Source organism: Meles meles, chromosome 4 (genome assembly GCF_922984935.1).
Source record: "Meles meles chromosome 4, mMelMel3.1 paternal haplotype, whole genome shotgun sequence".
NCBI classification, from domain to species: Eukaryota; Metazoa; Chordata; class Mammalia; order Carnivora; family Mustelidae; genus Meles; species Meles meles.
The window spans coordinates 131,949,151-132,021,239 of record NC_060069.1 but is presented as its reverse complement, the minus strand read 5'-3'; the positions used below and the strand labels follow the sequence as shown (position 1 = coordinate 132,021,239).

General features: G+C 36.6%; 1 pseudogene; it reads left to right on the top strand.

The window, feature by feature from the left end:
- The first annotated feature begins 41,945 nt into the window (after positions 1-41,945).
- On the top strand, positions 41,946-52,684 carry LOC123940781 (annotated as a pseudogene).
- Positions 52,685-72,089: the final 19,405 nt, after the last annotated feature.

Here is a 72,089-nt window from a genome sequence, read left to right as displayed (position 1 = left end):
TGCCCCAAGGAACATAAAAGGCATAGACTGATGAATTTACCTGGTTTCATTTTCGCACTGCACGCTGCTTTAATGCTTGATTACATTTATTTCAAAAACATTTCTAAAGAGTAACCTTACCATCCATGGCAGAAGAGTCAGACTTTATTATTAAGGGGACCGTGCTGGTTTTCCTAAAACGTACATGGGTTAAAAGTTTAAAACAAAGCTGTCACTGTTTTTTTCAGAATTTTGGCTGGGATATAGAATCTGGGATTTATTTTATATTTTCAATAGTTTCTCTCAGCTACAATATAAGTTGAAATAATCTGGTTTTCATTTCTCTGAGTATATTTCTTTGGAACATTTATAAAACTTGGGTCATGGTTTTTTGAAACAGGCTTTCTTCCATGAGCTCTGCCTTCCCATTTTATCCTCACAACCAGTATCTATTATGAATCAAGAGGATAATTTTTCCCCATGGCTTCCTTGCCAAAACAACTGTCAATTCTTTTAAACTTTTAGGAGCAGATAATGCTTTATAACTTACTCTAACTACCTCTGTTTTAGAATATATTCACATCTCAAATTTTCTGAGAACATATTTTCAGTTCAATATTTAAGTCGCTTGAAGTCTTTGGTTATCCATAAATTGAGAGGAAAAAGTTTCATCCTAAAAAATATAATTACAGCAATAAGATAGAAAATAAATTTTATACTTTCCAATTCACAGGTGAGATTAAAAAAAAAAGATGCACCCTTCAGTTTTTAACATTCAATCCTCATAAAAACACTAGAAAGACTTTTTCTTTCTTTCTTTCTCGTTCTTTCTTTCTTTCTTTCTTTCTTTCTTTCTTTCTTTCTTTCTTTCTTTTTTACACACTTCTATTGTAAGACTCAGGAACATAGGAAAATGAAATGCAAAAAGACAGGACACTTGTCAATATGCACACAATGGCCTGTAGATCAAAAGGCAGGTCTGCCTACCTCTGTATGCATGGTCTTTTTATGACACCCCTCACAGCCTTCTAAGGGTGGAAACAAAGCTGGGAATCCACTCGTATCAGGGTTATCAGCGTCTTTAAATGATCATGCCCTTTGATCCAGTAATCCTAACTCTGGGGAAGCTAAGGAAATATTCTATGTCCTTGACAGCATTAATTAAAATAATGCAAGAAAAAGGGGAAAAGTAGAAAAGGGCTAACTAATTTCTTTCTTGCTTTCTTGCTTTCTTTCTCTCTCTTTCTCTCTCTCTCCCTGTTTCTTTCTTTCCTTCTTTCCCTATTTAATACTTTAAGATTTTATTTTTAAGTGATTTCTACACCCAACACAGGGCTTGAACTCACAACCCCAAGATCAAGAGTCTTACGCTTCACCAACTGAGCCATCCAGGTGACCTGAAAAGAGCTAAATTTCTAATAAAAAATAATGGACAAGTAAGTAAACTACGGTGTCATTTAATAGAATATTAGTCATTAAAAGTAAGAGTTATGAGTTACTTGGAAAGATCTGAGTTGCTTAGGATAATGGCAAGCAAAAGTTTCTGTTATATAATTAAACTGGAAAAGATGGGTTTGTAGGTAACAACAGAGAAAGGTACCCAGTACATTGGTGGGTGAAGTGAGATAGTTATGTATTGAAAAATAATCATAATATGAATGTCCTATCATATGTAAATTTAAAAAAAGTTTCCCTTCCCCCCACTATTTCTGTGTAATATGTATCAAGCTATTGATGATCTAGGGGACAAAAACTGTTAGTAATTTATAAAGTATATATTTTTATATTATTTAAATTTAGAACATATTACTTTCAGAATTATGAAAATAATAAAGATATAATATTAGTAGTATGATTATAGGTAGGTCGAAATACAACAAAATGACAATAGTTGCTATTCTAAGGGGATAAATACGAATTTACTGTTTTAAAAAACATGTTTTCAACATGTTTATATTTGTTTTATGGAAAAAATAGAAATAAGCATTATAAAAATAATTAAAACTCTTTCCAACTACTAGGTTCCTTCTTTCTATTTCTCTAGCTCATGCATTTTTATAAGAAATGTTATTTTGCTTTGCGGTTCTTTAAGTAGTAAGCAGGTTCTCCCAACAAATAACAGCCTTGAATAGATTTGTTACTCTGTTAGAACTAATTTACTTAGTTAATTTCTATGAAAAAATGTTAAAATTGAAAGTCAGCTTCCCTGAATAATTGCTGAGGTCCATTAAGAGGAAAATTTGTACTATAGTATTTTATTAACTTAGAATTCCTCAACTCTCAAAAGTGGTGACCCCAAATTTAGCTTTTGTTAAACAACTTGAAGAGTAAAGACAAAAGCGCCGTGATTACTGATGCATTTAACTAAGGGACTTCATAGGTTTTGTGCATCTCAACTACTTCAGAGATACCTCTTTATTTAATAATTATTTTTCTTCAAAATTTGTATATGTATTTTAAAAAACGTCCTTTTTAAAATTACGAAGCAATACCTTTTTTCCATTGTAATATCAGCATAATAGTTAGAAAATGTGACAAATTTTGACCTGGGCTACAGATTAATCTAAATTAAAGGGAGTTTCCCGTAAGAACTAGAACCAGGTAGTATCATCATTGACCTCTTCATGTTACTGAGGGAACTCTTTCGAAATGTTTATAAAAATGAAAAATGCTATTAGTCTTTTTTTCTCCCTCTCTCTTCTGTTTCTCTCTTTTCATTATAAGTATAAAGAGAGATAACCATGTATACAACCAATGTATTTTAAGCTTTGGGGGATACGTATTACCTTGAGTAAAAAACATACAGATGTGATTTTGTTCATCTCCTTTTTACTTGAAACCCCCGCCTTCGGGTTCTCTGTGGCAGAAAGAGCTAAATGGAAGCTTGCTTTAATTCCAACCTCATGTTAGACAGCATTGAATGTATACTGCCTTTCATGTATAAACATCTTTTAAATCTCATGCCCAAAGAAACACTTTGCTTTTAGAAGGAATCTTTTTGTGCAGGAATAAGCATATATAAAGTATATATATATTCCCAACTTTTATAGTAGATGGCTTTGTACAAATTAAAAAATAAAAAAGCTTTCAAAACTTAAAAGCATTTTGTGACTAAAATATTAATCAGATAATGATGTTATTAAAGAAAACAAGTATAACAAAATTATCAGTTCCCTTTATTCTTCCTTTGTGAAAAAAAAAATGACATTAACTGGGCCATTAATGGCCCAAAGGAAAGAAGGCCTCTGTGTGCCTCAAATTTGATATTTTAAGTTGAAGTCAGCTGTTAAGAATTACTGAATTATCCAGGGCAGAATCTCGGGTATGGCTCACATTACAGTATGTTGGATATGAAAAGTTGAACACAAAAGGGGTGAAAACTTTGCAGTGATTAAAAAGGCCTGTGGGATTGAATTTTAAATTCCAGAGCTGCACATCAAGAGGAATGTTGCAGATTCTTGGGTTCTCGCAGCAAATTGTGTCTGTAAATCAATAAAGTGTTTCTGAGGAAACATCAAGATGGCTCTAGAGAGTGTATAAAATTTCTCTTTGTTCTCATGGGAATGAAAATTAAACATGATGAGTGAAAACAAATACATAACAAAGTTGAGAAATTCAATGTATCTCAATTTCAATTAGGCCAGAAAGTAGGGTGGGCATAGTTGGCTCTTTTACTTATTTTTACCTTTAATATCTTTTGAAACAACATTTGTTAATGTTTTCAGGATTCACTTTAATTAACCTTTATGGTGTCTTTTAAATATTCTAGGCATTTTGTAAGATACAGTGAATGTTTCTCTGTATGAACGCTGCATAATTTCTTCAGCTTTTATTACTTAGACCTTAATAAAATTTCTCTTGCATTTCCTATTTATTTGACTCTGAACCATTCTCCCTCATAAATGCAACTGACATCTAATTAAATATAATTAGTTTGTGGGATGCCTGGGTGGCTCAGTCAGTTAAGGGGCTGCCTTCGGCTTGGGTCATGATCCCAGTGTCCTGGGATCGAGTCCCACATCTGGCTCCTTACTCTGCAGGGAGACTGCTTCCCCCCTTTCTCTGCCAGGCTCTCTGCCTACTTGTGATCTCTGTCAGTCAAATAAATAAATAAATAAATAAATAAATAATATCTTAAAAAAAAAATCATCAGTTTGTGGATCACTGAGAGTAGGGAGGTATTGTCGATTTAACCATGTAACCCCAAAAGGAGAGGTATGGAAAGATTCCACTGTTTACTCAAACAAAACATGCCTCCTTCATGCCAGAAGGAATAAATGTTGATAAAATTTGTTACAGAATTTGTATATACTGCTAAGGGGTTTATATTTATCGAGTAAATTCTTTAGACTAATCTATGCTGCTAGACGAGTCTGTTTTTAATATGTGTAAATGTGTGAGGAAGTGGGTATATATGCATTTAACTTCAAGAAAAAAACCTTCAGTAAAACCCTGAATTTTTGGTAAAGGATATCATAAAAGTTTGTGATGTTATTCAAAGTAAATTAAAAGTATGTATTTTTACTTTTCATTTTATGTTAGAATCCACCTTTTAACTGAGGAAGCTGACTGTGAGTGGGAACTAAACATTTTTACAAATATGTTTCTTTGTGACACTTTACTGTCCTTTTCATATTTATTCCTTAGATAAGGAGTGATAGTTCTTTTAAACATTGTTCTTTGGAAAAATAAAAGTAGGTATAGGTTTAATTATCTGTCTATTGTCCCTTCATTATGATCCAAGAAAGAATTTATTAAAAAGTTAAGCAGCTGTGGTTTAAGTTCTTCTGAACCAAGAGAGTGCTCTATGATGGTGCTTTCTTAAATTCCAAAGCTCTTGACCATTTTACAGCTATTCATAATAAAATAATTGAAGGTGGGAAATTCACGCATCAGAATCGTCATCAAAGCATGGAGCATCTAAAACTAAGTTGAGGAGAGACATCTCTGTCTTCTGGTGATTTACGAAAACAGACTTGAAACAGAACACATTTGGCATATACTCCAGGAAAACTCATATTTACGGAATTCCTCAGGGAAGCTGTAAACGTGTGTGCATTGATGTCTTACACAGTACACCCTTCTGATGATGTTGCCTGGCCCACAGCTATGGGAGAGCCGTCAGCCTTTTCTTTCAGTGATTTGGTCTAGATTGTGTATCTTGCAAAGAGTTAACCCTCTGATCCTTGCACGGTCATCTTTATGTTCCTCAATCAGCACAAATTAGCAAGCGTAGCTGTGGAAATCGAGAAGACACACCTTGCTTTACAGAAATAAACTTCCCAGACAAGTTTGCAGTTTATTTCACCCTCAAAAGGTGAGGTCAACTTCTACTTGTGTACTTGCTGGTCTTGCCATTTTCTTTCCCCTCTCTCATTTCACTACTTTCCCCTCTCTCTCATTTCCCCTCTCTCACTTCACTACTGTCGACTGAAACCCAGGTGGATTTTAAGAGTCAGTAAACAACGTCATCTATAAAGGACGAAAACTAGAAGCGAGCTCAAAAACGAAGACAAAACCAACCAAACAAAAACCCCAAACTCTCCCCAAAGAGAGTGTCGTCGTCCTCTCTTATAAATTGTAAATTGATAACGAATTCTTGAAACTCTATTATCAATTAATAAATCTATTATAAATTAATTTATAAATTTATAATAAGTTAAATTCTAATGATCCTTTCCAATGTCACATGGGATCACGGGGTCAAATCCTACATCTCCTCCTCTCAGATGCGGCCAGGAACACTTCCTGTGGCCAAGCAGACGCTCACCAGCAAATATTCACAACAGGAGCAGGACTGGCTATATTCTCTAAGTCTTTAATAAATACAGACACTGGCCTTCACACAGAGGCTGTTTCTTCCCCATCAAAAGAAGAAAAGCGTCCCTCTGTTCGTAGATATACCAAGTACAGAAAGACAACCAGGACAGCAGCAAGTGTTCTGTGTGGGAAGGTCCAACGGGTGGGGAAGAAAGAGGACCGAAGACTTTGTTAGACGATGACTCCAGACCCATGTACGGAAAGAGTCTTGACCTCATGTTCTGTATATTTTGGTAATCTTAGGTAGAAAAGATTTAAAGAGAACGGTCTTTAATATCTGTTTCAAAAAATAGAGATAATTGTTCTCTGTACAGTAAATACCAGTGGAGGCACTTTCTTCCTTTTTATTTCTTATTTTGGAATCCAATTTCTGTTGTTCTGAGGGAAATGTATCTTCCCCTAAAAAAAGCCCCTTTATTTTTCCTGTGAAAGTCAGCCTTGGAACTGAAGGGTTACGCAATTTTAGAAATGAGTTGTCAACCAGGGCCCTCTGTGGGTCGGGAGATTAGGGAGTCTTGTACTACTTCCCAGGGAGGACAAGTTGGGCTATAGGAAAACCATGGCTTTGGACTGAGACGGGCCTGGGTGTAAAAATCTGATCATCTACTTACGGACTACATGATGAGAGGCAGTTTTTTTTAACTTCACTCTCAGTTTCTACATTTGTAGAATGAGGATAACAATAGCTTCCTTTCAGGAGTGCTGCAAGGTAAAGTAAGATCCTCGATTCCTCGGAAATGTCCGAGATTTGGTAGATCCCCAGTGAATAACTATCATTTTTATTATATGGTTGTTTTTATGACTGATATTATTTGAGTAGATGGATATTAATAACAAGTTGTAATCAACCACAGAATTATAAAAATATCTTTCTGATCTAAGCTCACAAAGGACTTCCATTTAGAAATAGACTCCCTGAATAAAGGGAGTACGAATGACATCAACTAAAACCTGAACGGGGCTCAGGATTCTCCTCAGTCTTTCCTGCCGTCAACAGCAAACCTTGTCTGTCACGGCGTCTCCACAAATGGGGATGTACCTCATACCAGTGGGGCAGATGAAATGAGATAATAGGTCAAAATGTGCTTTGTAAGCTTTAATATTTAAAAAATATTAGTCATCACTGAATTTTCACTTATTCCTACCACTTCATGACTCTAACATCCCCCAAATGCTAAATCACCAAACTCTCTGTTATTGATACCATTTCAATAAATGCAAGATACAACCGTTAAGAGCTAATAAAAAGAATCATTTATTAGAAAGGATGGAAAATAAGCTTTTCATGGTTTAAAACCAAAAAGAATTATTTACTAGAAAGGATGAAATTGCCGATCTATGATATAGGTAATATCAAAGATCTAACTATTATTTTATGTCCAAAGACAAGCATAACTCTCATTTTATTTGTGCAATATAAATACACCAGGTTCTTTGACTATCACATGCATCACCTAGCTTTTCCACTCTTCTCTCTATTGACATAATATATATTTAATATATATATATTTTAAAATATTTTATTTATTTGACAGAGAGAAATCACAAGTAGGCAGAGAGGCAGGCAGAGAGAGAGAGGAGGAAGCAGGTTCCCTGCGGAGCAGAGAGCCCGATGCGGGGCTCCATCCCAGGACCCTGGGATCATGACCTGAGCCGAAGGCAGAGGCTTCAACCCACTGAGCCACCCAGGCGCCCCTATTTTAATATTTATTGGCTGCTGTTATTAGAGTGTTACTCTATCCTTCTTGATGTGGACATAAAGCACCCTGAAATTATGCTAGCTTTTAATTTTTACTTTACCATTTCAGTAGTTAACTATAATTCCTAGCTCTGGATCCCATGAGTCAGAGTCCTCTCTTTCTCAACATAAAGCATTCAATTATGTGATACTTCCCTTTAAACTTCGATATCTCTCTAACTGCTTACAAGAAACATTCCAGACACTTTAGAATAGCCCCAAAGGCTCCTCACACTCCAGCTCACTCCTTAACCCTTTCCTTCTTTTAACTTTCTTATGTGCCTAGACAGAACTACCAGGTCCCCAGATCTTCTCAGAAGCCACCCACATCCCCGACTGGAGAGGTATCTTTTTCTCGTGGTTTTTCTGTCAATTTCCTCTTAAAAACTGGACAATAGCTTAGATGCCCCTCTTCTTTCACCATCCTCACTCCTCTAGGAGGAATAGATCTGCTTGGGGAAGTCAGGATTTTATGGTCCTTTATCCCTTTATACATTCATTATCTAGCACTGGTCATATTTTTCTGTTCTTTATCTCTATTTTTGGTTGTTCCTTGTGTGACCATTTCTTCCACTTATTAAGTCAAGTCTTTAAGCATCCCGATAATGCCTTTATGTCCCTAAGACTTGGGGATTTCTCTTCTACCTCCTCAAGGAAATCTTAGAGGCATACATATTTGTGAGTCATTGCTTATACCTTAAAGCTGAAATAGGCACCTCTAAAAGTAATGATTAGTCTTAACATTGCAGAAACATTCATCTTTTTACATATCCCATAGGGTGTTTTTCACCCATTTACGTATATTGAATTATTGGATAATTTTTTCCGTGAGTGTCTCTTCCCATACTTCTGATGCCATGACAGTCAAAGAGTGAAAGATACAAGTAAAAACTAGAATGAGGCTAGAATAATAACAGACAGCATCAACCATGGACATGAGAATGCCAGTCAGAATGCTTGGTTTTCTAACTTGTTTTTGTGAACTTCTTCTTCTAGATGCTGATGTCAAAGTAGAGCTTGGCTAAATTCTGCAAGGACAGATCTGCTTTTTCCGAAAGGAGCTGCTCTGGGTGGGTTCGTATGGTCATGCCATGCAGGCAGCCTTTAACATTTCACCTTCTGTGAACAGGAGCTTGGGCACTGGCAATCTCCCTTTGGTCTCTGAACAAATGTTACACATGCCGCTACCCACTGACTGGGACTGGAAGCGTGAAGCCCCATCGTGACCCAAGGTTTGGTCACATAGTTATAGCCCTTGTGGTGGTGGAAGTGAAGAAAGGCCAAGAGTTACTTTCAGTTCTTTATTCATGTGTGTGACAGATGGAGTAAACAACCCTGACGGGATGGGGCCACAGCACCGACATTTCCGCTTCCCTTTGGCTCTGTTCTGTAACCCTCGAGGCAGGCAACCTTCACAGCACTGAGCTCTTGAAACATTTTGAAGTCACAGTTATATTCTTTCCCAGAATCATAGAAAAAGGATGATAGCTCCCATTTACTAAGTACTTCTATTATTTAGGGACCAGACACACATATACACAGAGAAGCCAGTTATCTAAGTAAACACACGCTCCGCCCCTCCCCCCCACTTGACACACACATACACTCATTCTATTTATCCTTTTATTCAACAATATTTTCAACTGCTAATATAGAGCAGCTAATACTCCACACACACACGCATACACACATACCCTCTCACACATATCCATTTGATGTTTGTAACAATCTAACACATCTTTATCCCTTTAAAGATGAAAAATTGAGACTTAGGAAACTGATTACTTCAATTATGAGCACACAACTAATTAAGAGCAGAGTCATGAAAAGTACTCTTTCTACTTCCTGAGATCACTAAATGAAAATAATAATTTTACCTTGTAATTTCTAAAAGAAAAAATAAGTCAAAGGTAGTAGCGAGGCAAGGGCAGTGACGTTCTAAATCAGATTTATAAAAAAATTTTCTGCAGAGTTCCAGGCACACATTTTCTTTTACCAGTTGTGTCACAAGATCCAAACTTTCTATATGTGAAAAGTGTGAAGTTTGTCATTGAATCTCTAGGCAAATATGAATTGAGATAATGACATTTCTATTATGCGATTTAAATGATAGATGCTTCCCAAAATGAACGAATCAATCCATATTTTAGATGCACCAAAAGAGCGCTACAGCAATAAATTCTATAATGAAATCTGAATTCACAATAATGGCTTCCTGGTGCTCCATTTTACTGCTAAATCTGGATTTTTCTCCCCACCGGCTTTTCCGTCTCTTAATGTGCAACTTTAGACAATAAAGTTGTATTTGATCATACCTTTATTTTTTTCTCCATAGTATAAAAGCTGCCAAATAAAATGCTTACACTCCTATCTTTTAGCTCCTCTCTGTTCTTGAGACCATCATACAAAGAGATACAAAAATTTTATGCTAATGTAACACTTTCCACAAATAAACACAATTGTCCAATGCTCAAGAAGACTGCCAGTAAGATATAAGAGATGCACACATCAAATGTTTCCAAGATACCTGTAATTGGAGGTTTGCAGATATCCATCTTAATGGATTACAAAAATAAATTGCAGAAAATAAAAGGACAGTACTAAGCTGATTTAACAAAGAATTCCATTTTTGAATGGTCTGAAGCTTTATGCTTTTTGAATTTGCTGTTCTCAGGCACAGAAGTCATATGTGGGTCTTAGTAACTATTTTTATTTTCTAAAAAATTCTCTTTGGAAAATGATCCATCTGTTTACAGAAACAATCCTTTGCAAAGCCAAGGTCAAACTCCATATCTAAGTTGGTTTAAGCTTAGGGTAACCTAGATAGTGTGTCAAATTGGACCACTATATAAAATGACATCATATATATATATATATATATATATATATATTTTTTTTTTTTCTTCCAGAACTCTTCTCGAATTCTACATTCCTTACGAAGAACTAGTTTTAAGGGTAAGATCTGGGAGGGAAAACCTGTTGGAATGCAAAAGTGCATTTAACATTTGTTTATATTTCCACATCATTATGCTAGATTTAAGCTGTCAAGCTAAGTTGATAACAAATGTTAAGTATAGAAATGTATACAGCAATCAGCCTACTGCCAAATCAGGCAAACAAAGAACTCTTGTCAGAGCGTTACAAATTCCAAAGTTAAATGCAAGTTAATATTTTTAGGGCAAGGTTTGCTTTTTATCTCTAATTGAATTATTTCTTTAAAATAGCTCACATTTGGGCAGCAAACCAGGATGGTAAATTTTGCAGTGGGATTCTGCATAATGATTCACCTACCAAGGAGCTCTACAAATGTGAGTCTTGCAGAACTGAGTCGAAACTTCCCTTGAGAAATAATACTGAGGTAAAGCATGGGTTAAAAAAAAATGCTTAACTTTCTACTGCTTAATATGGAGAAAGTAATTTGCATCTTTATTCTCACATTTTGGCTAAATAAAATTAATTCAAATGAAAGACATGTGGAACTATGTTATTTCCATTTCATTAGGATTATATTTCTATCATTTACTTTAATAGCCCATGAAAAAAACAATTAACATTTATTAAAGAATATATTACATGACATTCTAAGAAATACAAACAGAGGTTTCATTCCTCCACACAAAACATTTAAAATTTGGTTTCAGGAATAATTCATCAACTAATAATGCAAATAAAAATAATAATGTAAGTGTCACAAAAGTGCAGTGAGCTACTTGAAGGAAGGGGCTTTGTATCGTTATCTTCTGATGTTCAGTACCTAAGTGTGGCAGTTGGCATGGAATTTGGAGGAAGAGAAAAAAAGAGACCAAGCTTTTAATCCTCGAACAGTTAGTTGTTTGCTATCTGAGAAAATAATTAAGTCGGTTGCCTTTATGCAAACTGAGGATAGCAATATTTGATCAGCACTTAATAAATGAAACAAATTATTTGTATAATGTATACCCCTTCTGAAACATAAATAATTTTTTCTCTCTACTACCCACACCTAATTCAGGATGCCACATTAGGCTCTCAGTAAATGACAGTTCTTCAAATGAGAAGCTATGGGGAAAAAAAAAGATTTGAATCCTTGAAACACAGAGAGGGGTGCCTGGGCAGCTCAGTTGGTTAAGTGTCCCACTCTTGATTTTGGTTCAGGTCATGATCTCAGGGTCCTGAGATTGAGCCCCGCATGGGGCTCTGTGCTCTTTGAGGAGTCTGCTTGTGATTTCCTCCAACCCTCTCCCTCTATTTCTCCCCACACTCCCCTCCCCCACTATCTCTCTCTCTAATAAGTAAATAAATCTTTAAAAAAAAGGAAGAGGGGGGCGCCTGGGTGGCTCAGTGGGTTAAAGCCTCTGCCTTCAGCTGGGGTCATGATCTCAGGATCCTGGGATCGAGCCCTGCATCAGGCTCTCTGCTCAGCAGGGAGCCTGCTTCCCTTCCTCTCCTTCTGCCTGCCTCTCTGCCTACTTTGATCTCTGTCTGTCAAATAAATAATAAATAAAATCTTTAAAAAAAAAAAAGGAAGAGGAAGGAAAGAAGAAATGAAAGAAGGAAGGAAGGAAGGGATGGAGGGAAGGAGAAAGGGAGAAAGAAAAAAAAAAAGGAACACAGAGAGATGCCAGGATAAAAAACAAAGAAAAAAACAGAAGTTAAAAAAAAAAAAAAAGAAATACTATAAAGCAACCCAGGAAAGATAAAAATGAAAATTTGGGGGGGGGGATTTTTCCTAATTTTCATCATTATAATGATGACAAAAAGTGAAAGATATTAACTTTTGGCACAAACAGTAGAAGTAAGTAACTACATAGATATTTTTAAGATTTTTATTTATTTATTTGACAGAGAGAGAGAGAGACACAGGGAGAGAGGGAACACAAGCAGGGGGAGTGTGAGAGGGAGAAGAAGGATTCTTGCTGAGCAGGGAGCCCAATCAGGAGCTCGATCCTGGGATCATGACCTGAGCTGAAGGCAGACTTGATGACTGAGCTCCTAATGACTGCATATTAAGGTTCCTTTTTTGAAAGAATGAAAATGAAAAAAAGGGGTGTGTGTGATATGTTACCGTTAAGTTTAAAATTATCAAAATCTTTAACTCAAAGCAATGAAATGAATTGAAATGCAATGAAAAGAAGACCACTATAGGAATGACTAAATGCGGAGCAGTAGCAATCACTTAGAATCCCATACTTCTGAAAATAGCTTTCTTGCTCCCTAATTTGCAAACTTTCAGCTATTCTGTGAGAAACAATCTCTTCCTGAGGGGCTAGGATGTGCTCCACAGACATATCAACAAAACAGCTAATTTGTATAAAAGTGGGTATTTGATCCTCATAAACTAGTCTTTGTGGTATAGCCAATATTTGTCAAACTTCCTCAATTTCTCCAAATAATTCTTTGTTGATATAGAAAAGCGGTTTCTCTAGTGTGGAGATTCTTTTTTTTTTTTTTTTTAAAGATTTTATTTATTTATTAGACAGAGAGAGAGACAGGGAGGGAGGGAACACAAGCAGGAGGAGTGGGAGAGGGAGAAGCAGGCTTCCCACGGAGCAGGGAGCCTGACACGGGACTCCATCCCAGGACACTGGGATCACGGCCTGAGCAGAAGGCAGATGCTTAATGACTGAGCCACTCAGGTGCCCCTGGTGTGGAGATTCTTAATACAAGAATCCTCTGAATTTTGATCAGAAAAAAAAAAAAAATCTTATTTTCACTAATTGTTAAAAGTTAAAAGTTGGCATTTTCTTTATATATATATTTTTTAAAGAGAGAGAGAGGGAGAGAGAGCATGCAGGGGGGAGGGGTAGGGGGAGAAGAGAGACAGAATCTCCCGTAGACTCCACGCTGAGGGCGGAGCCTGATGTGGAGCTGGATCTCAGGACCCTGCTGGCTACTCTGTGGAGAAGCCGCCTGTAACAATGTCCTCGTCCTCATGTCTCCAGCCAACAGTGAGCCAAGAGCCCACGGACCAGGCAGTCTCATGAAGGAGCTTGCCAGACAGTCTTCCCTCACTCAAGTGCTGAGATGCTTTTCGCCTCGGCCAGTGCCTTGAATGCAACCTTGTGACAGACTCCTTGAGACTGAGGCGCTCAGCTAAGTGATGCTCAGATTTCTCACTCAGAGAAGCTGAAAGAAAATATATGTTTGTTGTTTAAGCTTATACGCTTTCAGGCTATTTGTCATGCAGCAATAGATCACTAGTAGAGATTTTCCTCCCGAGGAGTTGGGTGCTGCCCTCACAGGTGATTAAAAATGTGGAAGTACGTAATGGGTAGAGGCCAGAAGAAGGCTGAGGAGCATGATGGAGAACACCTCAACTGCCTTAAACAGACTTAGAAATATCAACTTCGGGGTGATCAACTCAAGAAGTGGGAAGGAAGTGTGTGCCTGGAAGCAGGAGCTAGAGACTTTGCCATGACAGCGGGAAGCAGCAACACTAGACTGTGCCTGATGAACCCCGGGTTCTCAATAAGATTTCCTGGAAAAGTGCTTAAGGTTTTAGTTTTTTTCCTGCTGTGAACAGAAAGAGGTAAATTGATGGGGAATTTTTTTTTTTTTCAAATGTGCCAGGATTTTAAAAAATTCTCAGCCTTGATGTTAAAATTATGGAAAGGCTCCAGAGTAAGGATCAGATCCAGGCCGCTGCCAGGAAAATGTGATCTTGAGATGAATCCTCTAGATATAGAGAAACAACCTTATTTCCAAACATTCTCTTCAATTCTGGCTCTAACTGAAACCTGAGTCTTTCCTGGATATATGGTGATTTTGCAACCCTCCCAATAACTTCCACACCCCTGGTATTGTTTGGCCTTGGTGTCAGGTAGGTGTCCTCATGCTTCCATCCATTCATTCTTCCAATGTTGCCCTTGGCTTTGATTATAAGGTCCTTATAATGCATACCATGCCACCCTGTGGCAGCTACCTACTAAGCTACCTACTGATCTCTGGTGACTCCTCCTCCTGCTTTGAAAAAACAAATTTTTTTCAAGATTTTCTTCTTAAGGAATCTCTACACTCAATGTAGAGCTCGATTTCACAACCTCATGGCCAAGAGTTGCACACTCTGCCACGTCAGCCAGGCCCCCTTGCAAATTTTTATACCTCACTTATCTCAACTATTTACTTCCAAGGGTAGACCTTGCCATCGCCAGTAACTTCAACCCCCCATCACCTCCATTCGAGTGGTTCCTTTTCTTGCCTTCTTCCTATCTTTCCAATATGCTCCCTCAATTAGCCCAATATTCCCTTGATTCCGTTTGAATTACTGTCTATTGCCTCTGCCCGCAAAATGATTTTTATTAATCTTCTCTCATCTTATGTACTTCCTCCCCTTTTTATTTCTTGGTTTTCCACTATAATAATTTTCTGCGCATTTCCTGCCAAGGATCTCAAAACCCTTGTCTCCTTCTCCTTTATCTCCATCCTCTAGCAAGAATCAACCTCTGGTTAAATCTTACTCTCTCCCGCCACCCACCAATCAGATTTCCTGCTGCAGGGAGGTAACTGACTGACTGACTGACGGCCTCGGGGTTGTAATTTCCACATCCACCACAGAATTTGCAACAGGGACATGGTTGCTACGAGCTACGCTCTATAAGCTGAGAATAGTGGCAAAAACCAACTCAAGCCTTCTCTGAGGGATGAGTTTCCTCCAGACCCAAACGTTTTAGAACTGTGCTCCACTCTGAGAACCTCAGCATCCCCTCCTCCTTCTTTTGCTCACTCATTCACAGAGAGAGACGTGCGTCATGGTCCACAGACTTCTACCACATCTTCTGGCCCCGGTTCTTTTACTGTAACAGGGATTTCCTCTAACTGTGTTGTGGCCTCACTAACTTTGTCTTTGCATTTGATTCTCATGGAACCCTCCATTAACACAACTGGCCTTCATGCAGCTGAGTGGAACCAAAGAGGCATGCACAACCATACTAACTGCCCCTAGTTTAAATTCATGGCTACTAAATTTTAGATGGCATATTCACACTTCCTTATGACCAAAATGTGCATTCCTCTCTCTTCATACCTCCACAATCTCTCCCCTTTGTCCACACACCATGAAGATGCCTTGATTTTCACTTCACTAAGATAATAGGTGCAGATAGAAGCAAGTTTTTACAAACTTGTATGTTGGTATGTCTACCAACATACACATCACCCTATGCCATTCGTGTCGTATACTCTATTTTCCATCCTCACTGTGGATGAATTCTCCACGGTCCTAGCTAAGCAAAAGACCTCCCTTTGTACTCTAGACTGGTGGTCAGGAAAGTTCTTCTGTAAAGAGCCAGAAAAGAAACACTTTAGACACTGTGGGCTATGTGGATTCTGTTGCAATTCCTCAACTATCATTGAACTACAAAAATAGCCATAGGAAACACATAATAGATGCGTATATAAATATACAAATAAATGGATAATGTGTTCTAATAAAACTTAACTTACAAGAGCAAGTGTAAGCTAGATTTGGCCCAGGAGCTGTAATCTGTTGACCCCTACTCTGATCCCTATCCCCATATCCCTCTTGTCTGGTCAAGAATATAGCTTCAGCAATACTTACTATTCCTTCCTCCATTCCTCCCTCCCTTCCTTCCTTCTTTCCTCCCTTCCTTCTTCCCTCCTTCCCTCCCTTCATTCTTCTCTCTCTTTCTCCCCCCAACCCTCCTTCCCTCTCCTTTTACCCTCTCCCTCTCTCTTTCCATCCTTTCTCCCATTTCTTCATATTTTTTAAAAGAAACTGCATTCTTCTCATTAGAATACAAGCATAAACTATTACACCCCCATCTTAAAATAACAATGCCCCATTGTTCTTGATCTCATTTCAGTTAGCTTTAGCTTCCACTGCTTCACCCAAATGCTCTACTTAAATTTCTCAATGACCTTCACATTATTAATGTTCTCATTTTACTTGGCCTTTGACACAGTTGATCACTTCCTCCTCCTAGAAACACTATTTCACTTTGTTTCTAAGACAAAGTAAAGCACTTAATAGTAAGGGAGTCAAAAATACTACAGGTGGAAGGACCAGAAACAAGTCTGCAGTGTTAAGAAAGGGACACTATCAAAGCTTTCTATGATCATGTGGAGCTAATGTGACTTGAGGACCTTCAAATGAACAGCTACTTTTCCCGTGGGACCTTGGTTGAGTCCCAGGGAAATTACTCACTGTATGGTAAACCAGTGAGCTAGCATGAAAATTTCTAAAGGACTGAGTTAAAAAAACAAACTCTTTTTGAATGAATACTAAAATAGAAGAAACACAACAGTGATTAAATACAATGATAATGCCATAAGAGATATAGTAGAGGTAGTCGTTTGTGTGTAAAAGCAAATACATATTTATGAAATATTATAATTCTATCATTCTCTATTCCTTGAGAACCATTATACTCAGTGTTGAAGGAAGGAGACACAACTGTGCTATGGTAGGCAAAAAACCTGGATATAACACTGCTCTGCCCATTGAAAAGGCCCAGAAGCAATAACCAATCAGTGGCATCCTTAGACCCAAGCTACTGTTCTGGAATACCATTTCCATTAAAGGAAAGTTAGAGCTTCTTGGAAAAATAGACAATTATAGACATAGGGCAGGAAATATACAAGATGAATCTGGAACACCTTAGTATAACAATAGCAAGGAATTTATCAAAGATTACCAGGCTAATGTGAAAAGGTTTTGAGAGCCAGTTTGCAAAGACTCCATTGGCTAAAAATGAAACAATTTAATCTTTGATAATGGAAAGATTTACAATGGATTGATACTCAACAGATATGCTTAAGTTCATGAATTCATATTTATATTTAAAAAGTCTAGTTGTTCCCCTCTGATGATGACTGTACACCAATTCATTTTCTTAAGACCTAGTTAGATAAAAAGAAAGGATCTAGGCGCAACTGGGTGGCTCAGTAAGTTAAGTGTCTGCCTTCAGCTCAGGTCATGGTCCTGGGGTGTGAGGACTGAGTCCTGCATCTCATCAGGCTCCCTGCTCAGCGGTGAGTCTGCTTCTCACTCTACCCCTCGGCCTTGCTCATGCTCTCTCTCTCCCCCAAATAAATAAATAAAATCTTAAAAAAGAAAAAAGAAGAAAGAGAAAGGATCTAGCATTCATTCTGTTTCCCCATACAAACTGTACCCCTAGAGAACCAAATGATACATGATGGTAAATCTCTTTTTTAAAAAAATTTCCAACCAGTAAGTTAAAAAATATAGAATTAGAATATTACCATTTTGAAACTCCTAAGAAATTAGTAAACAGTAAAAAGCAGGTGTTGTGTATACCTTCTGTTTGCAAGACTCCAGTCTTACCAAATGTATATAATTTGAGTTTGATCAATTCAATAGATCCAGCAGTCAATTTTCAGAAAATACAGAGTTCAGGGGAACATCCTGAAAGCCTGCAGGTCAAGTGCGTTTTGTCTCTCAACCGATAAAGGAAAACTTATAGATTAAGTGAGCCCTAAAAGACATGTTAAGAAAATGAGTAACACTAAGCTGAAGCATCCCAGAATGCTTACTTGCATTATAAAATAATAAGGAAAAGCAGGGAAGTGATTGGTATAAAAACCAAAATAGTGGTTATTTTTGGCTGGCATGAGGGATTTCTGATTTGGATGGGAGAAACATGGAGGGATTTCTATGGTGGCTGGCAGGATACTATTTCTTGACCTGGATTTACATGGGTGTTGTTTTGTACTTACTAAGCTAAGCAGGTATTGGGTTCAGTTTTTCGTATTTGCGTTTTATTTTACAAGAACAGGTTTAAACGCTGTTCTGGTACTTTTAATGAAATTACTGAACAAAGTGGAGAATCACTTCGTGATGGAACACTCTCATCGCCATGATATTAAAAATAAAAATGTGACTATAAACAAAACTGCCAAAGTATTTCTTTTCACCCCGTTAAAAAAAAAAAAATGTTTCTCAGAGTAAACTGTTAAACCAAGCCTGATTTTAGCAGTGAAAAATGCAAGCAGGAGGTTTCCTCCTTACCATCCTTTTTCTCTTTGTTCTTCTTTTTACCATAATAATGAGCTCTTGGAAGACACTTGAAGCTCACAGGTCACATTTGAAGAAATATCATTCAGGAAGATATAAGGCAGAGACAATATTTTAGAGGAAGCCTTAGCATGTCTAGAAAACCTGTAATCATTCTCAGCAGATAGCTGATTATTTGGCTGGAATATGTTTAAAGGGGAAGCTTTGCTCCCAAGTTGGATGAGTGAAGGTATGATTTAAGCACGATAAAGAACTGTAAGCGGTAGAGGGGCAGTAACAAGTATAAAGCCTTTATGATTTCTTTAATATTGCCAGCAAGAACATAAAAGGTTTCCAGAGCTGACTAGATACTATTAGAAAAATAATTGTGTCTTCCTTGCTGTGAATTACAAGTCTTTTATATGTGGAAAAAAAATTTAGAGGACGCACAAGGCAGGGAAGTAAAATCAATTTTAATTTCAAATGCTCTGTGACACTCCGCAGTCATCCCAATTACAAAGATATGTCTCATGATTTTAAGGAGTCAGCAAACCATACAATACTCGTATAAGAAAATGTTGATTATTCTGTTGCAAATAGTTCTGTTAATGAGTGTTAAACTCCTTATATAAACTGTATTAAGACAAATAAAACTCAGTCACTGAAGTAACATAAGGTCACTTTTTTATTCAGTAAATTCCCCAGAGAGGAATTTTAAATCTTAGAACTTAATGATGCTTTTAAAGAGGTATTTGTCAAGAAATCAGTTTCATAAGTATTACATGGAGTAGAACAATCGTACTGAACTGGAAGACAGAGGATGTGGGGTAAAATACTGATTCCATCAATTACAGACTATGTGACTTTGGACAGCTCATTCAACTTGTCTGCATCTCAGATCATTTTTCAGAAATGACTTGGTTGACTTACATAGATCTAAGGTCCTTTCCAGCATCAGTATTCTCAAGTTAATCAACACTGGTTTATTTTCAGTTTGTTTGGGGGGCAAAATATATTCTGTAAAGACTGAACAACCAAAAATTATAATGCCCAAAGTTAGCTATTTATTGCTGTACTATAAATTATCTTAAAATTTAGCAGCTTAATAAAACAAACATTCATTATCATAGGGAATTTCTGAGGATCAGGAATCTGGAAGGGGTTTCACTAACTTACTCTGCTTAAGGTCTGTCATGAGGTGTGGTCAAGATGTCGGTTGGAACTGCAGTCATCAGAAGGCCTGGCTGGTGCTGAAGGATTCATTTCTAAGTTCACTTACTCAACAACCATTGACAGCTCTCAATTCCTCACTAGCTCTTGACTGAAGACTTTTTGGTCCTTTATATGATTAGCCTCTCTGTGGGGATCCTCACAACATGGCAGCCACCTTGCCCCAGAGTGAGAGATTCAACGACAGAGACTGTGTATGTGTGAGAAGTTTCCCAAGATTGAAGGCATAGTCTTTTATAAGCAAAAGCATGAAGTGACAATACCATCACTTCTGTCATATGCTATTGGTCACATGGACCATCCATGAATACTGCAATATTTCAATCCTTGGAGGTCATCTTGGAGGCTGACTACCAAAGTGCCTACACTGAATATATAAATTAAGGCCCAGGTACCTTTTCCGAATACTCCCTGCCCAGTTAGACAAATCTCTCGTACAGTGAGGGATGTGGGCATTGCTAAAGACATTGTTGAAACATAGAGTTCTTTTCTGCATTCTTAACCATCAACATAGGAAAACTTCTTTGTTTTCAGAAAGTATCTTATCTTCTTTTTCAGCAAACAGCTTTAATTGTTTATTGATGAAATGTGGTTGTGAAATGTATTTTCAATATTTCCCTTATATAGCTGGTTATTTCATTATACCTTCACATTCCTTCTTCATAAAGTTCCTTCAGAAAGTTTCCTATATAATTTCATCAGTGGTCTTAAATCTATTCCTTTCTCCATGATCATGTCTCATCAACTAACCCTTCTTTATTTCACATTTTCCGTTTCCCTTTTCTCTTGGTTTAAGTTATTTCCATGACATCTTACAACTCTCTAATTCACTTCAAAACTCAGTAATAGTCTACACTTCCTCTAGATTGCCTGAACAGCTTTGGACTTTTGAGGTCTAACGTTCCCAAACACTGTTCTGAAAAGGGACAGGCTCCTTATTTGCCTCACCTATTGGCTATTCAAATCATTCTCAGTTTCTGGAATATTTAGCAGTTCTAGCTTTACTGTTCTTCTTAAAACTTCCTATTGCTTCCTATTGTCATATATTCTTTCTTCCCTTCACCCTAAGTTTTTTTTTGTTGTTGTTACCTTTTTTCCCCTTAAATTCTAGAGAGAGAAAGTGAGTGAGTGAGTGGGGAAGGAGCAGAGGAAGAGAGAGAGAACCTGAAGTAGACTCCCCACCAAGCCCAGAGCTCAATGTGGGGCCTGATACCAGGACCCTGAGATCATGACCCCAAACCCCAAACTTAACTACTCGATGGACTAAGCCACCCAGGTGCTCCCACCCTAAGTTTTTAACATCTTTAGGTTCTTTGCTTTTAGAGTTCTTTATTTCTTCATTTTTCTCATCTTATAACCATCATGTCAATATAACTAAGACCAGTGGTTACTTTTGACAGATATGAAAATTCCATTTAATTTATGAAAAACTGTCTGTATCTGAATTTACAACTAATATCCCAAGTTAGACAGATTCAAAATATACCCATATCTCCATTTAGCAAATGTAGGGACAGTCGTCTTTTTTTTTTTTAAACTTAAAAAAAAATTATTTGACAGAGAGAGAGACATCACAAGTAGGCAGAGAGGCAGGAAGAGGGGGGAGAGGGAAGCAGGCTCCCCACAGAGCAGAGAGCCTGATGCGGGGTTCAATCCCAGGACACTGAGATCACAACCTGAGCCGAAGGCAGAGGCTTAACCCACTGAGCCACCCAGTAGCCCCTAGGGACAGTCTTCTATTTCTATTTCTGTTAGTAATATTTCCATTCCTTAAATTATATAAACTTGGGGTACTAAAGAATCTATCTATCCACCTACCTACTTATCTACCTACCTACCATCAATCTAGCAATCATCTTTCACCTGTGATCTGCCAATTCAGATTGTAGGACATTTAACATTTTGACATACACGAATTAATCTCATCCCATTCTTTCTCTATACTTCTTGGAATTCAGCCCTCTAATTCCCTCCTCCCTTTGGGACTTTCCCTTCTCAATCTTCACCTTCTTTCTCCCCATCTTCTTCAGAACATTTACTATTTATATTCTTTCAAGGACTTCTTATTGTATCAGAATAAGACCAAAATTCTTGACATATCAACAAAGTCCTTCAAAAATCTCACCCATGCTACCACTTAAATTTCATCTCAGGCTATCCATTGCTTTTATCTTTGTTAAGAGAGGTAATATGTGATTACGAAACAGCCTCTGACTCTAGACTATAGTTGGATCAAACCCAGTCCTACAAGTTAGCAGTGACTTTGAGCAACTTTCTTAATCTTTCTGTGCCTCAGTTTCCTTTTTTTTTTTTTAAAGATTTTTATTTATTTATTTGACAGAGAGAGATCACAAGTAGGCAGAGAGGCAGGCAGAGAGAGTGAGAGGGAAGCAGGCTCCCTGCTGAGCAGAGAGCCCGATGCGGGACTCGATCCCAGGACCCTGAGATCATGACCTGAGCCAAAGGCAGCGGCTTAAACCACCCAGGCGCCCCGCCTCAGTTTCCTAATTGGGAGATGACAATATGATAACAACAGTAGCTACTTACTAAATTAATACTTTGTTCTTAGTAATACTTAGTAAGTAGCTACTTACTAAATTACTGTTCTAATACACAAATTAGAACAGTTCCTTGGGAAATAATAAGACCTATAATATTTGTTATTATTACTTGATCATATGCCTGCAATCTTTTATTTTCTATTTTTTTTCTCTCCCTTTTTCTGATAGTTTACTAAATTTATCAAGTTTCTTTAATCTCCCTCCAAATCCTTTTCCTCAAATGGTTTTGGAGTTATTCACACTATTTCTACTTATCTGTAGGTTATTTTTATTTCTATTTATTTGTTGACTACTATTTAAAGATGCAAATTTGATTTAATAAAGTCCTTTATAACCAACGTCTCTAACTACCTTCTGAAAAAGAGGAAAATGTTTTCGAACTTCTAAACCCTGATCACCAGTCGTTTTCCATATTACTATAATCGAGTGTGTTAAGACCCCTCTGGTTTTACCACTTCCAATAGTATGTTGTTATCTCAAATGTTTATTTCAACATACCAATATTTACCCACTTAATTTTTTACAATTAATTCTACTTGAATCTAGTCCTTCAATTTTTCTTCTAAGACAAACTTTTTTTTTTTCTTTGTGGTTCATTCTTTAAATGACGAAGAGGTAAATTTTGCCTTGCTTGAAAACGATATTTACGTACTCTGAAATTGAACAAAGTTTTCTAAGGTAGGAAATTCCAAGTTTATATTTGTTTTGTTTTTTAGTTAGTGTGTTGAAGGTATTATTCTACTCTTTTCCGATATGCATTGTTGCTAATAAGATGCGTTTTGAAAACACTTAATTGTCGGTTGGATAACCTGTTTTTGTTGGGGTGAGGGGAAATTGGTTTTTGTTTCATTTTTGCTTATTTGTGCAAACCATGGTCTACCTGTTTGCTTTTGAGTTGTAGCTGCTCTATTTACATAGGTTCTGTTCTGTCAAGTTCATCACGGGGCCCATTTTTTGGTTTTGTTTTGTTTTAGATTTTGCCATTTCCCTTAGTTATATTTCTACCTGGCTTCTGCGAATATTTAAAGTTTTAGGATGTGAATGTGAAACAACCTTCAGAGCTCAGTGTTGCCTGTTTTATTAGCTTAGGTCACAAAATAAAAAAAAAATTCTGTGTGTGTACTATCCATCTGAAATCAGCTCATTAGAAATATAAGAATTAATAAACATTAAGTTATAAATATAATTACTTATATTTATAACTTAACTATATGGCTAACCATTACTCATTTTTAAAAATTTTTCTCTGCTATGGAAAATCATACAGTTATTATTATAGAAGCACATGATTTTACACACACACACACACACACACGCACACAAGTTAACTATGATACAAGATCACCTAAGTCTGCCTTGGAGATGACTAGATGTATGTGTTAAGTCAGTAAATATCTATGCACCACAACCAAACAGGATGCATATTGATAGGGAGAGATGGGAATTTTGGTAACAACAGAATGATGACAAACTGGGTTATTGCAGAGTCTCTTAACAACCGACAAAACAATGCACCGGAAATGTTGCCTGGTAGTCATCTGAATAGTGACCCTGGGCCAACAGTGTGGCTAGATAACTTCTAGATTCTAAACAAACAGTCTGATTAGTAGTTTTGTTTGTTCGAAGAAAAGGAGCCCTGTCTTACGTCAAATTCAAAGTTATGAATGCTTATATTCATAGTGTCTGCCCTTTGATTAAAAACCAAGTTATATAAGGTAACACATATGATATTAGAAAATGGCATGCATTCTATTTCTTAGTAAGTTTTACATTTCTTCGTTGCATAGATGCTATGGCGTGCTTACAGAGGCTCGGTCGTGGGACACTTGAGATTCAGATCTGTGGGAGAGCTTTAAATGGATATGTGCGCCATCAAGAATAATAACAAATGAAATCCTAAAACCCCCGTCGCAGGACCTCTATAGTTACATTTTCCAATTATGCAGCGCTGGTGGCCTTAGGACACGGCCGCAGGGAGCCCTTCATCCACCATGAAGACTTTGAAACAGGATGAGATTATAGACACCACTGAAAGAACATAATCAATATTCAGGCCGAACACAGAGTTTAAAAAATATATGATCTCAGTTCATGCTACCTCTCTCTGGAGAGCTTTATCAAAGGGAGAACAAAGAGTAGAGTCCCTAGCATTCAAAAACATAGTTCATTTTATGTGCTCTACCCTGTCTGCGCACATTTGTGCCTTTAATGCCTCGCAAAGGTGCATCGTCGGAAATGACAGGAAGACAGGGACTAGGACAATGTGTTTGCTCCCTGGTTAGATCATGATTATCTGCATGTGCCATGTTGCCACACAGCTCTTTCGTTTCTACAGCCATCCTTCTGAGCTATGTGGGAGCAATGAGGGTAGGATAACGCTAGTCTTTCTCTTCTCTGAAACAGAGGAGACAGCATTGTGGAAAATGCTTCCATAGAGTAAACTACAGATATCCTTATTGAGCGATTACTCTTCAAATATAGTCTTGATGCCATTAACTGATTGTGTCCATTTAAACAGTTCAGACTAGAAATAAAAAGACACATAGAACTGTATTTCTTGAGATCCTTATCAGGCTTGGAAGTGATAGGAAAAAAAAAAAAGTTCTATACTTTTCTTTTCCTTTTCCTCAAACTTTGAACAACTTCCAAATGAAGCACCTTGGAATTAGGGGAGATCTGTTGCTTCACAGATTTACCATCTTTATTCTATTTCTTTAAACTCTTGGTTCTCAGTACTGATATGGATAAAGAAAAGTTATACATAATTCGAGAAGGTGCTTTCTTTCTTTCTTTTTTTTTTTAAAAAAGATTTCATTTATTTGTTTGACAGAGAGATCACAAGTAGGCAGAGAGGCAGGCAGAAAGAGAGAGAGGAAGAAGCAGGCTCCCTGCTGAGCAGAGAGCCTGATGCGGGGCTTGATCCCAGGACCCTGAGATCATGAGCTGAGCCAAAGGCAGAAGCTTAACCCACTGAGCCATCCAGGTGCCCCAAGAAGGTGCTTTTTCAATGAAGAGAGTTTATTTAGCAAGGTAAGTTTAACATGGTTTATCAAGTTTAAAACATACGCTGTTTTATTTTAAGCCAATATTGAAAAAGAAAGTATACTCTTGCTATCTACTCATGATCTACCAAATACTGCAGAAGTCTACTCATCAAAATAAAATATTTTTCCAATGTAAAAATAGAAACCACAATAGTTTAAAACATTTCATTTTCTATTGACTTTAGCATGTTTTGTTAAAAGTGGATATCTATAGACCCAAAGTTTTGAGTCTTCCCCTTCAAACACAAGGTAGAAAATGTTAACACAGAAGAACCATTCACAGAAACGTCCATAATGTTTTAAAAAGTTTGCTGGTGATCAGTGAGGACATTACTCTGGATTGACTTGATTCTTCATCATGGGTTTGGGGGGGCGGTTAATGAGGTGCCCTGTTAACTTTACCTTTTAACACCTTCGTATTAAAAAATCAACATCCTGCCATGTCAAATATTTATAAAGCAACACCTGCCATGGTAGAAAGGTGCACTGAAAATGTGTTAAGGATTCGCTGTTGTGTACTAACCTTCAGAGTACTGGCATTAGCATATACCTTTGTGTATACATGCAAATTTGAAAGAAAATAAACATAACTAATTTTATAAATATGGATCTTTAATTATTTTTTAAAAGAGTTTTATTTATTCATCTGAGAGAGAGAAAGAGAGAGCACGTGAACGGGAAGAAAAGGGAGGAACAGACTCCCTGTTGAGCATGAGCAGGGAGCCGGAGGTGGGGCTCGATCCCAGGACTCCCGGATCATGACCTGAGCCAAAGGCAGATGCCCAACCATCTGAGTCACCCAGGCACCCTCTTGAATCATTTTTAAAATCAATTTTACCATATTAAGGGGAGGGGTCAGGCAGAATGTTTACATGAAGTAATGTTAAAATACCTACTTAAAAAAATATTTTATTTATTCACTTGCCAGACAAGTAGGCAGAGAGAGAGAAAGGAGGAAGCAGGGTCCCTGCTGAGTGGAGAGCCTGATGCGGGGCTCGATCCCAAGACCCTGAGATCATGACCCCAGCCGAAGGCAGAGGTCTAACCCACTGAGCAACCCAGGCACCCCAAATACCTACTTTCCACTAATGTGAAGGTACATAAAACTACTCAAGGAGGAGGGGCTGAGGCAGTTTTCTGGTATCATGACTAATAATGGTGTATAACACAGATCACTCACCATAGATCCTGTCAGAGTCAACAGCTTTGTAGCAGCACTACGGAGTGGAACGGAGTGGTGCACTGGGGCAGGAATGCAGGAGATGCCTCAGGAGATAAAGACGCTCTAGATCTAAGAACATTTCATGTAAACCCGAAAGACAGTTTCAGAGTTCACAAAGAACTCTAAAAGAATTCTAGAGTTATCTAGAAATACATGATAGGAATTAGTATATTTAAGTCCATTCTGTTTCACCACACATTAAAGTCTTTGGAACAAGGGAACAATTACTTTTTCACTGATTATCCTGCAGTATAATAACATACGTTCATAAAGAAAGAAATGGAAAGGGAGTCTCAAACAAGGGAGTCTCAGACAAAATTCTGGTATTAACAGAATTTTTAAAAAAGATTTATTTATTTCTTTGAGAGAGTGAGAAAGGTAGAGAGAGAGAGTGTGTGTGTGTGCCGGTGCACAAGGCGGAGGGTCAGAGGAAGAGAATCTTCAAGCCGACTCCCCATTGAGAGCAGAGCCTGGCTCTATCCCAAGACCCATGAGATCATGATCTGAACTGAAACCAAGAGTTGGGCGCTTAATGGAATGAGCCACCCAAGTGCCCCCAGAAATGTTTGTTTTTGTAATAATAATAATAACAATAATAATTTTGTAATAAGTAATAATAATAAGTAATAAGAGGAAGCATGTTAAAAATTAAGACCCTGGACTTTGGAACCCTTGCCCAGTGGTCAAAACCACCACTCACTAGCAATTTGCGCTTGGGAAAATAATATAACTTCTCTGTGCCTCAGTTACCCTTCTATTAAAAAATTGGATAATAATAATAGCTACCTGATTAGATTGTCATGAGAAATGAATACTTTTATATTTACAGAGTGCTTAGAATTGCTCATGGACCATGTAAGTCTTTCTAAGTAACTAAAACAAATAAATAAGTGCAGGGTCATATAGATGCATATATTATAATAAATATACAATTTATTTTATTTATTCCTATCATTTTATATATAATTTATTAAATTAAATAATTTTATTATTTTTTGCATTAAGTGCGAGCTAGTCTTCACATAACAAAAAAAAGAGACTTTAAATTATGAAGAACCTAAATCTTTCCATATGAAGGTCAAACTCAGCAGTGTATTAGTTGTCTGCACTAATTAAATCAGAATGTGGAAACTCCAATTTATTGTAAAAACAGTATAAATTGGTAAATTTCATGTACAAGAGAATAATTACATTCATGGAACATCTGGAATACGGTGTAATAGTTAGTTCCATACCCTTTAATAAATTTTGTCAGGGGATTTATTGGAAGCGTGGAAGAACTATACTTCTAGCACCTAGTGGAATGACTTGCCAATACTATACGTTGCACTAGATGGAAAAATGCAAGCCAATGGCCCTTGTTTCGAGGAAGGATGAATTCATGAAATACGTGGAAGAACAATAAAGCAATTAGGGGTCTTAGAACTAGAACAGGTTGCAATGAAGAGACAGTGACTCCCTTGTTCTAGTAGACATTCAGGCCGAAGTTGGAAGATTTTCATTAGATAACTTAAAGAGGAAAATTCAAGTTTTGTTTAGAGTGCAAGAACAGACGATTTCACAAGTTTTTCCTAAGCCAGGATTCCAATGACTGTATGAAGACGGAAACTGAATTTTCAAAATAAGACAGAAAGTTGAAAATAATGTGTAGAGTTAGAACACTCACAAGGAAGGGACTAAAAGGAAGGCAAAGTGCATATTCTGTTTTTTTTTTTTTTAAAGATTTTATTTTATTTATTTAACAGAGAGAGAGATCACAAGTAGGCAGAGAGGCAGGCAGAGAGAGAGGAGGAAGCAGGCTCCCCACAGAGCAGAGAGCCCGATGCGGGGCTCGATCCCAGGACCCTGAGATCATGACCCCAGCGGAAGGCAGCGGCTTAATCCACTGAGCCACCCAGGCGCCCTCAAAGTGCATTTTCTGAGTTGTTTGGTCAACATATTTGATCTAAACATGTCAACTCTACATGCATATGATTAATTGGATGTTAATTTCCCAGTTTAAAATGTTAGTTGAATGTAAATGAGATTACAAAATTGAGAGGCTATAGATTTGCAAAGAGAACTCTTCTTGGATAGAAAGGACTGTTCAAAACATGGAGGTGGTACCCTCTAGTGGCTGCTGCATGCACTGACCTTCAAATAGAGTTTTAATATAGACAATGGACATGTTTTTGTCAATCGGTTTGTTCTGGGGAACTTCAACCATGGTGTTTCAAAAGCTTCTTATTTTCGATGATTAAGAATAAAAGCTCTAAAATCGCATATGGATTTTACACATTCCAACCAACAGAGGGCCGGGAGATGTCCCAACATGCACTATGGCCTTAGAATTCCAAAGCATAATAGTTCCTGGGGTTCACAATTAAGCAATACATTTAGAAACATGTAACATTCAGAAGTAGGAGTGAAGACACTGTGGTAAAATGTCATCTCGAATAAGAATAATAGTGTAACCTTGTGAAGCTAGTGTTATATAGCTTATAAAGCTTTTCCTATACATGGTAACATTTAATCCTAAGAGCAACCCTGGGATGGTAGACAGAGCTGTCTCATCTTACAGAGAGAGCTTAGCTTGCAAAAGTCAAATTAAGAACCAGTGCAGTTCGAGTCAAGATCTACCATTTAATAATGCAAAAACAGACACAAAAACAGGTGTTTTGCTCCCAGTTCACATTTTTTCCTTCCTCTTTACCACATTGTCTTTCTTCTTATACAACTCTGCTATATTGAATTTATATATTCGACAAGTTGTTGATTCTTTGAATTGGAAATAACCTTAGAAATCATGGTTATAAACATACATATATCCTCAAAATGAAACCGTGAACACGCATTATTATATAAGTTGGAGACAGTGTACATATTAAACTAATATTCAGAGAAAATGAGAAAAGAGCATTTGATCTGGAGTTAATTGATAATGAATTGTTTTGTCCAATATCACAATACTGAATCAGATAATAAAACTGTTTATCCAAAACATGTAGATCTTGAGGCACCTGGGTGGCTCAGTGGGTTAAAACCTCTGTCTTCGGCTTGGGTCATGATCCCAGGGTCCTGGGATGGAGCCCCACATCAGGCTCTGTGCTCAGCAGGGAGCCTTCTCCCACTTCCCCCCCCGCCCACTCCACCTGCCTCTCTGCCTACTTGTGATTTCTGTCGGTCAAATAAATAAATAGAATCTTTTTAAAAAGTGTAGCTCTTATCCATCCTTTTACAAAAAAGTCATATTTTTTTGAAAAAGCATATGATATATATTATTCATGGTAATTCTTTTTTTTTTTTAAAGATTTTATTTATTCATTTGACAGAGAGAGATCACAAGTAGGCAGAGAGGCAGACAGAGTGAGCGGGGGAAGCAGGCTTACCTCTGAGCAGAGAGCCCCATGTGGGGCTCCATCCCAGGACCCTGAGATCATGACCCAAGCCGAAGGCAGAGGCTTTAATCCACTGAGCCACCCAGGCGCCCCAGTAAGAATATTTTCTAAGGAATGAGGCTTACAACCTCTAATCTATTTCATAACGCTATTCTAAAGTTGCTAATGAATAAATCTAAAATAGTTACAAGAGAGGTGGACTGACAGACTGCTGACTGTCAATTTAGAAAATGATTGAAAAAGTGTTGTTTTTGCTTTGTCTACAATAAGGCTAACAGAGAACAATACTTGTCAATAATTCCCTATGGGAGCTGCATCCTTTTAGTCAAATGTGTTCAATATCCACTTAATTGTTTTGTGATCTGGTAAAAATTAAACATCATTAATAAAATTAAGCCTAAATTAAGAAGAAGTGCCTAATGTCAGACAAAAATAAAAGCTACAGTGCCTAAATTAATCTCAAGTATTTTGCAATTTGTAAAGGTTATAGACCTTTTTTTGAAAGCACCGGAGTGCTTATCCTGTTTAAAAGATGGCCCAAATTATAAATTGGAGTCTATTTACTTAATTCAAAATGACCACAGGAAAAATTGCATAATGTCAAGATAAATATATTATGGAAAACACTACTCAGGATCAAAGCCTCAGATTATGATGATTTTTAATGATGCATTTTCCTGTTTCGAAAGGTTGCATGTATTGGAGACAAATTGGAACAGGAATATAAGCAACATGATAATGAAAGTGATATGCTCATAAAAGTGTTAACAGTCTTGTCATCAAGTGTATATTTAAAATGGAAAACATAGGGTGCCTGGGTGGCTCAGTTGGTTAAGCGACTGCCTTCAGCTCAGGTCATGATCCTGGAGTCTCAGGATTGAGTCCCACATCAGGATCCCTGCTCAGCAGGGTGTCTGCTTTTCCCCTGACCTTTTCTCCTCTCATGCTCTCCCTCTTTCTCATTCTGTCAAATAAATAAATAAAATATTTTTAAAAAAGTAAAATGAAAAGTATATTAATTTTTTTTTTTTAATTTGACAGAGAGAGATCGTAAGTAGGCAGAGAGGCAGGCAGAGAGAGTGAGAGGGAAGCAGGCTCCCTGCCGAGCAGAGAGCCCGACGCGGGACTCGATCCCAGGACCCTGAGATCATGACCTGAGCCGAAGGCAGCGGCTTAAACCACTGAGCCATCCAGGCGCCCCGAAAAGTATATTATTTGTTGATACATTCCATACGTATTGTTAAAACCATCATGTAAATAAGCATTCTTTAAGTAATACAAGTTTTCCTTAAGGTTTATTTTCAAGAAAACGTTTTTAAAAAATATTTTATTTATTTATTTTACAGACAGAGATCACAAGTAGGCAGAGAGGCAGGCAGAGAGAGGAAGAGAAGCAGGCTCCCTGCTGAGCAGAGAGCCTGATGGGGGCTCGATCCCAGGACCCTTAGATCATGACCCGGGCCGAAGGCAAAGACTTTAAGCCACTGAGCCACCCAGGTGCCCTGAAAACTTTCATTTTTTAACATTAACTTTCAGTTAGGTTACTTGACTATTACATGAAATAATAGTGAGAAATTGAGAGCTAGCTCCTTAAGTTTTCCAGCAAAATATGTGTTTCTAGCTATTCACGTAATAAAACATTTTGCTGCACGTTCATATTTTGTATGAATCAGGGACCAGAACATATACTCTATAGAATCCAAAAACCTAGAATTACATTATATCTTTTAATTAAAAGAATTAGAATACTTCTTAGTTTCCTATATGGTTTCTCAAAATTCAAAATCCTCCCTTAAATTATATGGGTTTAAGCTAAAAATTAAAGACTAAGCATAAAAGGTACAAAAGCGGACAAGAGTTATGAAAAACAACATTTGCATGAAGTATTATTGCTATTAATGCCTAATAAAACATGTTTGATCCTTCAATGAAATGAGTAAGTAGTAGGTAAACATTAGGAAAGGTCATGGCTACACTACTTCATACACCCTTCCTGTTTTCAAGGTGGTATATTAAAAAGCTTTAGATGAAACCTTCTCTGACCCAAAGAAGTACCATTTCTTCCCAGTTGGTTAGAGCAATTAAGGATTTATGTTTATTTAAAGATTCAGGTTTTTCTTAACCTTTTCTAGATTATTGACCATGAACCCACAGTTTACCTTGGGATCTATTCTGGTATACCGCGTCCAAAGAATGCGGCTTTCGGATACGGCAAATCAAATTAGGGGCTACAGTTCCATACACGTATCTAAATCTAAGAGAGGAAGTGCGACACTTCATCGAACGTGAACACACTTTATAAAGAGGACAATGGATGATTTTTCTGAACAGAAAATCAACTTCTGGAGTCCCAGAAATCTTTCACCAAAGACTTATGCACACGTGACTCTGTACTATGACTATTGAAGTACACATGATTTTGTCCTGATAGGGATTTATTATTACTATTATTATTATTATTATTTATTATTATTATTTTTTTTAGTGTAGACTTCTCCCACCCTCCCCCTCCGTGTTAAGATGCTGCCATTGCATTAATATAATAGGTCAATCATTTGGTGGGCATCACGTCTTTTTAAAAGATTCCCACACTCAGATGGCTGTCAGTGGTGGTGCCAGTGAACCGTTATGCAAAGCCCCCCAAACACTTTGTAAACTCGAATCTTCGAGCACAATAGTAAAGTTCGGTGCTGGAAAGAGATAGTGTCCTGAATACACAATACCGAGCTTTGTCTGATTGGGGCTTCTGTTAAGGAGAAGGCTACTTAATCTCCCTATTTGCCCTGGGGATTCTAACTGTTTTAATGTGTCCTTTTTGAGAGTCTGTGAACTGTAGAATATATGCTGGTAACAACTTTCTTTGGGGCTTTCCTCGGAAAAGCCCAAAGCTGCCAACACAAGAAAGCTGACACAGTGGGGCTAGCATACACAAAGGGGACCTTGAGCTGTTTGTGCAAACTGCCTGGCTGAAGTTTCATGTCATGCCTTGATGAAAGATCTCATTCTTTGGCCCATTTTATAGGAATCTAGCTTTTGTGACAGTGTGGAAACGAGAGCTTCTTCATGGAGTTGGGGTGGAGGAGGGGAATAGGTAATCAATCTTGCATAACATCCAGAAAATGTGTGATATATAAGATAATATAAACAATTAAATTAACAAGACTATTAAAAACAGCGACACTTAGTAGTACATTAATCATTACCCATGTTGATTATTTACTCAAGTTTAAACCATTTTTAGAGTCTGTTAATATCATTTTCTTAAACGGGAAGTTTTGGTGAAGGGCAATTTTATATTTCTATTATCATTCAATGATTTATATATACACATATACATATATACATATGTATATATATACACATATATACATATGTGTGTATATATATATATATATATATATATATAACATTACATGGAAAGCTAACCTCAGTACGACTTTTAAAATTTGAAAGCTTTTAAGTAATGATATTTGTAATATTCTTTCACCTTGAAAAAATAATTTATCTCACACAAGAATATGCCTAAGTTGTCTAAAAGAAATCCATGGCTAGAAGAGCTAACTGTTCTAATCATTCAAAAAGCATTTCCTACTCGAATACTGACTAAATTTACATGAACCAATCACCAGTCTACTGGAATTTTGCCATCTAGAAAAGTCTATACTGTCTGTAGGAGATCTTTTTCTACTTCTACACATATAATGCTCATTAAAGGTTACACACGTCATATGTACAAGTTAGTGTACAGTAGAAACCTCGAGTGTGAAGTAAGGATATATTTTTACAAGCATACCATCTAATGACTATGTAATTCTGGATGCATTTAAATTCACTGTGTGATAAAAACCAAATTGATGACAATGAATTTTGTTAAAATGAAGGCAATAAATTGCTAACAGAGTTTCGGATTAATGAAATGAATAGATGAAACCATGGGAGAAATGTTCACAGTGGATAAAAGAAAAGGGTCCTGATCTTCACAGTTTGATTCTAAACCCCAGATCCCAGCTGGAAGAGAGTAGACATCCCCGAGAGTCGCCATCTTGGCTGGCCCCACCAATGGTTGGCCCCTCCTTGACACCTTCTTACTTCCATTCCTTTCTGCCTACTGTCTGAAAAGAGGCATACTGAACTTATTTTTGCTCCCTGGGAATGAAATCTCTCTTGCTTCCTATTGTGTATTGTTCTACTATCCTATTGTTGACTTCTAATGAGGCTTTCAGGAATGCTTTATGCACACGTTGGGGAAATGCATCGAGCAAACCTGAGTGATCAAAATAATTGTTTATTTGTGAACAGTGATTGGAAAGGGGTTGGAAAAGGACATGAAGAAACAAACAAGAGGGTTTAAGATATTTGGCTCTTAGGCAGAAAATAGAAAAGCCTCAAGGTAAAGTATATGTTTTCAAACATAGGAGTTGATGAAGATTTTGCAAATTATTGTTTTATTATCTATTTATGTATGGATCAATACAGATTCTATCTACCTTCATCTATCTACAGCATACCATTGCTTTCTCCTTAGGAATTGGAAATAAACTGGCTAAAGAGCAGTTTATGCCTGAAAAGATAACAATCTGGGGCCAACTGAAAATAAACATTAAACCATGATTTTTTTTTTTTTTAAAGCACCATGCTCAAACGAGCCGATTTTATTCTTTGTGATCATGGTATCTTCCTTGTTAGAGAAATATCCACTTTCTTTCTTTCTTTCTCCTTCCTTCCTTCCTTCCTTCCTTCCTTTTTTGAGAGGGAGAGAGAGCAAGGGCATGCAAGGGGAGAGGAGGGGCACAGGGAGAGGGAGAGAGAGACTCTTAAGCAGGCTCCACACTAAGTGCAGAGCCTGACATGAGGCTCCATCTCACAACCCTGAGGTCATGACCTGAGATGAAATCAAGAGTGGGTCACTTAATCCATTGAGCCACCCGAGAAGCCCCCATCCAATTTCACTCTTAACTGGGAAAAGTTCTCATTGGGAAATGGTAGGAACTATAGCCCAGTCCAGCTGAATGTCAATGCTCTGTTTTATTCCATGCGAGCCCATCAGGGGCCAAGTAAACTACTATGAGGGAAAAGAAGAGCTTTTAACGGTGCCAATGAACACCCTTTAATTCACAGGTATTATTTCAGTGATGGAGAATTCTCTCAAGCTTCTTGTCTGGAGAGACACCTATCTTTGGAGAGAATTTACTAAACGAAGATTTTCACAAAGGAAATTTCAATTTTGGTCCTGAGCCGAACTCCAGGAATGTGTCTTAGTCTTACAGAAGAGCATTTTGCTGCCAGAAATCTTTTCTTGGCTGTTGATAATTTCCATATTAGAGAAATCCAGTGTTTTTTACCTTAAAAGCCTGAGCTTTACAACACTGTACATTTGAGTGTATCAACTGACTCCAGAAGCAAAACCTAATAACTTTAACATTTCTGGATTATTGTGAGGTGGGCTAGTTTCTTGTCTGAAAGCGTAGTTAGTTGTTGAATTTGATTCTGATTTTGCTATATATTAGTGTGTTGCAATGGTCAAGTCATTTGCTTGTCTTTGTTTCAGTTCCCTCATCCGTGAAATAAGAATAATAAAAATTATCAGGTTATTGTGAATCTTAATAGTAGCTAATATCGAGTGAATGCTTTCTAGATGCCAGAATTTTTTCGAAATGCTTTTAATGTATTCCTAGAATGCATGTTTGAAGAAGGTTCCATGATTATAGTTTAGTTATATTAGGTAATTTGCCCCAAATCACACAATTATTAAATTGTGGAGCTGAGGTTTGAACCCAGGAATTTGGATTCCAGAATCCATACTCTTAACCACTAAGTGAGATGCTTTGCACAAAAGAACATGGACCAGTATCTAATATCTCAGGACAGTATCTAGTGCACAACAGAACTCAGTAAAAGTCAACCACCAAGATTTTGATCAGAAAGATCTAAAACACCTGCAATCCTACTAAGATAAAATAGGAAAAGGACAGTATTTCTTAATGTAGTTTGTCATAAGAGAAACAGTAGTGAACACTAACTGTAAATCAATTAAAATTTAATTTAAAATTATGCCCTTAATATAGCAAAGATTAATTTATTGATACAGACAGTATTGGTTGCCAATATTTTTCATCTCTATTTAGAAATTTTTGAATTTGAAAAATTTGAAGCTGTACTTCTTTGTATAAACACAGGCCCTTCAAGGGTTTTTGAATAGTATAGTTTAACAAAAGCATACACACTAGCAATTTAATAAAATCTTCCAAATTCAACATCTTATCAGTTGTATATTTTAACAAAGGGGACACTTAAATCATTGATACAACATATTTGAATGCTTAGAATTAAACTCTATTTATTTATCTAATGTTGGAGATTCTGAACACTTCTTTTGAAGGTATTTGCTCTGATATGGTCTTTACAAGTATCTTAACCCACAAAAATTTAGAAATACTAATGTGCATAATTGGAACATGGTTAGTCATGCTGATTTAATTTATGTTGTGTGGGCATAGTTAAGTTTTCATGAAGGATATCTGATCCAAGGTTAAAAGGACTGATGGGCAAGGTTTGGCAGTGTAGAAACAAAGAAAAAAAAGTTCAGACAATATTCGTAAGTGGAATCAAAGTGAGAGAAGAAGAATACGATATCACAGTATACAAGACAAGGATGAACTTTCAAGCTCTGAGACAGAGAGAGGAGACTTTCTGTAAATTGCATTGAAACATTGGATATTATCTTTTCCTGATTCAGGGAATGATAACAGTTCTGATTTTGTGACTAGGAAGTAGGAAGATATGATGATCTTTATCATCTGGAAGAAGACAAGAGAAGTCACGTTTAGCCACATGCTAAGGACTGTGCATAAAGACAGAAATTCATACCCTATGGCCTCAGGAAGTAACTTGATTACTCTGAGTTTCAGCCATTTGATTAATTAACAGTGAATGCAGTATGTAACTAAGGGCATGTGTCTAATTTTAACTAAGGCGATGACGAAGAAAACTTCCATAACTTGGAAATTCATTAGTTAATGCATTCATTATACAAATGTCTGCTAAGAGCGTGTTATCGGCCAGCTAATGTGCCGGGCCCTGGGAGTACGATCAATAGGGGACCCTCGTAGCCCTTTACTAACTCACAATTAGGTAATGAACAAGTGGATTTTCTCTCGTCTAAGTTATGTGGAATTTTATCCAGATCCAATGATTTTTATGCCCAAAGAAATCCTTCAAAAGTTTTCTAGCAAAAAAGAATCACAGGTCGTCATACTAATGGCACAATGGACTGGGTGAGGACTGCATCGTTCTTCTGCAAGATACCATTGTGATTCAACTCCAGTTCTCTTGGTATTTTTCTCCTTCGTGCATGCCTCTGAGAAAATTAAACTCCTCCAGAAAGCCTCAGCTTGCCTAAACGAAAGTTAACTTGTCTTCTGGTTCCTAATAGTTAAATGTAATGGCACTATTTGCCAAATTTTTCAAATATTCTGTAAAGCCACGTGGTTGTGAAGATTGCTGAATAAGACACCTGTTGTCTCTTCTCAGTCTAACGGGAGCTCCTGGGGCAAGGTCTAAATAATGCTCAGAACACTTTATACAGGCACATGAGGAATAAATATGATTCAATTCATTTTTACATAAAAGGCAAGAGCTCAAATAAATTGATAAAAGACACACACTAATTAAAACACAGATTGACGCTTATGGTGTACCCTAGCAACCTAATGGATACACGTGAAATGTATCAAAATAGGTCTTCCGAGTAGGGGTTTGGTAATAGCTCTTTGCAGAGTTTGAACAATTTTAATAGTCTTTTTACAACTTGCACGGAAAAGCAGAAATGAGTGTTAAATTATATACTTAGAAACTCATGTCTGTTTTAAAAATTAGAGGGAGACAAACCATAAATGACTCTTAATCTCACAAAACAAACTGGGGGTTGCTGGGGGGAGGTGGGATTGGGAGAGGGGGAGCGGGCTATGGACATTGGGGAGGGGAGGCGAACCATAAGAGACTATGGACTCTGAAAAACAACCTGAGGGTTTTGAAGGGTCAGGGGTGGGAGGTTGGGGGAACAGGTGGTGGGTAATGGGGAGGGCACGTTTTGCATGGAGCACTGGGTGTTGTGCAAAAAGAATGAATACTGTTACGCTGAAAAAATAAATAAAATGGAAAAAAAAAAAATTAAACACGTGCATCGTGAATGCGCAATGATATTAACACCAGCTGATTATGAGTAGAGTGCATATTTTACATTTCTGCTACAATGCAAGAAATAGATTTAACTGATCTATGAAAAGCTGGACAAATCTCTACAGGGCATATTAGATTTTTCATAAGAATGCTTCAGAAAGATTAGCTGCTGCCGGGGCTGCTGATGGCCAGAACCGTCCTTACCAGGCTTTCTCTGCAGACTGCAGGCTCTCCACTAGAGGGAGATCATTAGGAAATGCAGTGACATTTTTCCTACACTCCAGGGAAAAACAAGAGGTGGAATCCTCATTTTCATAGAATCAGGCTTTTCTCCCTCCCGACTCATAGAAGTTTGTAAGTAGAAAGAAGCAAATTAAAAAAAAAATTCTACCCACGTATGCCAAAATATATGAATATACTTAATTTCAGAATGAATTCTTAGGCAACAATTAACCATGTGTCGTAATCATGAACGCTGAGGAGAGCCGTCTAGGAGTCTGTTCCTCTTTCCCTACTACTTGCAGGAACGTTTCGCGAACTAGTGCTGGATCATATTTCCTAGAGATCTGTAAGAATTTGAAAGGGAATGTGTGGACTAATTCACTAAAATTATTGAACGGTTTGATGTCTGCCTTTAATGATCTCTGTAGCTTCTAATAACATTAATAGACATTATTTTAAAAAATCATATTTATTTAGTAAATATCAATGTTCATTGAAAAGTGTAGTTAATCATTTCGAGGACCAGAGGAGTTGATGTGTGTTAAAGCATAGAAGGAATTCTAGGCATTCGTCTGACTGAGAAGTCAGACACAATTCTTTGTGAATAAATACTAGTTTAAAAAAGGCAGCAGCCCTTCCTTTGATACATACAACTTTCATTTTAGAAATTCTAATGTTTTAATATAAACCTAAAATTCACTGATTAAATGTAAACAGTGCCGTTCCTAGGTTATTTCCTATGAATTCAAATCTATTAAAATTTCTAAGTTTTGTAGTAGCAGGTTTCCAAACATTTAATGATAAGATTATTAAAATATAATAACCTTAACTAATTCTTTCTTTTTCTCTCTTTCTTTCTTTCTCTCAAAGGAAGTGACACGGATTACTTCAGCCTGTTCCTTCCTTCCCTCTTTCCATTCTGCCACATTCCTGTCTTCTCTCCTTCCTTTTCTTCTTCCTCATCCCATTGTTCCTTCTTTCTTTTCTTTGTTTCTTTTCTGTAATGCTCATGTGAAAAAGGCTAAAGTACGCTGTTGGTTTTTCAAATTTGAGTGACTAATGACCAAAAAAGGTAATTTTTATATAAAAAAACAAATGTGTATTTTGTTGGAGGAAAAGAAGTGTGATGAAGAGAGTTTGAGTAACCCAACTCATTTTAATCCACCCGAGACAGTATCGATAACTGTGTTTATGAAGTGTTCAAATACTGCCGAAACATGTCTTTCTAAAGACTTGTTAATTAAGTGGACATTTTTGTGATTCCCTGGTACCAAGGGTATCCCCATTTACATATGTTTAAAACTTATTTACTGTGATCGTTGGTGGGAGTTCAACGATTTGGGAGAGGAAAAAGATTCTTTCTGTCGCCTTCTGTCATGGCAAACAATAGCATCACAATACTAAACTCAACTAGTGTTCATGACTGTTGTGTTCAATTTCACACTAAATTTGGTCTCTTTCTCATGGGGCAAGACTTTAATTCTGCCAGTTATATGATATGGGAAAACACTCTGTCGCTGTGCTATCTGCCATGTGATCCCTGGATAACAGAATGACTTTTAAGTTGATTTAAAATTAGTCATTCTAAGCATCCACTATCTTGTTAAAGTGGATGGGATTAAATTTTCTCATAAAAATTAGGCAAAGTTTAATCTACTTTCTTAAGGCCACATTGGACTATAACTGGTCAGAGAAAATACCAGAAAGTAGAATGACCTAAAGCTTATTTTATCTAATAAGTCATATAGAAGTTAAATTCTTTAGTAGTTCTTCGAGTTCATGTTTTTTTCAAAATATACAATTCCTTGCCAATGTTGTAAAAATAATACAAGGTTACATTGTATATTCTGGATTGTTAGGTTTAATTACTTTTGAAATAAACACAGTGAGCACATTGTAAAGAGGGTCACAGGATAGGTAAGATGGACGCCTTTAACTCCAATTAACTTGATTTACTTAAAAACAAAGGATCTTTCTTCTGCCATCAGCAGAAGACTCAGTATTCTGAACAAGTTTGGATATTTAATGGCTGTAATTTTTTTTAAACAACTGTAAATTTTATCTTCATTCCTTTGTGGAGAAAAGTTATTTAGCTTGTAATTATTAATGTTCAATTGTTAATGAAAATTAATCATACTGTAGGCTTCTTATTTTTAAGAATGCTTATAATATAAAATTAATCTTTTTGAATCCCTTAGATTGATATATATGTCTGCGTCGTACATTTTTGCGGTGATATATTTTATCCACTTAATGAACTTAAGGGAAACACAATGAGAAGTGATTTGGCAAAATTGAGAAAAATTAGAGTGAAAGAATTTAAGTATATAATTGGATGTGAACTGTAGGAAGACTCATTTATTTTCTAAAATAAAATTTTAGGATAATATTTATTTGGCACGTCTAGTGAAGTTGATTTTATTTTTAACACACTCAGTTTATGTTATAAAAGGCATAATGTATTAATTACCAGTTAGCAAAAGAAAATGTATATCCTGATGAAGAAATCTAAGTTTCATCTAAATTCCCTCTTAAAATTTACCACAAATTGTTTATTTCTTCCCCCACCCACCCCCTCCCTTCCTTTTTAATTTTTAATTGAAATATAATTAACATGCAGTGTTATATCAGTGTCAAGTGTACAATATGACATGATGATTCACTCTACAGCTCTCAGGGCTCACTATGATAAATGTAGTCATCATTTTTTGTTGAACAACATCACTACAATCTTATGAACAGTATTTCCTATGTTATTTTTTTTATCTTGGTGACTTATTTATTTTTTAACTGGAAACATGTGCTTCTTAATTCCCTTTATCTCTTTCACCCATCCCATCCCAACCCCTACCCACCTCCCCTCTGGCAACCATGAGTTTGTTCTGTTTTTAAGAATCTGTTTTTTTTTTTTTTTTTTTTGCTGCTGTTGTTGTCTCTTTTTCTTTGTCCATTTGTTTTGTTTCTTAAATTCCACATGTGAGTGAAATATATACCTATTGCTACTTTTTCACATAGAAAATTCAATCAGTAGGGACATTCAGAAAGTTGTCACTGAAAATGCCTAAGCCCAGTGATTGCCACTGTTAGCATTAGATGAACAGCTACTTATCTCTTATTTTCTTAAAAAAAAAAGACACTTTCCATGTTAAAATATAAAATGTATGCCATCCTTTTTGATAGTTCATTAATCAATTTTATTGATATATCATTATAGTCCTATCTTGTTTTATTGCATTTTCCTTTATTGCACTTTGCATATATTGTGGTTTTTTTTTTTTTTTTTTAATAACAAATAGAACACTTGTGGCCCTGAGTTGAGCAAGTCTGCTGACACCATTTTTCCAATAGCATTTGCTCACTGCTTCTCTCTGTGTCACATTTGGGTAATTTTCACAATATTTCAAACCTCTTCATTATTATTATACTAGTTATGGTGGTTTGTAATCAGCGGTCTATGGTGTTACCACTGTAATTGTTTTGGGGTACCACAAAACATGACCGAAAAATGTCAAACTTGATAAATGTTGGTGTGTGTTCTGATGGCTCCACCGACCACAGTTCGCCTCTCTCTTTCTCCTCAGGCCTTCCTCTTCCCTAGATGCAACAATTTTCAAATTAAGCCAATGAATGACCCTGCAGTAGCCTGTAAGCATTCAAGTGAATGGAGAAGTCATACATTTCTCACTTTAAATCAAAAGCTAGAAAAGACTCAGCTTAGTGAGGAGGGCATGTCAAAGACAGAGGGAGGCCGACGGCCAGGCCTCTCACGCCAGCAAGCCAAGCTGTGAACGCAAAGGAAAAATTCTTGAAGAGAATTCAAAGTCCTGTTCCAGTGAACTCACAAATCATAAGAAAGTAAAATGGCCTTATTGCTGAGATGGAGAAAGTTTTAACGGTCTGGAGAGAAGATCAAACCAGTCCTAACATTCCCTTAAACCAAAGCCTAATGCAGAGCGAGGCCCTAACTCTCTTCAATTCTGTGAAGGCTGAGAGAGCCAAGGAAGCTGCAGAAGGAAAGTCTGAAGCCAGCAGAAACCGGTTCATGACATTTAAGGAAAGTCATCCCCGTAACATAAAAGTGGCAGGTGAAGCAGCAAGTGCTGATGTAGAAGCTACAGCAGGTGACCCAGAAGATCCAGCTAAGATAATTATTGCAGATTTTCAGTGTAGATGGAATCATCTGGAAGAAGGTGTGATCTAGGACTTTCATAGCTTCAGAGAAAAAGTCAATGTCTAGCTTCAAAGCTTCAAAGGACAGTCTGACTCTCTTGTTAAGGGGCTAATGCAGCTGGTGAATTTATGTTGAAACCAATGATCATTTACTGCTCCAAAAATCCTAGGGCCGGGGTGGCTCAGTTGCTTAAGGGCTGCCTTTGGCTCAGGTCATGTTTCCAGGGTCCTGGGATCAAGCCCTACGTTGGGGTCCCTGCTTGGCGGAGAGCCTGCTTCTCTCTCTCTCTCTCTCTGCCTGTCGCTCTGCTTACTTGTGCTCTCTATTTCTCTGTCAAATAAATAAATAAATAAATAAAATCTTAAAAAAAAAATCCTAGGGCCTTGAAGAATGATGCTACATGTACTCTGCCTGTGCTCTAGAAATCGAACACAAAGCCTGGATGACAACACATCCATTTACCATGTGGTTGATTGAGTATTTTAAGCTCACTGATGAGACCTACTACTCAGAAAAAATTTTTTTTCTTCCAAAATATGACTGCTCATTGCCAATGCACCTGGTCATCCAAGAGCTCTGATGGAGATGGACAATGAAGTGAATGCTGTTTCCATGGCTGTTAACATGGCATCCAAACTGCAGCCCACGGGTCAAGGAGTAATTTCAACTTTCAAGTCTCGTTATTTAAGAAACTCACTTTGTAAGGCTGTAGCTGCCATAGATAGTGATTCCTCTGATGGAACTGGACAAAGTCAATTGAAAATCTTCTGGAAAGGATTCACCATTCTAGATGCTATTAAGAATGTTCATGATTCATTGGAAGAGGTAAAATATCAATATGAATAGAAATATGGAAGAAGTTGATTCCAGCCCTCATGGACGACTTTGAGGGGATCAAGACTTCAGTGGAGGAAGTAACTGCAGATGTGGTGGGAACAGCAGGAGAACTAGAGTGAGAAGTGGAGCCCGAAGGTGGGACTGAATTACTACAATCTCATGATAAAATTTTAATGAATGAGGAGTTGCTTTTTCTCAATGAGCAAAGAAAATAGTTTCTAGGGGCACCTGGGTGGCTCAGTGGATTAAGCCGCTGCCTTCGGCTCAGGTCATGATCTCAGGGTCCTGGGATCGAGCCCCGCATCGGGCTCTCTGCTCTGCAGGGAGCCTGCTTCCTCCTCTCTCTCTGCCTGCCTCTCTGCCTACTTGTGATCTCTCTCTCTGTCAAATAAATAAATAAAATCTTTAAAAAAAAAAAGAAAATAGTTTCTATAATAGTAATGATGTGTGTGTATGTGTGTGTGTGTGCGTGTGTAAGAAGTGAGGTAGGTATTTCAATATAATTTTTGCTCAACAAATTACAAGATGATTCAGAATTTAAAAACATAAACCTTGGAGTACAATACATCTTAGTTCAAATCTTGTTTCTGGGGTGCCTGGGTGGCCCAGTCTGTTAAGCATCTGCCTTTGGCTCGGGTCATGATCCCAAGGTCCTGGGATGGAGCCCCACGTTAGACTCCCTACTCAGCCAGAAGCCTGCTTCTCCCTCTTCCTCTGTTACTTCTCTTGCTTGTGCTCTCTCTTGTGTGCACTCTCTTTCTCAAATAAGTTAATAAAATAAAAAAAAAAGAAATCTTAGCTCTGCCATTCATTATTTCTATGATTTTGAGCCGAATCTCTCTGAACCTTTATTTTCCTAACTGTAAAATGGAGCTGATGATTATAACATCTGCTTCACGTGACTCTTGCGATAGCTGAATGAAACACAATGACATTCCATTGCAAATACTCAATAAATGATGGTTCCTGTTATTATTAGTTGTCTTGCCAGCCGTGAGTCCCAATGCCATCTGTCCAACAGAAAGTCCTTTGAGATTCCATTTATAGTTAATTTTATTTCTGGATTCTTACAAGTTTTAGCCTTCTGCTTGTCTTTTACAATAAGAATAACACATGATTTTAGTAACTATGATTTTATGCTATGTTTAGATTCTGAAAGATCAAGAGCTCTCTTTTTAAGAAATTATCTGTAGGTTATTCTCTCAGTATATCCAAAATAATGTCGTCACATCTTCATTACACTGATATAGTCACTGAACTATGTGTTTAGTGAGTGTCTATGTGCCAGACAATATTTAGGTCTGGAAAGTAGGCAAGTAAACAAACAGACAGTAATTCCTACCATTATGAAGCTCAAATTTTAGTAGGGGAGACAAAGTAAACAAATATAACAATATGTACGGTCTTACATGGTGATAAGGAATATGGAAATAATAAAGTAGCAAAGTAGTCTAATTAGATCTCACTTACAGGGTCTTCAGCCAAGCCCTGACAAACTTGAGGGAACAGAGCGTGCGAGTTCGTGGGAAGAGCGTTCTGGGCAAGTGCTGAGGCTCTCATGCGGGAACACTTCTGGAGTGTTTGAGGGACATTAGGAATTTCAGTGTGACTCGATCTGAGTGAATGGGTAACTTTCTTTTCATTTGAAAGTGCTTCCAAATAAAATACAGAATACAAACTGAAACAGGAAATGGAAGCTACATTTCCAGCCGGCTCCTCAGGTGAATCCTATACACAGTCAAGGCCTGAAATCCACTGGATTTAAGTTTGAACAGAAAACAAGAAAGCAGAGAAGAAAGGATCTGAGTGGAATGAGGACAGCTAGAAGAATCCTAGGACAATGATCATACTTCCCTGAAATGAGACTTGATTATCTGATTTGCTTTAGCTAATACACATAAATAGAAGTGAGATGGGTCACTTCTGGGCTATAGCTTTAAGGGTTGGATGTGTGCCACCAAATTCTCCTTTTCTCCTGCCATAATGAGAGACAATGCAACACAGAGAAGCTTCTCCAACAGCTTGGGGCCTGAAGTGCAATGATGTAGAGAAGAACCAGCCTTATGTAAGTGAGGAATGAACAGCCTCGTTAGAAACTAGATTTGGGGGTTGTTTATTACTGCAGCACAATCCAACGCTTTATGGCTGATATAAATTACTTTAAGAAGGATCTAGTAAAAAAAATTGCAAATTTAAGATAAAGTTCAAATAAGGTAAAGAAGATGGAAGGATGCCTAATGAATTTGTTAGTGAGAAGGTCAATGGTGCATTAACAAGAGCGATTTCAGCACAGTGGTGGGAGTAAAAGTCAGAAAGATTTAATTATCCTGCAAATCATCAGTACTCCATGGACATTCTTTGATATGCAAACAGCAAAGGACCTCCAGGTCTCATCTTGTTCATTGCATGTGACAGTTCAAATTAGAAGTTGGTGAATTTGAATTATCAAGCTGCATCTTCTAGGGAAAATTAAAAAATGTTGATATTGTTGAAATTATTACTTTAAATGCTCAAGATCAGTCAGCTTTTATTGTTTATCCACATTATGAAAAATCGTTTTAAACAATAATGTTCTTTAAAAAAAAGTTTGCCTTGGGGCACCTGGGTGGCTCAGTGGGTTAAAGCCTCTGCCTTTCGCTCAGGTCATGATCCCAGAGTCCTGGGATCAAGCCCCGCATCGGGCTCTCTGCTTGGCAGGGAGCCTGCTTCCTCCTCTCTCTCTCTCTGCCTGCCTCTCTCCCTACTTGTGATCTCTGTCTGTCAAATAAATAAATAAAATCTTTAAAAAAAAAAAGTTTGCCTCAAAGTTTGTTAAACTATGAATATGATTTTGGAGGCGGCAGGGGAGGAACTCCAGACTTGGCAAATCTGAAGAAATGAACATAGCAGAGGGGTATCTCCAAAGGACTCTCTTTTGGATGGGGAACCATAGATTAACATGCTTCACTGATTGATTAATTCAATCAACAAATAGGAAGTACCCATCATAAACAAGTCATTCTGTGATAAACTGAGGTATTCAATGGAGAATATGATGATCATAAATACTCCCTCCAACTTCACAGGGCTCACAGTGAAGTGAATTTCATGAAAAATTATCATTAACATTTTAAAGTTTAACATGCAAAGTTTCAATGTCACCTGTTTATATGTGTTGTGATGATTAAAAATACACGGGTGGGGCGCCTGGGTGGCTCAGTGGGTTAAACCTGTGCCTCAGCTCAGGTCATGATGTCAGGGTCCTGGGATCGAGCCCCACATCGGGCTCTCTGCTCAGCGGGGAGCCTGCTTCCCTTTCTCTCTCTCTACCTCTCTGCCTACTTGTGATCTCTGTCAAACAAATAAATAAAATCTTTAAAAAAAAAGTGGGCAAATATTTTGATACTCCTTCCTTTGAGAGGTGTTGCTTAATATTCTTCCTTTTGAGCTTGAGCTGGATTAGTTATATATTGGTTACAAATAGAAAACAGAGGAAGTGATGGTACATGATTCAGAGACCAGGGGCCTTAAAAGACCTTGTAGCATCCTTCTTGCCCTGTATCTCTTGGATTACACATTCTGGAGAAGCTAGCTGCCATGTCCTAAACATATTCATGAAGGTTATGGAGAGTTCATGTGTCAAGGAGCTGCGGCTTTCAGTAATGGCCATGTGAGTGAGCCGTTTGGAAAACAAACCTTTAGCCCTAGTTAAACTGTCAGGTGACTGAACCCTCCACTGACATCTTGAGTGCAAACTCATGTGAAATCCTGATGCAGAACCACATTGCTAAGTTGCTCCTGAATTCCTTACCTTCAGGAACTGGGTAAGAAATAAATAGTTGTTGCTTAAAGCAGCTAAGTTCTAGACTCTTAACTTTGGAGAATGAAGTGCTGGTTACCAGAGGGGAAGTGGGTGGGGGGATGGGTTAAACAGGTGATGGGGATTAAGGAAGGCACTTGGGATGAGCACCAGGCAATGTATGGAAGTGTTGAGTCACTAATTCTACACCTGAAACCATTATTACACTGCATGTTAACTGGAATTTAAGTAAAAAGTTGAAAAAAAAAACCCCAGAAAAAAAAAAGAAATTAAAAAAGCAGTTAAGTTTGGGGATGATTTGTTGTACAACAGAGAACTAATGCATTTATCTATTTACTAATGTGTTGTACAATATAGGATTTCTCTTTCTCTCTCCTAAACACGCTCTGTATTACTACCAACATAACACAATTAATTCCTTATTCTTTAAAAATTTTTCACGTAATATATATTTCATAAAATTATGTATAATATTTCTGTTCTGCATACTCTCCAACAGAGACTCACTTTACAATAATTTATTCTTTAAACTCTAAAAGTTAAAGGCAGCAAAGTTGCTTCCAAATTTATTCACAATGCCTCAGGTAATATTTTTTGGAGGGGAGAAAGACATCCCAATTTAATGGAGGAAATGCTATTTTAGTAAAATGATAAGTTTTGTTTTTGTTTTCTTTTTAAAAGATTTTATTTATTTATTTGATAGAGAGACAGTGAGAGCAGGAACACAAGCAGGGGGAGTGGGAGAGAGAGAACCAGGCTTCCTGCTGAGCAGTGAGCCCGGTGGGTGCGGGGCTCCATCCCAGGACCTGGATCATGACCTGAGCCAAAGGCAGACGCTTAATGACTGAGCCACCCAGGCACCCCTGAAATGATATGTTTTGTTTCTATGACCTTTTTGATTGGAAAATATATAATTAAAGCCTTAGGAGCAAAATAGAAAACTTGAATTTTTGCTTTGACTGGAGAAATTAGCTGGAGAAGTACGTCTAATGCTATTTATGTGCATTTATAATTACGTTCACCTCGCATAATGTAATAAGAACAGTGTGGGAGTCGGAACTAGAAAAAGGAGGGTTTGGATCTAGACAATCTGCCATACGTACTAGGCAAGGTGGTAGATTCCTTCCCTTTTACACTTATTCCTTTTTAAGCTTTCACAAAAGCCCAAGAAATCTCTGCCCTGCTCACACCCTCACAAGGACTTTATTGAAATCTTGAATAGTTAGAAGGTCTTTAAGTCACTGAAACATCATAGAAAATTTTGTGAACACCTGGCTGTATGTATTTTTCTAGGACATGGAAAGTTCATAAAGCTCATCTGGTTCTCAAAAAAAAAAAAAAAAAAAGTGAGGGGCACCTGGGTGGCTCAGTGGGTTAAGCCTCTGCCTTCTGCTCAGGTCATGATCTCAGGGTCCTGGAACCAAGCCCTGCATTGGACTCTCTGCTCAGCCGGGAGCCTGCTTCCCTTCCTCTCTCTGCCTGCTGCTCTGCCTACTTGTGATCTCTGTCTGTCAAATAAATAAATATTTTTTTTTTTTAAAAAGCGAAACATCAATGTATACAAAGAATTGTTCCAATTTATGGGTTATTCATAACATCCTGAGGTTTTATGAAGATGTGTCATAATCAACCCCTTTTTAGCGGAGCAAAGGGATGGACAAGGGAAAGCTGAGCAGGCAGAATCTTGTCTTTAGAGAAAATACTCTCTTAAGTATATTATATATTATATTAGAGAGACATGTTAATATACAAATATTTATAACAGCAAAGATACAGATCTATATATAAAATTCAATATATAAGGTCCCATTCACTGAGGTTTTAATTGCTAAAAACAGTTTCAAAACCACCATCTATGTCATAAGGCTATGCAGGATTCTCGGTGGCATTTGCCTTGAGGTGTGAAGAGTGTCAGTTAAAACAATGGTTCCTGCATGGATTTTTCTGATGAGATGGTTACCTCCAAAATAAGATCGGTTGTCATAGCCAGCAGAAAGCATTTCACATGCCCTCGGAAAACAGCTGTTACATGTTACATGTTTAAAAAAACCCCACAACAAACAATTAAAGGGGTAAAGGATTCTAGGAGAGAGCAAAATTCATTAAAGTCACCTTATGACTGATCCTTTTTTTCTTGTTTATTCAATGTCTAACCACTCAGTTTAATACTTACCATATGGTTTCTGATTTCTGGCATCTCTTTGGAGTTATTCTTAGTGTTTCCTGTGTGAATAAGCTAAGCTGACCTTGATACCCTTGCTCTCAGAGCGGCCCAAGTTTTAAAGTAATAAAGCATTCTTGTTTTGAACCTGGTACAATTCTAGATACAATTCTGATACAGTTCTAGAGCTCAATCTTGCCCATAAACAAGGTGCTAGGACTCAACAGATATCTTTAGCAGAAATGATATTTGGGTGCCTGGCTGGCTCAGTTGATAAATCATGTGACTCTTGATCTTAGGGGTCATGAGTTCAAGCCCCAGTTTGGTGTACAGATTACTTAATAAATACTGCAAAAGAGAAAAGACATTTTATAGCAGGTTGAACAGTTGAGAGTTATTCCAATAATCAAGAAAAGAGATGATGGTGTCTTAGATCAAGGAGCAGTAGAAGTAGACAGTGGTTGGATGTATTCTGAGGGTAAAGCCACATTTGTTAATGCACTGATTAAAAGAGACAGAAGCACACACACACACACACACACACTCACACACACACAGAATCAAAAAATGATTTCAATTTATGGTTTTGGGTTTTTTGGTCTGTTTTCCTTTGTATTTTGTCCTTTCTTCTGAGCAACAGGAAGACAGGCATTGCCACTGAATGAGTTGGGGAAGATATTCTATAATTTGTTCACAATCTTTCAATCCATACGTATGTACACATACATGTTTCATTTTTTTATACAAATTGTATAAAACTGTAGCAACCTAAAACAGTGTCAGGGATCATGCTTTTTTTTCCTCTTTAAGCGTATCTTGGAGTTTCTCCCCCTTTTTTGCAGGCAGATGTATCTGATTCTTTTTAATGGCCACACAACATTAAACATACATTGCAGGTCTAATTTATGTATTTATCACTTTTAATAGAGTAGTTTTTAACCCTTTATCTTAGATATACCTTTTGGTTTTATTTCCAGTTTTTTACACCACAAAAATACTATGATGAACACTCAAGTACAAACATCTTTGCCCACATGTGGAAAACATCTGCAGGATGAACACCTAGAATCAGAAATTCTAGGTCAAGAATTATATATATTATATATATATAAAATATACTACATATATTATATATTGATATTACATAATTAATATTACATAATTAATATAATATAATGTTCATTTCAAATTTGGGTAAATATTGCACTTTGGCTATGTTCATTAATACTCCAAGAAGCAATATGGAAGATCCTATTCTCCAACACCTGAACAAGATGCCATCATTTCCTTTTCAATATATGCCTAATGCCTGATTCTGATTTATATAGGCATATAGTCTTAGATTGAGTACATGATCTAAAAAAAGATTGTGAGCTCATTTTTCTTTAATTTCTTTTCTTTTAATTTTTTAAATTATTTTACATAATCTTTACACTCAGTGTGGGGTTTGAACTCACAACCCCAAGATCAAGAGTCGCATGCTCCTCCTACTGAGCCAGCAAGGTGCCCCATTTTTCTTTAGTTTCTGAAGAAGAAAAAAGAATAAATATAATAAATAATAATATAATATATTACATATATAATATATTATATACTATCTTTTATTATATAAAAATATAAATTTTAGGGAAAAGTAAAAGTAAAGATATAGCAACTGAGAAATTGACAGGCAGGGTTGATAGTTATTATATATAATCTGAAGATCAGTTTGGCACCCTTTCATAATTTATCAAAATCTGTGATTTGGGTAGAATGACTCAGTATGTAACCTTAGTATTCCAAAAGAAGAATTATAACCCCCACTTCGGGCTTATGGAAAAATGCATAGTACTAGATATTTTCTTTCTAATGATTCTACCAACTTCCTAATTTCATAGTATAACATATAGCTAAAATTTAACTTACTTGATGTGAATTCAAGGTATTTGTATATTTTCTACATATTTGTGCTTTATGTACATATGTTTGGTGATTGGAGGAATTCATTCAAAATTACCTATTCTCCCTTGATTCTTCTTTTACTGTGGTAGGTTATTCTACTCCTCAAGGTGAGCGACTGAGATAGATCAGGTAAGAAGGAATTTTTTCTTTTTTTTCTTAAGATTTTATTTATTTATTTGAGAGAGAAAAAGAGAGCACAAGGTGGTGGAGGGCAAAGATAGAGGGTCAAGCAGACTCCATGTTGAGAGGGGAACCTAATGCAGAGTTCAATATCAGGACCCCAAGATCAGGACCTGAGTTGGAGACAGATGCTTAACAGACTGAGCCACGCAGGTGCTCCAAGAAGGAATTTTCTCATAAAGGTAAATCCGGTGTTTTATATTTTTCAGAAGTGCAATATAGTCTGCAACCAAAGTCATATTAAAGTTTTCCATCTGAAATATAGAAGTTCAGGTATATAGAAATCAGTGATTAAAGCCTCTGTTAATTGTCACAAAATTGTTAATTAAATGTTTTATAAAGTGATACAAGAGGGAAAAGTGTTCTTACTTTCCTTTCATCTAGTTTCAAGATACCCTGTTAATATTAGGTTACACTTGAACTCTTGAAGGTATTTTTTAAAAATTAAATCTATGATATATTTATTAAATGAGTGGTGCTAAAATTATGTGAAAACAGTAATTCTCACTAAGAGTGCTACAGAGTTTCTTTTCTCCTGATACTGACTACCTAGATCTAATTAAAATATTTTTAAAAATTTTAGGTTGTCAGGGTGCCTGGGTGGTACAGTCGATTAAGCATCTGCCTTTGGCTCAGGTCATGATCCCAAAGTCCTGAGATGGAGCCCTGCATTGGGCTCCTTGCTCACTGGGGAGCCACCTTCTCCCTTTCCCTGTGCCCCTCCCCCTGCTTGTGTTCTCTCTCTCTCAAATAAATGAGTGAAATCTTTAAATAAAATAAAATAAAAATTTTAGGTCATCATCTAAAGGAAAATTGATGGTATTTTGATTGATTATTCATATAAATATTATTAATCATCCACAAATTTTTAGTATCATTTTAGTATCATACTACATGCTGTAAGTAGAATAGATGAGTATATAAAATATTGTCTTTGATCCCAAAGACTTTACATTTATTTTGAAGAATAAATATTAATATTATAAAGGCATAGACTTGATTGCTTTACTCTGTAGTGTAGGCTTCTGAGTGGACTGGAATCCTTGACTCCCTTGCACAGCCTTACCTAGAGGATCTTGAAGCTGGTCTGTTAACCACTGCGCTCCTGCTTCTAACGCCATTCTCAACTTTGGTCTGGGCTCTCATTCGAAAAGGAGAGCTTGCCTTTGAAGACCTTGCAGCCATCTCCTGCTCCTATCTACAACTTCTTATTAGTGCTCCCGATCCAGGCAACCTTAAGGCTTTGGAGAAGGTAAACACGGACTCTCCTTAAAGGAACACTGAACAACTGTGTCATGAATATGTTTGAGTTCCGACAATCCAAAAAACAACAATGGCCAGAATGGGAAATGAATGTCTTTTGCAAGGAAAAAAAAAAAAAAAAGCAAAAAGCAAAAACGAGTCTTGAGTTTGATATTATAGGACTTATATAGGACTATTAAATATAGGACTATTAAAGGACTTAGAACAATTACAAGCATGGCAGAAGGCATGGGATTCACACTGCTTTGTTCTCTTATTTCTTTACCAAATACAATTTAGATATAGAAATATTTCACTTTTGTTCTAAGCATGAAAGTCAATTTCCTATTATTGGTCTTTGAAAGTTGAACTTAATTAACAAATCTTACCCTAAAGAAGTGGATATGGATGTAATAGACATTAATAAGAAGAGATGCAATCAATAATAAAAAATGTGGCATAATGTAGAAATCAGCTATGAGAGTCTACGTAAGGGCATATTTATAAACATATATACAAAGTCTTATAAGAATTTTTAAAAAGTGAAGCAAACTTGCAAGTGGGTAATTTATAAATCATTCAATTAGAGAAATGTTTCATTTATAAAGTTTGGGCTTATCTAAATAGAAAATCTAGATTCTTCATGGATTTCCAGTTTCAAAAATTGCTGCTGATTCAGAGAATGGATCGTCACTGAAAGGTGAAAGTATGCTTTGTTTCGAGTAATATAATTCATATGTTCATCAAAAACAACACAAAGTGGGGCGCCTGGGTGGCTCAGTGGGTTAAGCCTCTGCCTTTCGCTCAGGTCATGATCCCAGGATCCTGGGATCGAGCCCCGCATCGGGCTCTCTGCTTGGCAGGGGGCCTGCTTCCTCCTCCTCTCTCTCTCTCTCTCTACGCCTGCCTCTCTCCCTACTTGTGATCTCTATCTGTCAAATAAATAAATAAAATTAAAAAAAACAAAACAAAAACAACACAAAGTAAGAAAGTGCTGAACAAATATCTTTGATAATTGTGGGACATGTGGTGTCTCATTTATGGAAAACTAACCTATGTCCACTTTGTGATGTTAGTATTATATAATTAAATTGACTATTTGTCAAGTCAGTTTAAAACTATGTCTTAGAGACAAAAGACCAGTGCATTAATCCAGTAAGCTATATATCATTAAAGTACTAATCAAGAGATCAAAGAATGTTTTCAATGTTCTATAAAAAAGCATGGCCAGAAGCCTGTGAGGAAAAGTACTGTTAAACAAGAAGGCAACTTGAAATCTATTACTAATTCATTTTTAGACATTTCCTTTCTCATATCCTTCTAAATCCTCCCATCCTACTTCATATATTATTATATAACCACCAGTCAGAAGAGATAAACTTCCTGAATTGAGATTTTTCTTGATTCTGATTAGTCTGTAGAATAAAGGATAGTTCTACTTGAGACTCTTCTACTAAAATATTTTTGTTGTTTTCATTTAGAAATCCCTAATAAAGAATGATAAATTAATTTGTATACTACCCAGAGAGCAGGGCCGGTTGTCTCCCCCTCAGTATACTTAGAAGAGTTAGTTACTACAGAGAGGTGAAGACAATAAAGTCAGAAAAAAATAGTTTGATGACCGAGAACTAAAAAGAATGTCTGTTCATTCTCATATTCTTTTGTGACAACACAGATGAGATTTATAGGCTGAAAAATGACCCATATGTTGGCTCCCTTTTCAATCTTACAGGCTCTTACAATGGTGAACAGGTTACCATGTAAATTCCTCCTTTTTGCTGTCCTTTGGTTGAATTGGGGTTCCAAACGAGGCTTTATTAGAGATAGCAGTGCCTGCACAAAATTCGAATAGCTTGACAGTAGTATTATATGCTAAGAGGAATTTTAGGAGCAATTCCTCCAACACTGGGTTCTCATTGCCATTGTCTTTCTGTGGCCATGCTGATGACATGATGTATTAGGCATGTTAAAAAAGAACCATGATATTGACATATGGGAGGAATATTCTCAGGGGTTGTCTGTCTCACTGCAGATTATTTACCCTTAAAGCAAAACACACATGGTCCTGGCCTATGCCTGTTAAGCATTTACTGAATCTAGATGACAAAGGTTACACCCAGTGGGAATAAATTTCTAAACTATGTAGCATGACTATATATAAGAAACAGATGAAATATTTTATGTGGCTTTAGAGTAGATTACACAATGTTCCATATAGTTGTTAATATATAGTAAACCAGAAAAAATATTACATTTGAAAGAATAACTTTTTAGAAGGGCACAGAGAGTCCTTTGGCTTCCTTTTGAATTAACTGATTTTTAAAATATTTCTCTTTGTTTCATACTTTTTTCAAATTGTCATTGTCTAAAATGGCAACCATAAACAAAGATACAAAAAAGGCCTGGTGTCCCAATTTTCTGCCTCCATAGACATTCTCTAACAATCACTGTGAAATTTCCCCCGATCATGAACAATCAATATTCTCTGTATAGATGATAATGCATCCAGGAAAATGAGGATATTTCCTCATAATATGTGACTGATTTTCTTGTTTGTGGGACAGAAAGAAAATGCAAACACAACTCTTGTTTTCTCTTCCAAACACTCATCTTTCTCTTAACTTTAAGAAAGATTACTTGACATTTTTGTTAAAAATACTCTTAAACACATACAAAGAAAATGTCCTTTTTCTGCCTCTATCTTGTTTTGTTCTTTTCAAGGTGCATTTGCACATTTTTTTTTTTTTTTTGGCTTTCGATTCAATTAAATAAATGAAGCACTCAGCACCCATCACTGTCTTATATGTTGGGTACACAAAAAAATAAGACCTAACCTTATCCCAGAGCTGCAATAATTAGGAAATGTAAAGGAGACAGGGAACTTAGCAATTATTTGATGTATATAATAAACAAGAAGTACCTAAGTGCCCTGTTGAAGGCAAAAATGGATCTTCTGGAGCAAATTAGCTGAAGTCCCAGATAGGACAACACTGATACGGACTTGCAGAGACAGGACATTTTATTTTATTTTATTTTTTTTTAAATTTTTTAAAAAGATTTTATTTATTTATTTGACAGACAGAGATCACAAGTAGTCAGAGAGGCAGGCAGAGAGAGAGGAGGAAGCAGGCTCCCCGCTGAGCAGAGAGCCCGATGCGGGGCTCGATCCCAGGACCCTGGGATCATGACCTGAGCCGAAGGCAGAGGCTTTAACCCACTGAGCCACCCAGGCGCCCCGAGACAGGACATTTTAGACAAAAAATCAGATGGACATAAAAGTTTGAAAATATGTAACTCAGTTTCTTCCTTGGTTTCTAGCTTGGAAGAAGTTAATTTTGGATTTGTATGGGTCACCATATTATAGCTATCTTTGAAGAAGCTGGATATATTTTTCTCATTTGATAATGAGAATGAATATTTTCTATAAAAGGGGATTATATTTCATATAATGAAATGTATGGATCTAATGGAGATCATACTGGAGTGGGAGTTGGCAGATTGAAATTCATCATCCTGAAACCCAATCAGTACCCTAACTCCTAAAATATCTGTTGAAGGTTGTTTTGACTGTGCATTACGTACTCTGACAGAAAGAAATAATTCGGTTGCATGTATTCTTGACTCCTTCCCTGCAGAGGACAGGGAACAAGTTAGAAAGAGGCAAGTAAATGTGATGGCAGATGAACTAGGCCCTGTACATGATTCTGGGCTGCTGGGTTGCTGTGTGAAGCCTAGAGGGTAAAATACCATGAATTTAAAGTTTTAAACATGGAACAACCCAAGTGTCCACCAACGGATGAATTGATAGAGAATATGTAGTCTTACATACAGAGGTTGCAATTTATGATGGTCCAACTTGGAATTTTTCAAATTTCCAATGGTAAAATGGAATTTTGATTTTTTCCTGGGCTAGTGATATTTGGTCCCATCCTCTCTCATGATGCTGGGCTCTGGGAGCAAGCTGCAGCTCCCAGCCAGCCACAGGATCATGAGGGTAAATAACTGATATGCTTTCAATCCATACAACCCATCAACCCCATATAACCATTCTGGTTTTCACTTTCAGTACAGTATTCAATAAATTACAGAAGCTGGTCAATACTTTGTTATAAGGTGGGCTTTGTGTTAGATGCTTCTGCCCAACTCTAGCCTAATGCAAGTGTTCTGAGCACACTTAAGGTGGGCTAGGCTAATCTATGATGTTTAGAAGGTCAGATGTATTAGGTGCAATTTCAACTTATCAAATTTCTAACTTTTGATTGGTTTATTGGGACGTTATCCCATTGGAAGTCACAGAAGACCTGTACAATGGAATATTATCCCATTAATAAAAAAGGAGGAGAGCCTGCCATTTGTGATAACATGGATGGATCTTGAAGGCATTATGCTAAGTGAAATAAGTCAGAGAAAGACAAATACTGTATGATATTATTTATATGTGGCATCTTAAAAAAAAAAAAAAGCTCATGGAAAAAGAGACCAGATTTGTGGATACCAAAGGGGAGGGTAAGAGGTGGGAAAATGGGATGAAGCTGGTCAAAAGGTACAAACTTCCAGTTACAAGATAAATAAATCCTAAGATGTACTGTAGGGCATGATGACTATAATATGGCTGGAGCAACACTACTGTATGGGATACTCTCCCTTTATTTTGTATCCATATGAGATGATGGATGTTAATTAAACTTACTGGGGTTGTCTCATCACAATATACATAAGTCAAATCATTGTGTTGCATACCTGAATTTTATACAGTGCTGTGTCATTATATCTCAATAAAACCAGGAAAAAGAAATACAAATAAATAATCTATTTTAAAAAGTCTTAAAGGGAAAGATGAATGCGTGGCCAAGGCAAATTCATTCTATGTTATACAGCTTCGCTGTTCCAGTGTTGAGAACTAGGCACTGATGATTAAGGAAATATAGAAATTAAAGATGACCACCACACACATTTAGGCACCATCCTTGTTTTTAGTCTAACGGTGATGGATAATTACTAACATCTCTTGAATGTCTACCAACTTCTGGGCATTAGACTGGATACTTTAAAAATATGATTTCAGTTAACACACATACACTATCTTGCGGAGACAGTTATGTTATCCTTTCAGAGAGAACTTACATAATTTCCCCTGTGTCATCTATTGGCCGTGTAACCAATTTAAATGTAAGTCTGTCTCACCAAAGTTTTATCCTTTTTTTTTTTTCCTAAGCCACATTCCCATTTTTTCCACACTGCTCTCATCAAGATGGAGATGATCGAATAGCTTAGGAAGCTAAATTTAAGGATCTAATCGCTGGCCCAAGAGCACAAAAATCAATAGGAAACTGCAGAGTGAATAAATTTCTTTCTTCTTTGAAAGGACCCATGATATGAATTCACATGATCCTATCTAAATTAAGCCTGACTTTTGCTCAGCAAGCAGAAATAATTTATGTTAAGTGACAAATAAGAAGTGTCCACTAGGTCTTCAAACATCTATTGGAAACCATGTTCTGGGGATTGTGGGCTTTCGTGGTCATCTGATCCTATTCTGGGAAGGTCTGTAATAAAGATATTTCCTGGGTTTAAGCAGAAGGCCAGTTTGAAGGGAAGACTTGGAGATAAGACTATTGTTTGAACTCTTAATTAGCAGATGGGTCCCTTTGAAAAGAAGCTTGAGGCACCGCTGTTCTGTTCTCGGACTGAAGAGAGATTACGTTCAGGATAATCTATAATTTACAGGATTTTGAAAGCTGATTGGCTAAACGGAAGGTTCAGTACCTATGACAAAGAAGAGGGGGTGGTCCTTTTTTTTGTTATCAGGCACCATGCCAATCTAGCAGATGGTTGAGGTATACACTGAAGGTGTTTGTGCATTAAACGGATAGAGTGGCTTCCAGGGGCACTGGAAGAAAGAGCTTCACCATGATTGGAAACCAAAACTCTTTTTAAAATGCAGACATAGCAACTCTGGCACCCGAGAACACTTTGGAGAATTGAGATCAATACGGCTCATAAGAAAGAGGCCTAATGACATTCATGAATTAAGAGACAAATTTGGTGGCCAAGCCATGTTTGGGAACAAAGATAGCAATGAAATGGGTTCTGCCGATTCCCAGGGGTAGAGACTGCAAACTCTATTAGCAAATCACAATGTACTACCTATGTTACATGAGCCACTGTAAGCAAAATTTTAAATGCTTAAAAATGATACAATATTACGGTACCTTGAGGAAGTTATTCAGTAAGAGCAGGATTAAGTGTAACTGAATTAATCATGAATCTGCCACCCGCCTAGAGTCTGCCTCTCCCACCAGACAAAATCTGAGTTCCTCACTGTTTTTTTTTGCCTTGGAGCTTCATGTTATTCCACTTGTTTCTGCTTAAGGCTCTGATCCTCAAGAGTTTTTCTTTAGGGTTTTACTCTTGGCAGAGCTCTGCTAACCTGAGATTCACAAGAATCTGAAAGGAGAGAAATAGCTTCAGTATGTGTGTATTTTAAAGTTGGAGATCTGTAAATAGTATAATGTCAAGAATGGTAAATATCCCCATAATGTTGTCTAGGCTGTATGAACACAAAAAATAGGTAAGGAATTCGATGTAGAGGATTTCTGGGTCAGATTTATTTGCCTGAATCTAAACATTTGAGAAAAATGCAGACAGTCGCGTTAGGATTTAAGTTTTAAAGCATGAGTCGACAAAATGTCAATAAATGCAAATGAGGTTTGTAAAACAAGTTTCATGTGAACCAATATATTGCTCAGCTCACAGAGCTTGCATTTAATTGAAGCTGATCTCATTATACTCTAGGGGATGTAGTCAGAGCTTTGGCCTACCTAATGTCAAGACCATTATTGAATCTTTTTCCATAATAATGTTTATCCGTATTTGTGTGTGCCTATGTGTGTGTGTGTGTGTGTGTGTGTGTGTGTAGTAATTGTCTATAAAAGTGTATATGAATAGATAATATTTCAACATTCACTCCTCAGGAATTAGTGCTTTTTACATGGGACAGTATGATGCCAAGCAAAAAGCAGGTATTGTTTTCAGATGCGAAGTGTGAACACTTTTGTAATCTAGATGATTTTCTTCTCTTTTCATTGTTTTTAAACCCATCCATTTTCAGCTGAGAGGCTGTGTTTCACCTGAAAGCCTGCAAATATAAGGTTATAACTCTAATCACAGTGTCATGCTTACGTGATGTGACCACGGCTCAAACGACATCAGCAGGAAAGCTCTGAGAGTCCGAGATTTTCAATCGCCAAGAGTAGAATCAAACTGATTAAACATCATAAATTACAGCCATAAAACACATGGGCAAGGCAAAGATGTTACTTAAGCCTTCTAGGAAGCAATCTCTAGATATCCCAAACATTCTGCTTGTCAATTAGTATGAATCACTTTTTTTTTTCTTCTTTCCATTTTATTTATTTTTTCAGCGTAACAGTATTCATTGTTTTTGCACAACACCCAGTGCTCCATGCAAAACGTGCCCTCCCTATTACCCACCACCTGTTCCCCCAACCTCCCACCCCTGACCCTTCAAAACCCTCAGGTTGTTTTTCAGAGTCCATAGTCTCTTATGGTTCGCCTCCCCTTCCAAATTTTTTTTTTTTTAATAAACATATAATGTATTTTTATCCCCAGGGGTACAGGTCTGTGAATCGCCAGGTTTACACACTTCACAGCACTCACGATAGCACTTACCCTCCCCAATGTCCATAGCCCCCTCCCCCTCTCCCAATCTCACCTCCCCCCAGCAACCCCCAGTTTGTTTTGTGAGATTAAGAGTCATTTATGGTTTGTCTCTCTCCCAATCCCATCTTGTTTCATTTATTCTTCTCCTATCCCCCTAACCCCCCATGTTGCTTCTCCATGCTATGGAAAGAACCTAGATGTCCATCAACAGATGAAAGGATAAAGAAGATGTGGTATATATACACAATGGAATACTATGCAGCCATCAAAAGAAATGAAATCATGCCATTTGCGACGACGTGGATGGAACTAGAGCGTATCATGCTTAGTGAAATAAGTCAATCGGAGAAAGACAACTATCATATGATCTCCCTGATATGAGGACATGGAGAAGTATGAATCACTTTTAATTGTATCACTTTTAAGATTAAAAAGCCAATTATTAAAAATATTACAGATGCAAATTTGTGGCTATGGTTGGTTGACCCAAATAATAAAATTTAAACAGGAGTTGGCAAGTCTTTAGGGTTTTTCTTCTACTTTGACAGCACTTTGTTATCCTTGGTCTTATTAGTGAGCCAGTCTCACTAACATGGATCTGTATGTCCAAAGAGATAAGCACATAAAAGTTATTTGTGCTCTTTTGCTCTTGATAAATTATTAAAATTATTTCATTATTTATGACGAGTATTATTTTCAGGTTTTCTTTCAAGGAGCTTTTTACGATTCTTATAATTAACAATGGCTAACTATATAAGATTATTAGCTATAAATTCTTAGTGGCTTGGGATAAATCTTATATGTGTTTGATGATAAAACAACAGGAAAACTTGAAAGTCAATTGCCAGTGAGGTCATCCAAACAGGATTCTCATGTTTCTCAAGACAGAAAGTGAAAGATTCAGTCAAACTAATTATTTGCTACATAGTGAAAACCAAGCACATGTTTGACTGAATTCAACGAAAAAAAAAAACAACTCTAATTAAATCTCATTACATTAGTGTGTGGTTTCATATACTAGCTCATTGGACTTAAAAAAGTCAAGCTTTTGCATTTGCAGATACATGCTTTAATGTGAATATCAAAAAAGAAAAAAAAGAAAATAAGACATAGCTGAAAAACAAATATGGACTAATGCCCATAAAAAAGAATGTACTAGGAAATTCATAAATAGACCTTACGCCCTAGTCTTGGGTCAGTATTTGTATTGTTGACTGAGACTTGGTGACTTCTAAGAGATAGAGTTCCCACATAATTAGGAGATCAAGCACAGTATCTCCAGTTGAAAAGCAGTAATTACTGTAATGTAATAAATGAAGGCAGACTTTAGTTGAAACAAACAGACATTTTTTGTTGAGTCAGCAGTTTACAAATATAAATAGTTCTATGAATTTGCTAAATGTTCTTCCATCTTTATATATTTCCATCAACATATGCCCAAATCCTCCCAAAACACAGTGAACTCAGAGTAGACATTATTTATCCCCCTAGATTGAAATGTCCAGAAATAATAAATATAAATTCTATTACCTTGGTCACATTTGAAGTCTTTTACAAAAAGTCATCCAAGAAGAAAGAATATATGTATATATACTAACATATTCACATATATATTCAGATTATATAATTAGTAATCACTAGTAGATAAGAAGATCAGAATTTGACTCTGACTTTGACTTTTCTCTGACTTTGACTATTCTTTACTAGTTTTAACAAAGGCATCCTGCCTTATTTAGAGACGATGGAGGACAAGAATAAATCAAATTGTATTTTAATTTAACCAATGGGACATCTGGTCAGTGACTCACAGTGTTGCAAGCCTAAGACCCTGATGTGAGAAGAGGGGAGACTAGGGCCTAAACCCTCCACAAAAACAGTGGTTCTCTACTCTTTTCACCACATTAAAATCACCTAGTGGACATTTTAAAGCAAGAGTATCAGTGTATGCCTTCCAGCCCTGGGGATTCTGCTTTATTGGCCTGGAATAAGTCCTGGGTATGAAGAATGAGACTCAGTGCAGGTTTGTCCTCTCAGATTTGTGGAAATCTTGATTGCTTCACTGAAGAATCTTAAGCTCTTTCATGGTCACGTTATTTGAAAAATAACATAATATTCAATAGAAAAAGTGTGCTGAGTTAGTGCCGGTCAAGTTGTAAAATGGAATTAGTTGAAACCGTTTTACACAAACTTAGGCTATTTCCTGAAGTAATAAATAAGGACATAACACCTGAAAATTTATTTGTTTAAGTTGTTCTTCACTGATAAATAAATCCAATGTTTGTACTGGATATTATTAAGGTAAAATAAATGTATAATTGTAATATTGTATAGATTATCTCTGTCCTCTAAAGAGAGCAGAAACCTACTTTATACTACCTTGTTTTTTTAAAATTTACTTTTATTTATTTATTTTTAGCACCTTCTATGTTTTAAAAATTATCAATTCTTATTGTTAACATTTATTTGATACTTACAATGCACCTGTCACTTGTTCAGTGATAGGCCTCCATGACCATCCTTTAGTTCTCACACAACCACATGAATTAACTACTATTAACATCATTCTAAGGCTTAGAGAAGTCACTTAGCTCAAAGTCACATTATTAGATTATCTTAATTAGTATAGACACAATCCTTGCTCTTGGATGGGATGACCTACAAAGATAATCATACCCTAGACCTATCTTATTTGAAGGACGACTACAAAGCTGTATTAATGGAATCATGGAAGTATTGGTGCGAGAACAGATGTAGAGATTAATGTAATGAGATGGCCTAGAGGCAGGCCCACATATATATGGGGATATGATCTGTGAAGAGTTGTTACCAACGGAGAAAGGATAGATAGCTTTGGAAGATGATATGGAGATGGAGATGATATGGAGATGATATGGAGAAAACTGACTTACTATATGAAGAAAAAAACTATGTAAAGAATGATCTTAACACGCACTGAAAAGCAAAACTTAAAAAGCAAACCTGTTGTTAGAAAAAATGTAGAAGCTTCTTTTTGTGACTAATTTAAAAACAAAACCACAAGATAAAATGAGATGTTGTGATTTATGAAAATGAAAGATTTTTTAAAAGATTTTATTTATTATTTATTTGAAGGAGGGAGCACCTAAGCGAGGTGGGGGGAAAGGGAGAGGAGTAGGGACAAGCAGACTCCCCGCTGAGCAGGAAGCCAGACCGACTGAGCCACCCAGGTGCCCCCCAAAATGAAGGATTTCTATTTAAGACATCATGGATAAAGAAAAAAGACAAATGACTAAAGGGAAAAGATATCTGAAATATGTAATATCAACAAAAACTCCTCAAAATCAAGAGAAGGGGATGACTATAAGAGACAAATGAACAATTACATCGTCAGTTTATAGAAGAGGAATCCCAAAAGGCCACTGCATACAAAGTGGTACTCCAACTCATTAATAATCAAAGAAATGAAAATTGAATGATATAATATGATTACACACCTGGTAGATTGGCAACCTCATCAACTACTGTGGTGTACCATTCTGGAGAGCAATCTGGCCATCTGGCAAGTCCAATTTACCTCTAGCAGAAAAACCCAAGTATTAGGTCCAATTTTGATTTCACATATTACTTTTATCTTATGAATTCCATGACTACTGTGAGTAGTAAAAGAGAAAGGATGCATGCTTTCTAAATTTATATTAGCATTGATATAAATAATTATTGATAAGCATTGATATAAATAATTATTGATTAAAATAATTATATTTATGCATTGTTTTGTCCAATTTAGAAACAAGATTTGTGGAAGAGAGATTAAAGTGGATTGAAAAAAGTCTCAGTGTAACATTTATGTGGTAGAAAGAGTACACCCCAGAATTACATATCATTAGCCTGAAAGATGTCAACCAATCTTGGTGATGTTGGTTATGGCCATTAGTTGGTATTTATGGAGCTCTGCTGTCTATATGGCTCTGGGAAGCATTTATTTTTGTAGGCTGGATTGTCTCTACCAGTTGCTGAGGGTATCTAGAAGTCTTAGCTTGGATTCTAATTCCTACTTGTTTTGTTCCTGTTAAATCTGAAGTAAGGTTATATATACATATATATACATATGTGTATATGTATATATATATACACATATATACATATGTATATATGTATATATATACATATACACACATATATATACATATACATGTATATATACATGCTATTACATAGATGCATGTATATATACATGCTATTACATAGATGGATGCCTTGCTTAAAACTAAAGCAACTTGACTGGTTAAAGAAAATACAGTTCTAATGTTTTTTTTTAAAGGAAATATTCTACTTTAAAAATAAAAAATAAAACATTGCCAAATAAGGAAAAGATAGTATCTTTGTTTTGCTAGTTAAGAGATTTCCTAAAGCCTATAAGTTAGAGATTTACTATATTTACCATTTATGAGCTCCGCCTGGAAAACAAAAAGCTGTATATTTTTTATTGGAATCTCCAATTATAGTTCATTTTTATTATTGTGATGTCACATTCTCAGAGTTTCATTAAATTAGCAACATTTTTAATGAACCTTAATTGCTTTGAAGAGTTTTTCTTTCAGTACACTAACATTGCATGAAAAAATAAGACAAATAATTCTATTTTGATAATATGGGACAGTCTCTGAAGGACAGAATGAGCTGGATTTCTATCAGCATTTTTTTCTTGTATCATTATGATCGTAAGTCAACAACGAACTGGGTTTACTGCATTCATTACTTAAGGATGAATTATTTTTGCAAAGACCCAAAATCTTAAGGAGTGCTAAATCCTAAAGCCACGTTTAATTTTAATTAGACTATTTCTGAGTTAGCACTAGTATGAATGATGTACTATATCATTGAAACGTTCATGATACTTAATGTAGAAAAATTGGGTTACAAACACTATGCATGGATTAAAAAATAATATAAGTAAAAACATAGAATATATACACCAAAATACAAGAAGGACAGATTGCAAGTACTTATCATCCTCATATTCATCATCTGACTACCTAAAGTACTGAAATATCTTAGGAAAGTGAATGCTGTTATAGCAGTAATATATCCACTTACAGAGTCATTGGTTATAGATTTATTCCTCTCAAATATGTCTCCCCGCTTGCATCTTGCACTTAATCTCTACTTGCTGAGTCGGTCTTTAAAGAATGGCGTCAGCTAATCCAATAATCCAAAGCGAACACAACACATATCTTACCAGAGATATAGGATCTCACAAAAGAGATTTCCATGCAAGTTGGAGTACTGCTTACATTTCACAGAAAAACAGGGACAGATGAGGTGGTTTTTTTTTTTTTTTTTTTTTTCCAGAGATCAACAAGTTAAAGGTTGAGGATGATGACAGTTTGACTGGATGGATTCTACACAAAGAATATGAAAGTTCTGGTGAAATCAAATAAAAAGTGATGAATTTCATATCTTGTCATCACACAGTGTTTCTCAGAGAAATCTGTTGGATTTGGTGCTTGATGCATCATACAAGTTAGAACAGAGTTGCAAACATAAAACATATTTTACTGAACAGAACCTAAATTATTTCCCCCAAGTTGTAGTTTATTTAAAAAAAAAGTTTAAATGCTTTTTCAATTTTAATGACATTTTACACTTGTCTTTTGTGTATTTGTGTGTTGCTGAATTCTCTTTAAGTGGACTTTGTTCATTATGATTTAGGGTGGATACAGGTGGATAATGAGAACTACTTGCATCTTAAATGGTGGATGTTAATTCTAGTTTTATTTGTTACTTTTTTTCCATAAATGACTTATATTGGGAGTTTATTACTTATGTAATAAAGTAAAACTTTATTACAAAAATTAAAACTTTCAATATAAGTAATTTTTAGAAATTGGTGACAGTTTTGAATTGCTTAATTTAAGGAAACTTATTATTCCACACATTTGTCACACACTGAGTAGTTTTTAACATTTCTTTGGAAATTATCATTTGGCCAAAATGAAGAGTTAAAGCAATTTTTTTTTTAAGATTTTATTTATTCATTTGACAGAGAGAGATCACAAGTAGATGGAGAGGCAGGCAGAGAGAGAGAGAGAGAGAGGGAAGCAGGCTCCCTGCTGAGCAGAGAGCCCGATGCGGGACTCGATCCCAGTACCCTGAGATCATGACCCGAGCCGAAGGCAGCGGCCCAACCCACTGAGCCACCCAGGCGCCCCGAGTTCAAGCAATTTTAAATTCAAAAAATAGAATTAAGAACATTTCTCCCAGAATTAGAGCAAACAATCCTAAAGTTTGTATGGAACCACAAAAGACCCAAATAGTCAAAGCAATCTTTTTTTTTTCTTTTTAAATACATTACTTCTTTTTTTTAAAAGATACTTATTTATTTGAGAGAGAGACAGAGAACGAGAGAGAGAGCACAAGGAAGGGGGAGGGGCAGAGGGAAAGGGAGAAGCAGACTCCCCACTGAACATGGAGCCTAATGTGGAGCTTGATCCCAGGACACTGACATCACGACCTGAGTCAAAGGCAGGCACTTAACTGACTGATACACCCAGGTGGCCCTAGTCAAAGCAATCTTGGAAAAGAAAAGCAAGCATGGAGGCATCACAACTCTGGGCTTCAAGTTATATAACAAAATTGTAGTGATCAAGATAGTATGATAGTAGCACAAAAATGGGCATGTAGATCAATGGGACAGATTAGAAAACCCAGAAATGAGTCACAACTGTTGACTATGGTCAATTAATCTTCAACAAAGCAAAAAATAATTTCCAATGGAAAAAAGATAGTCTTTTCAACAAATGGTGTTAAAAAACTGGACAGTTGGGCAGCTGGGTGGCTCAGTGGGTTAAAGCCTCTGCCTTCAGCTCAGGTCATGATCCCAGGGTCCTGGGATTGAGCCCCACATCAGGCTCTCTGCTCAGCAGGGAGCATGCTTTCCCTTCTCTGCCTGCCTCTCTGCCTACTTGTGATCTCTCTCTGTCAAATAAATGAATAAAATCTTTAAAAAAAACTGGACAGCAACATGCCAATAAAAGAAATTATACCACTTTTTATATGTTAATTAAAAAAATAAAAAACTAAAAAAAGAAATTATACCACTTTCTTGTACCATATACAAGAATAAATTCAAAATAGATTAAAGACCTAAAGTGAGGCCTGAAACTATAAAAAATACTAGGAGAAAACATAAGCAGTAACTTCTTTGACATAAGCTGTAGCAACTTCTTACTAGATATGTCTCCTGAGGCAAAAGAAACAAAAGGAAAAAACAAAATATTGGGACTATATCAAGATTAAAAGATTCTGCATAGCAAAGGAAATAACACAACTAAAAGTCAGCCTGTGTAATGGGAGGGGATATTTGCAAATGACATAGCTGACAAAGGGTTAGCATCTAAAATATATAAAAAACTGATATAACTCAATGACCCACAAAACAAAGAATCCAATTAAAAAATGGGCAGAAGTGGGTGCCTGAGTGGCTCAGTGGGTTAAATCCTCTGCCTTTGGCTCAAGTCCTGGTCCCAGGGTCCTGGGATCGAGCCCCGCATTTGGCTCTCTGCTCAGAGGGGAGCCTGCTTCCCCCCCTCTCTCTCTCTGCCTGCCTCTCTGCCTATTTGTGAACTCTGTCAAATAAATAAAATTTAAAAAAATGGGCAGAAGACATTAATAGATATTTTTGCAAAGAAGACATACAGATGGCAAACAGACACATGAAAAGATGTTCATCAGTGCTTACTATTAGGGAAATGTAAATCAAAACTACCATGAGATATAACCTCACACCTGTCAGAATGGGTAAAATCAACAACACAAGAAACAACAAGACAGGTGTTAGCAAGGATGTGGAGGAAAAGGAACACTCATGCATTGTTGGTGGAAATGCAAACTGGTGCAGCCATTGTGGGAAACAGTATGGGAGTTCCTCAAAAAGTTAAAAAAGAGAACTTCCTTATGATCCAGCAATCATTCTACTGAGTCTTCACCTGAAGAATACAGAAACACTAATTCAAAGAGATACATGTACCCCTAAGCTTATTGAAGCATTATTTACAATAGCCAAAGTATGGAAGCAGCCCCAGTGTCCATTGACTGAAGATGGAGAAATAAAATATGGCGCGCACACACACACACACACACACACACACACACACACATATATATAGTGGAATATTATTCAGCCATAAAAAAGGAAAGAAATCTTGTCATTTGCAGTGACATGGATGGAGCTACACAGTTTAATGATAATCAAAATAAGTAAGTCAGAGAAAGACAAATACCATATGATTTCACTCATATGTGGAATTTAAGAAACAAAACAAATGAGTAAAGGGAAAAGAGAGAGAGATAAAACAGATTCTTAATTTAGAGAACAAACTGATGGTTACCACAAAGGAGGTGAGTGGAGGGATGGGTGAACTAGGTGATGGGATGAAGGAATGAACTTGGGATGAGGACTGGGTGTTGTATGGGAGTGCTGGATCACTATATTGTACACCTAAACTAATACTAAACTGTATGTTAACTAACTGGAATCAAAATAAAAACTTAAAGTTAAATTTTCCCTGAACTTACCAACACAATAGTTTTAGTTGTAGAATACAGGTGTCTATTAAAAGGCAATATAAACTATTTCTGATAAGACAATCAAATAATTCCTTATTACATGTGAGGATGTCCGTTCAATATAAAAGTATACCATAGAATTTTTATTTCATAAGTCAATCGGAGAAAGACAACTATCATATGATCTCCCTGATATGAGGACGTGGAGATGCAACATGGGGGGTTAGGGGGATAGGAGAAGAATAAATGAAACAAGATGGGATTGGGAGGGAGACAGACCATAAATGACTCTTAATTTCACAAAACAAACTGGGGGTTGCTGGGAGAGGTGGGGTCGGGAGAGGGGGAGGGGGTTATGGACATTGGGGAGGGTATCGTGAGTGCTATCATGAGTGCTGTGAAGTGTGTAAACCTGGCGATTCACAGACCTGTACTCCTGGGGATAAAAATACATTATATGTTTATTAAAAAAAAATTGGAAGGGGAGGCGAACCATAAGACTATGGACTCTGAAAAACAACCTGAGGGTTTTGAAGGGTTGGGGGTGGGAGGATGGGGGAACAGGTGGTGGGTAATAGGGAGGGCACGTATTGCATGGAGTGCTGGGTGTTGTACAAAAACAATGAATACTGTTACGCTGAAAAAAATAAATTAATAAAAAAAAGAATTTTTATTTCATATTCTGTTTAAGTAATCCATATAACTTCGGTTTTAGTTGAATTGGTTGATTCTGATGGTTGCTTGCAAAGCAAATTTAAGTGAATATAGTATACATGATAAAAACAATTATTAATTTTTATGAGCTATTTTTTTCTTTCAGGCATTGAAAACTCTAAGATATATCTGTATATATGTCTCATTTTTGTAAGGCAGCAGAAGTAATGAGAACGTTACAACTACTCGTTTTAAAAAAATGCATTTCTGTAATTGAAAGGTCACCTTATTTTAACTTTTCTCAGCATTTCTTTTGTTCATCTAGTCACTTTTAAGCATTGATGACAAAATCCTAATGGCCATTCAACTTTTACAAAGTTACTGAGGCTATTCTAATATTTCCATTTGAATTAACTACCAGAGAAATGTATTAAATTACAATAAAATGGTAATAACAATTTGTTTCTAGTAGTTTCTTTTTTATCTCCTTTTCTCTTAAAGACAATCATTAATTATTGAGTTCAATTATGAATTTCTCCTTATACAACTTTTTCTCCTTGTACATCTACTTTTGTTATAGAAACTTAAGATAGAAATAGATTAAAAAAAATAGGTTAAGAGTGCTGTGAAGTGTGTAAGCCTGATGATTCACAGACATGTACCCCTGAGGCAAATAATACATTATATGTTAATAAAAATAATTAATAAAAGAAATAGGTTAAAACTAAAAGGAACAAGTACACTAAAAGATGTGGGTGTCTCACCTCTGGTTTGTTCAGAATAGTGCCTTGGTTAAATTACAGAATGAATGGTCTGAAGGATTCTCTTCAGAACATTGTCACTAATGAGGATTTCGATGGCAAATCCCTATTCTGGAAATGGTAATTTTGTTCCGTACAGTTCTTTGTGAAAGGACTTTGTGTGTCTCCACTCATTTTTTTTAAGTTGAAAACATCTAAAATTGCATTTGAAAAAAAGATAATGAATGAACATGTGCTCCTAATAATCACACACTGTATATATTTTAAATCATAAATAGAATGGCAGTGTATCTCTTCATATGTATCTCTTCATATTCTTGATCTTAAGGTGTATCAGAACGTCTCTCTCTCTCTCTCTTTTTTTTAATAGAAAAATCAGTTTTAGGCATTTGTTTCTGGATTAAGTCTTTAAAACTGAGGTCATGTCTGACCTGAATGGACATTAAAATCCCAGCACATCAAGCAAATATTTTACAAGATTTAAGTCTGGACAAAAGATCTTTTCTTCTTTTCCTTTGGTTTGATTTTAACATAGCTGTGTCGATTTAGAGTGCTTTCTCCAAGTTCTATTACATGTCGTTTTTAAAATGCAGTGTTAGCATAAAACACAGAACAAAGTAGGCCATGTTACATAATGGAATCTTGTAGAACTGCAATCATTCTTTAAAAATTAACGTTAATAATTTTTTAAACTCTGTAACCTCAAATTATGAAATATTTCCTACGTGCAGAAAACAACACAAATAGAGTAGACAATCATTTACATATTACATAAACAACTATTAAATTTTTGACACCTTTGTATTACATCCAAATTTAAAATAAAAACCAAAATGCATGGGTATAGCTTTAGCCGTATCCCTGACCCTTCCCACTGGTCACTTTCCTAGAGATAACTAGCATCTTCAAGTTGACGTAAGTCATTCCAGGCATGTTTTTATATTTTTACTACATATGCATGGTTCTCTCATTTTGTCTGTAAAATTAAAGTGTTGTGCTTAAGAAATTGATATATCATTCTTACTGGTTTTAAAAAATTTTATAGAACCAACTGAACAGCACTAGAATAAAAATTGCCTAGGCTGTTGCCTGGATGTCAATCTTTAAAATTGATTTGGGGGGAGTCTATTTTCGTGTGTGGTGTAAGGAAGTGGTCCAATTTCATTTTTCTGCATGTGGCTGTCCAATTTTCCCAGCACCATTTATTGAAGAGGCTGTCTTTTTTCCATTGGACATTCTTTCCTGCTTTGTCGAAGATTAGCTTGCATGGAGCACTGGGTGTTGTGCAAAAAGAATGAATACTGTTACGCTGAAAAAATTAATAAAAAGGGAAAAAAATTGATTTGGGGGGAATAAAAAGCCCTTTATGTAACAGTTATTACAAAGTATTCCATTTTTTTCATGACCTTTGTTTCCCACTTGTATAATCATTTATACCGAAATTCATTAGCCTGCTCCGGAAGAGATGCACTAAAGGCTATATAAGTAACCACGGGTTAATTGGATAACTGTGGCAATTTGAAAGCTTATACATGCTGACTTGGCAATTATTAATAATACATGAAGCTTACTATGGATAACCCTTACCCTGGTATGGGAAGCAACTGAGAATAGACTAGCTTCCCTGGATTAGATACTTGTGGCAAATCAGGAAAACTGCCCTAGGCTGTCTCTGACTCAGTTTCCTCATTTACAAAATAGAGGTAATAAAACACACTCTGCCAGCTTTAATGAGGATTCTAGGAGAGGATGAACAAATGAACAGCACTAAGTGCCCACTAGATGTAAATG